We start from the raw sequence: 72089 nt of genomic DNA, 5'->3' as shown, positions 1-72089 counted from the left end.
ACCTGATACTTTCCTGTATATTCTTGCTGTTGTATAATTGCTTAGTTTCCAATGATTCCCTCAATGCTCTCTAGTTCAGAATATCTGTAACAGCACAGTAGGTAGCTGTGGCTTTTCTCAATTGAGCCTTTGTTACAGTCATACCAAACTTCAGAGATCTCTCAGCATATACTCCTAGGCAATGGAAATATGACAGTTTGCAAAATTTGGCAATTGCTGTTTATATGTAGTCCCTGGGAGCAGTGCCATATAGCCACCAGATGACTTTTGACAAAGACCACTGCATTACTTTTTAATAGCACAAACCAGGAGCTGCACTCCCCGTTTAACTGAAGACAAGAACAGTGTTGGCAAGTGAAAAGCTCTCTTGTATATTGAGGCCAGTTCTTTACTTTTCCTCCTCAGGTAAATGTGGCACTAGTGCCTACCTAAAGGCAAATACATCGTGCAAGCTTTTTTGAAGGTAAGTATCCAACTGTTTTGCATTCTTTCCAAGCTTGAAAGGAGCAAAACTCGAAAACTTCATATAGATCACAACATTGTCTACGGGGTTCCTGAGCTGCCTGAGTTCCTTTGACACCTGCAGAACTGCATTACTGTATGATAATGCTGTCACTCAACAGTGAAAGGATTGAAGCCACTGGCCTTGCTGAATAATCTACTAGACAGACCATTCTCTGTGACTGTCCAACAGCTGCTCATTTTTACTAATCACCTGTCAAACTGCCAATAGATTAAAAGCAACACACATAAAGTGGAGGAACTCAGCAGATCAGGTAGTATCTCTGAAGAGAAACAGACAGTGACTGTCTTGGGTCGAGACCCTTCATCTAGACTGTTTTGCCAACAGCAATTAGACAATATGCAATGAACGTGCATGTCACTGTTCTCAGCCTTGCTCTCCTAACCTTACTTCCCGATATGTCACAATGCCTATTCTTGGTAATGGGATATCATTTTATTAAGCAACCCTGCCTTCCACTTCACTTCAGGAGTTACAATAATGCTCACCGTGGAGAGGCCAAATACTCGGATTTTCTTCTCTTTGGGGTTGTGTTGAATCTTTCCTCCTCCTAGACATTTGCACTCCAGTTCCAGCTTCTCCATTTCAGAACTTAACTTTTCAAAGATGTGATCTGCATTAAATTGAGAACATAGTTAACAGCCCACCTAATGCCACCATTTTCATCAAGTAAACCAGCTGTTTTGTAGAAATATTTTTTGAACTAAAATTGCATGCAGGTGTCACACAGCCATACAGGGTGGGAAAAAAGCCCTTTTGGCTCAACTCAACCATGCTGACTGCGTTACCCAGACAGCTAGACCCACCTGCTAGAGTTTGGCTGAATGTTCTCTGAACCTTTTCTATCCATGTGTTTACCTACATGGTTTTTAGATGTCATTGATGTGCTTGTCTCAACCATTATTTCTGGCAGCTCATTCCAAACATGCACCACCCTTTGTGTGCAGAAGCTGCTCCTGATGTCCCTTTTAAGTCATTCAGCTTTGATCTTAAACCTATATATGCTCTCTTATAATTAACATCCTTTCTCTGGGGGGGAAGGGAGAAAGAATATGTGCCTTCATCTTGTCTGTGCCACTCATTATTTTACATAACTCCATCAGATCACTCCTCAACCTCCTACAGAGCTGATTATAACAGGACCTGCAGCTCTTTTCCTAATATCTTGGTGAGATTCATATTCATTGAGGATTGAAATGTCACTGCTAACACACCTCCAAAAACTTACAAGATATTGTACAGCCAGTTCATAGCTTTTTTTAAAATCCAGTTGTGCAATTCACATTATGCTTCCTGGCCTTTCACTGGGAGTTTAGGTACAGTTATTCTTAAATCATATAATCTGTGTAATGATTGATTTGTTTAAATCTCTTACTTTTTTAGTCACTTAAAGAAATCTGGATGTTACAGGAATCAAAGACAATGGGTGTAGAGCAGGAAAATGAAGTTTGAGGAAGCAGGCTCAAGGGGTTGAATATTGTATCCTGCTAAATGGTAACACCTAGACATCAAATCCACACACAAGGGCAGTGCTATTGTAGTCTGGCAGACTGACCTCTACCTTGATCCTACCATGAACACCAGCTATCATCTCCTGCCCGCTCAGATAAGAACACATCAAATCTCCCTGCCATAGCTGCCAATCTGATAGTGCCCTAAGCCTGTGCTTCCTACTTCTATCTCTTACCTGAGATCCAAAACCAGATCTGTCTTAGTAGACCCATTGTTTCTGCCCTCATAGCTTGATTCTATCCTGCATCCCCTCATCCAGTCCTTTTCCATTCACATACGGGACATCTTAAAAGCCTCCACCATTTTGACAACTTCCAATTCTCTGCCCCCACCATCTCATTTTCACTATAGATGACCAGTCTTTATGCACGCCCACTCACTAAATGGAAAATTTTAAAGCCAACTGCTTCTTTCTACAACAAAGTCCACCAGTTCCCCTCCACCAATGCTCTCGTTCACTTGGCAGAACTTTTTCTTACCTTGAACAACTTCTCCTTTGACTCCTCTCACGTCCTAGAAATCAAGGGTATTGCCATGGGCACATGCACAGGCCAGTGCTATGCCTGCCTTTTCAATACCTACATGGAACAGTCCTTGTTCCAAACTTTCTCCGACATCACTCTTCAACTCTTTTCCATTACAACTTCTGATTCTTCTCTCCCTTTTCTAGATCTCACTGTCTCAGGAGAGAAATTACCCACTGATATTTACTATAAATCCCCTTAGGTACTTACACTGCGCCTCTTCCCAACCTGTCTCTTGTAGACATGCTATCCTTTTCTCCTATTTTCTTCACCTCCATCGCCTCCCCAGGATATCTGTGATGTCCTCCTTTATCAGGATGTGTGGCTTTCCTTCTGTTATGGTTGGTACAGCCCTCTATCTTCTTCTATTTTACATCTCCTCTATTTCTCATACTTCAACTCTCATCCAAACAGAGTAAACAAAGAATTCCTGCGTCATCATTTTTCATCCTAATGTGCCTCCACATCAGTCTCTCATGCTTTGTCATTTCCACCAACTGCAATGAGATCCCACACTAGCCACATCTTCTCCTCACCACTCCTTTCTGCTTTCTCCAGGGATCACTCCTTCTATTAGTCCCTGGTACGCTCATCCTCCCCACCTACATCTTCCTGCCTCCTGGCACTTTCTCATGCAATCACAGCAGGTGTAACACTTGTCCTTACATCTCCTCCCTCACCACCATTCAGGGACCTAAACCACCTTTCCAGATCAGGGAAAAAAATCACGTTAAGAGTTCAAAGTAAATTTATTATCAAAGTACATATATGTCATCACACATAACCTAGAGATTCATTTACCTTGCAGGCATACTCAATAAATCCAATGACTATAATAAAATCAATGAAATAATGCACCAACAGGGTGGACAACCAGTGTGCAAAAGACAACACACTCTGCAAATACATACAAAGAGAAAGAATGAATGAATGAATGAATAAGCAAGCAATAAATATCAAGAACATGAGATGAAGAGTCCTTGAAAGTGAGCCCATAGGTTGTGGGAACAGTTCAGTGATAGGGCAAGTGAAGATGAGTGAAGTTATTGCCCTCTGGTTCAAGATCCTGATAGTTGAGGGATAATAACTGATCCTCAACCTGGTGGAATGAGTCCCGAGGTTCCTGATGGGAGTTGCAAGAAGAGAGTATGACCTGGGTGGGAAGGTTCCCTGATGATGGATGCTGCTTTCCTGTAATATCACTCCATATACATGTTCTCAATGGTGGGGAGGGCTTTACCCTTGATGGACTGGGCTGTATCCATTACTTTTTGCAGGATTTTCCATTCAAGAGCATTGGTGCTTCCATACCAGGCTGTGACACAGCCAGTCAATATACTCTCCACCACACATCTACAGAGGTTTGTCAGTGTTTTTTAGATGTCATGCTGAATCTTCACTAACTTCTAAGGAAGTAGAAGAGCTCACATCCTCATCTCGTCTAACTGCATCCCTTTGTCCTAATGTGCCCGCCATTACATCAGTGAGACCAGAGGGAGAGTGGGCATCTGTTTAGCAGAGCACACTGTCCTCAGCAGCGATTTTAATTCCCGTCCTTGGCCTTCTCCACTGGCAAAGTGAAGCTCAACGTGAACTAGAGGAACAACACTTCATATTCTCCCTGGGTAATCTACAACCCAATGGTATGAACACTGAGCTTTCCAATTTCTCCTTTGTATTTTCTCCCCTTTTACCCCCATCTCTTCCAATCTTGCTCTTGCCCTCCTATTTTTATTCCATTTTACATGCCCCTACATTATCTTTGTTCCTCCCCCCCACAACTTCTCCCTCCTGGCTCCATCCACCACTACAGATATAGCTCATCAACAGGTTTTACACCCAAGGTGTCACTAATGTGTATAATACAGCAACAGTGGGAGGGGTAACATTGATAAACAACTGAAGACATTGCTGTAGGCATTTGGCTGGTCACTTGCATGCAAAATGAGACAGATTTAATGTTTCAGGCCCAGAGCTCCTCATCAGTTCCAATGAAGGGTTTTCATCGAGAAATGTTGTGATTTTTCCTTTTACAGGTGATGCTTAATCTGCTGAATCATTCCACGTTTTCAGACAGTGGAAGTAATTTCCTGATGAAGTCAATCCCAAGAAGGAGGCATCCATGATATGGACAGTGCAGCCAAAGTCAGCAAAGACATCAGCAAATCTCCTTTCCCAGCAACTGCACAATTAGCCTCACGCATTGTTCTACCTAAAGTAGTTCCATCATCAAAGTGGGACATATTAGTGCTGAGTAGCCATCCTATTCATCAAACCTTCCACTTACCACCAATGGTAAGTAGACGCAATGTGACAAGACAAATATTCACACTCGATTATTATGCATTCTTTCAGCTAAACTAAGTGAAGAGTCTGAGCAGAACTAAGAGTCATGTTGAGTACAGGTAAGATCTTTCAACTTTAATCTTCAGAACTGGTGTATCAGCATGCAGACTAGGGCAGCAGTATGCTCATCCTGTAGGTTGTGGGAGATTATTTTTATTTTACTTTATTGTCGCTGTGACGAAAGAGGGTTACAAAAGTACACATAGACTAAGATGTTAACTGTCCTGTGCTAGCACCAGTGGGATCAACAGTTGATCTGCCACCTGTCTTCAGGAGAGAGAGATAAGTAAGACAATGGAGCAGCATTTGGAAATGTTAATGAAGAGACGAGAGAGTTTAACGGAAGGAGACACCGGTCTGCGTATTGTCAAGACCGGCTCCTTTTGAACCCTGAACTGTTTGAAGTGTGATGGACAGGCGATACCCCGGCAGGGGGATAAAAAGGGGCAGGTTCACTAAGACAACACACATGACACCACGAGGTAACGAGACCCTGGAAGCGGTGCGCCCTAACAAGTCGGTGGGAGTTTTAGAGGACTGGTCGCTGGACCAGCCATAGACGCACAGGGTGGAAAGATACGGTCAGCGGGAACCTGGTGTGTGTCCGCCCTTGCCTGGGTGCCGGGTTCACTACTGAAGGACGATCATGTCTGGAACAGAGGGGTCACAGTCGGTGACGTCAGAAGACATTACAAAGGGCTCGCCTGAAAGCTAACTGCGAGGAATATCGAAGGTCTGTTTGGAATCCGATTTGCATATTCATTCGTTCTCTCTCTCTCTCTCCAACGGCACGCGCGGTTACTGCAAACTGAACTAAACTGAACCCTGTCACTTGTGATTGAACATTTTACCCCTAGACTGCGATAGAGCTGATTGACCCTATTATCCTAGTTCTGTGTACATGTGTGTTTATTCATTGCTAACCTGTTGCATTTATATCCTTACTATTAGAGTACTGTGTTGCTTATTTCTTTAATAAAACTTTCTTAGTTCCAGTAATCCAGACTCCAACTGAGTAGTCCATTTCTGCTGGTTTGGTAACCCAGTTACGGGGTACGTAATATCGCCAAACAATTGATACTAGAGTGTACAGTCACAGCGATATTTGATACAGTGCTTCGCACTCCATGGAGTACAAGTTGATAGTAAATAGTAAAAATTTAAATTATAAGCCATAAATAGAAAATAGAAAAGGGAAAGTAAGCTAGTGCAAAAAAAACCAAGAGGCAGGTCCAGATATTCGGAGGGTACGGCCCAGATCCGGGTCAGGATCCATTAGGCAGACTTCCAGTGTTAGGGACTGCATTAAGGAGGTGGAGCTGGAGCACTTAAGATCATCCAGGATACTGGGAACATCAGATGAGTTTCAGTGAAATGGTCACACCTAAGTTGCAGGTGACAGGCAGGTGATGACCATCAGGAAAGGCAAAGGGTAGGCAAACAATGCAGGATTCTCCTGTGGCCACTTTGCTGGAAAACAAGTACGAATGTACAATTTCCATATAAAGTGCTTATATCTTTGTATCCTATATCACTTCTTGTGATATACTTCTGTGGCATTATATTAAACAGTTTCTGTTTTGTTGTTTGATTGAATCCTCTGCTCATCACAGAATCATGAAGCACAGAAACAGGCCCTCTGGGTCCACCTTGTCCGTGCTAACTGTGTTGCTTGGCTGCACTAATCCTGCTTGCTAGCATTAGTTCTGCAATCCCTTTATACCTTCCCTATCCAATTAACGGTTCAAATGTATCTTAAACATTCCGATTGCATCTGCCTCTACTATTTTTCTGGCAGTTCATTCCAGATAATCTATCCCTTGTAAAAAATTTACTTCTCAGATCACCTTTAGATTTCTCCTCTCTCAGCTTAAATTTGTTTCCTTTAGTTCGACTCCCCATCTTGGGAAAAAGAATCCATCTACCACATTATTTTTAGTGGACTTCACCAAGAAGCCCACTAATAAAGTTGGAAAAATATGGTCTGATACAGCCACAGAGATGCTAGGAGACTGCTTTGATTCCACTGATTGGAACATCTTTAAAACTAGTATTGACAGCTTTGATAAATACTGTATACTAACACGGTTACTTCCTATATCCCCACTAAAACAATCAGCAGCTTCAGTAATAATGAACCCTGGTTTTATGCAGAGCTAAGACTGTTGTATCTGGAGAAGCAGCAGGCCTTCAGGTGTGGAGATAAAAGCGAGTTCAAAGAGGCCAAGCTGGATGTAGTAGTTCCACATTGAAACAAGTATGTTCGATCCTTTATTACGAAAGCAGCAATAGATGATCAAATTTATCGATATTGGTGAAGCTAGCATAGTGATAGTGAAATTAACGATTTTACCGATATAAGTGAAATAAATGGTCAACAAAAAACATCCAAATCATGCCAAGCCTCTATCTAACTTAAACTAATGGCACAAAAGGTTAATACGGGACTATACCTGTTTACTTCTACCACATCCAACCCCAAGTGACAAATTAACGTAACCCATAAAATACACAACACAAAATATAATACAGGCAGACAATAGATACATGGCTCCTACATCCCAGCTGCTAATTACTACACTATAATAATTACAACTACGTACTACAAAAATTAGGAAACATGGAAACCATCATGGATAATCATCTTATCATTTACGCAAATATCCTCTTTCTTTCCTCTTCAAGCCTAACCATGTAACAGTCATCTAGAATCAGAATCAGATTCAGGTGTATTGTCACTGGCATGTGTCATGAAATTTTTTAACTTTGCAGTATTGCATGTACAATGCAATGTACAATGCAATGTACAATGCAATGTACAATGCAATACATGATAATATAGAAAAAAAATAAATCACTTACAGTAAATATGTATATTAAATAGCAAGAATAAAAATAGTGCAAAAAAGAAATACATAAAAAAAGAAAAAAATGTGAGGTAGTATTCATGGGTTAAATGCCCATTTAGGAATCGGATGGCAGAGGGAAAGAAGCTGTTCCTGAATTGCTGAGTGCATGCCTTCAGCTTTCTGTATATCCTGCCTGCCAGTAACAGTAAGAAAAAGCCATGTCGTGGGTGACAGGGCTCCTTAACGATGGGCGCTGCCTTCCTGTAAGCACTGCTCCTTGAAGGTGACTTGGATACTATGGTCGCTAGTACCCAAGATGGAGTTGACTAATTTTACAACCTTCTGTAGCTTCTTTTGGTCCTGTGCAGAAGCCCTCCAACACCCCCACCCACCCCCATACCAGACAGTAATGCAGCCTGTCAGGATGCTCTCCATGGTACATCTATAGAACAACTCAAATGTTTTAGGTGACAAACCAAATCTTTTCAAACTCCTAATAAAATATAACTGCTGTCTTGTCCTATTTACAGCTGCATTGATATGTTGGGACAAGGTTAGATCCTCAGAGAACTTGACACCCAGGAACTTGAAATTGCTCACTCTCTCCACTTCTGATTCCTCTGTGAGGATTAGTTTGTGTTCCTTTGTCTTACCCTTCCTAAAATCCACAATCAGCTCTTTCATCTAACTGACGTTGAGTGCAAGGTTGTTGCTGCTATACCATTCCACTAGCTGGTAATATCTTGCTCCTGTACACCCTCCCATCGCCATCTGAGATTTTACCAACAATGGTTTTATCAGCAGCAAATTTATAGATGGCATTTGAGTTATACTTAGCCACACAGTCATGGGTATAGCAGTGGTAGAACAGTGGGCAAGGCACACAACCCTGAGGAGCTCCAGTGTTGATTGTCAGCGAGGAGATATTATCATCAGGTCATCCAGTTAGGAACTCAAGGATCCAGTTGAGGAGGGAGGTACAGAGGCCCAGGTTCTGCAGCTTATCAATCAGGACTGTGGAAATGATGGTGTTAATTGCTGAGCTATAGTCAACAAACAGCATCCTGACACAGGGTTTGTACTGACCAGGTGATCCAAGGCCATGTGAAGAACCATTGAGATTGTGTCTGCCTTGGATCTATTGTGACAGTAGGCAAATTGCTGTGGGCCCAGTTTCTTGCTGAGGCAGGAGTTGATTCTAACCTCTCAAAGCATTTCATCACTGTAGACATGAGTGCTTCTGTATGATAGTCATTAAGGCAGCACACACCACCCTTCTGAGGCACTGGTATAATTGTTGCCTTTCTCAAGGTGTGAACTTCCGACCGTAGCAGTGAGAGGTTTAAAATATCTTGAACACTCCCGCCAGCTGGTTGGCATAAGTTTTCAGAGCCTTATCAGGTACTCCTTGCAAGGGTTCACCATCCTGAAAGACAGCCTGACATCAGCCTCTGAGACAGAGATCACAGGGTCACCAGGTGCATCAGGGATCTTCACTGTTGTAATTATATTCTCCCTTTCAAAGCGGGCATAGAAGGCATTGAGCTCATCAGGCAGTGAAGTGTTGCTGCCATTCATCCTATTGGTTTTTGCTTTGCAGGAAGTAACGTCCTGCAAACCCTGCCAGAGTTGATGTGTATCCGATATTGCCTTCAACCTTATTCAGAATTGTTTCTTCGCTCTTGAAATAGCCTTCCACAAGTCACACCTGGTTTTCTTGTACAGACCTGGGTCACCAAATTTAAATGCCATAGATGTAACCCTCAGCAGATGACAAACCCCCTGGTTCATCCATGGCTTTTGGTTTGGGAATGTATAGCAAGTTTTCATAGCCATACACTCATCCACAGAACTTTGAATGAAGTCAGTAATAACTGTGGCATACTCATGCAGCTTGGAAAATTAATCCCTAATATAGTCCAGTCCACCGATTCAAAGCAGTCCTGTAAGTGCTCCTGAGATTCTCTTGTCCATACCTTCTTGGTCATCACTACTGGTGATGTAGTCTTCAGTCTCTGCCTAAGGTAGAAGTACAGCCAGGTGATCATGTGTGGGCATGGAATAGCATCTAGGCCAGAGATCACGAGCACTTAGCCCAGTATAGTGTGATCTTTATCACCATTCTCTGTCAAGTCAGTAAGTCAAGTCAAAGTCATGAAGTCAAACAACCAAAGTAAGTGAAGCTTCTAGAACTGCAGCTCCTCGAACCTCTGCCTCCTGTACAGAACAGATCTCAGTTATAGGCCTGCCCAAATACCTGGTCTTGGTCTTAATATGCACCTGCTACACAAATCCTCTTCTGTCTGGAAAGACCTGAATGACTTTTCCCATGATCCATAAATTGTGAGGTGCTGTATCGTCAACTACAAGCACAAGGTCTCCTAGGAAGAAAAATCCACTTAATTCCTTTCTGAAGGATATCACTGATCTGCGAATGGTTCCAGTTCTCAATGGCATCTCAACTCATGCTCAGCTCCAACTACGTTTGTCGCATTATCAGAGCATGGTTCATGAACCTGTCCTCGTCTTTCTATAAAGTGTCGAAGTGCATTAACAAAGGAATCTGTCCAAAGAAGGTGCCACTTCAATGTGAACATCTTGCACAGCTAGACAAGTAAATATGACCACATATTTCTTTATCATAGTCCCTCTGCTCTTCACCTCAAAAGGTCTAAAGTAGTCCACTCCTACACATGTAAATGGAGGATCATCTGGAAAGAGGTCGATCTGCCCTGTGCTGGCACTCTGGAGCTGCATTGACTTAGAAACGGTTCTTTTTATAGCTGCATTAGCACAGGGAATCCAGTATTTTTGGCACCAGCTGGATAACATGTGGTTACGACCACCACGTACCACCTCTTGATGTACATACCTCATTAGGATGTCTACCTGACTAAGCCATGCACCAACTCTCAAGAAACAATCTTCAAGTACTAGATTGAGCTTGAAAATCTGGCTGTTCCTTTTCATACTTTCTCCCCTTTGCAAACTTGAGAATTCATCTGGAAGTCATTTTGTCAAAACTCAATTATCTCCATTTCAGCCTTTCTAGGCTCGTCATTGAGAGACAAACTCAGCTGATCTGACCTTTGGCCCTTTCAATCTCTCTCTCCAAAGAATGCCTTTGCTGTTCTTCATCCAAGTCAGACTGAGCAAGAGCAATGTTCAATTGCTTCCTCTTCTGACTAAGAAACAAGAGCAGGTTCTTAAATCTAAGAATCCAGACCACTGTTTCCTCAAATGGGTCCAAGATGAGAGGTGATTATATACGTTCCTGCATCCTTCTCATCTTCAATCTGCACAGCATTTATAGTAGCACTTGTCTTGACTTCTGGAGTATCCAGTAGTTCTCCAGAACGATCAGGCCCCTGCACTTTCAAGCTGAAGAAGATATTGAGGTCCTGACTCCCATGTTTCATTATTCAGGAATGCTTTCACCTTCAAACTTCTAGAAGCCACATCTGCCGGGTTGATTAAAGTGTTTACATACCTGCAGTGAGATGTCTGTGAGACCTTAAGAACTTCTGAAACTTTGTTTGTAACAAAGGTTTGGAACCTGGAAGTTTCATTCTTAAACAAGAGAACATCTAGCAGATGCTAGAAATCTGAGCAATACGCACAAAATGCTGGAGGAACTCAGCAGTCCAGGCAACATCTGTGGAAGAAAGTACAGTGGGCATTTATACTTCAGTACAGAAGTACTATGAGTCATGAAGTTGCATGTGCAACTCCACAATGTATCCATACAGCTTGCCATCGAAGCAGCAGTGAGCTCCATACAAGGGATGGAAACTGACCTCATTGGGAGTGACCCTAGATTTTCCCATGATAAAAGCACCGTGTACCTGACAGCGTGTGCTGTGCAACTATAGGTAGGTCACTGCTCCGTAGCCATCTTTGCTTGCTTCTGTAAGGTAGTATAACTGTACAGCAATAACGTCTCCAAAATTCAGGGGCTTCAAATATCTCACAATCTTGAAGTCTTCCAAATGTCAGAGTTCTTCTAGGCAGCTTTTCCACTCTTAAGAAACTGATGTAGGGATAGTGTCATCCCAGCCAAGCTTTCTTAGATAGACCTTGTAGGATCTCTTAGCAGATAGCACCACTGGACTCAAGATTCCTATAGGATCATAGATGGTTTTAACTGTAGAGAGGATCCCCCTTCTGGTGAGTGGTTTATCTGGATCATGATCTTAAGCTTGGAAGTATCAGACTGAATGCACCAGTGCACACTGGAGAAGGCCATCAAAGCTGTCAAATAAATATATTTGGTCTCAGTGGAAAAAGGGCAGAGGTGCTATTGAGAGGGAGAGGGATTACAGTGGAATTATAGAGGCATGAGAGGAGCTGGCCAAAGCTGACTGAAAGGAGGCACTAGCAGAGTTATCAGCAAAACAGCAGTGGCTGTAGGTTCTGGGAGATATTTCGGAAGGCACAGGTTGGATACATCCCAAAGAAAGAGTACTCTAAAGGAAGGATGATGCAACTGTAGCTGACAAAAGAAGTCAAGAAATAACATAAAAGCAAAAGAAAGGGAATATAATAGAGCAAAAATTAGTGGTAAGTTAGAAGATTAGGAAGGTTTTAAAAAAATCAACAGAAGGCAATTAAAAATGCCATGGGGGAAAAGACGAAGTATGAAGGTAAGCTGGCCTATAGTAAAGAGAATACCTAAGGATTTTTCAGATATATAATGCGCAAAGGGAGGTAAAGAATAGGTATCTGACCACTAGAAAATGATGCTGGGGTGGTAATAATAGGGCACAACGAAATGGCAGATGAACTAAGTAAGTATTTTGCATTCATCTTCTCAGTGGAAGACACTAGTAGTATGCCAGAAGCTTGAGAGTGTCAGGGGGCAGAAGTGAATGCAATTGCTTAGGGAGCTGAAAAGTCTGAAAGCAGATAAGTCACCTGGACTAGATGAACTATACCCCAGGGTTCTGAAAAGGTAGCTGACGATATTGTGGACGGTTTAAGGCAATGATCTTTTAAGAATCACTAGATTCTGACATGGTTCCAGAGGACTGGAAAATTACAACTATCACTCCACTCTTCAAGAAGGGAGGGAGGCAGCAGAAAGGAAATTATAGACCAGTTAGCCTGACCTCAGTGGTTGGGAAGATGTTGGAGTCCACTAAGCACGAGATTTTGGGATACTTAGAAGCACATGACAAAATAGGCAAAAGTCAGCATGTTTCCTTAAGGGAAAATCTTGTCTAACAAATCCATTGGAATTATTTGAGGAAATAACAAGCAGGATAGACAAAGGAGAATCTGAGGATGTTGCATATTTGGATTTTCAGAAGACCTTTAATAAGGTACCGCACATGAGGCTGCTTAATAAGATAAGAGCCCATGGTATTACAGGAAAGATACTAGCAGGGATAGAATATTGGCTGACTGGCAGGAGGCAAAGAGTGGAAATAAAGGGAGCCTTTTCTCGTTGGCTGCCGGTGGCTAGTAGTGTTCCTTAAACACTGCACTAATAGCTGTCTAAAATTTTCACATACATGTTCAATCAGTTTCTTAGACTATGCACGGTTCCAGAATATTTCAAGAAATCTGTTATTAGTCTAGTCTCCACAACAAAAATCAAAGATCACTGGACCTAATGACTATGGGCCAGTTGCACTCACTTATTTCTAAATAAAATAAATTTAAAAAAACATCAGTCGTAATGAAGACTTTTGAAAGGCTGGTCATGTCACTTCTCAAATCCATAATTCAAAAATTTTCTAGATCTGCTGCAGTTTCCTGCAGAGCCAACAGATCTGTTGATGATGCAGTTCACATCGGTCTGGACTTCATACTGCAGCACCTCTACTCCCCTGGAACGCATGTCAGGATCCTCTTTGTTGATCTTAGTTCAGCCTTCAGAACCATCATCACTGAGATTCTGCAAGAGAAACTCTGTAAACTTAACGTATCAGATCCCATATGCAGATGGATCACAAACATCTTCTCTGACAGGAGGCAGGAAGTGAGATGAACAAGCATATCTCTACATCCCACTCACTCAATGATGGTGTTCTCTTCCTTCCACTTTTGTGTGTATACACCAATGACAGCTTCTCCAGTGATCCATCAGTTAAACTGACAAAACCTGTGGCCAATATCACTGTCATTGGACTAATCACCAGAGGTGTCAAATCCAAGTACCACTTGAGGTAAACAAGTGTCCTGGTGCAATCACCACAACTTAGAGATGAATGCCCTCAAAACAGTGGAGGCACAATTGCCTTCAGGAGAAATGTGTCCCCTCTCCACCCACTCATCATACTCAACTCTATAGTTAGCACCATTTCAATATTCAAGTTCCTGGGCACATTGACTTCCCAGGACATCAAGTGGGAGAACCGTATCTCCTTCATTAACCAAAAAAAAAGCTTAGCATTGAATGTATTTCTTCCCTGGAACATAATGGAGCAAAATCCACACTACTCTCATTGAGAGTATCCTAGGGTATCCTCACATCAGCCATTATCGTCTGGTTTGGTGCGGCAGTCTCTCACAATGCATAAAAACTACAGTGATCAGTCAGGTCAGTAGAAAACGTCATTGGCTGCAGTATATCATCACTGCAGGGTTGTATGTGTCCAAGACAAAGAAGCGGGCAGGGAAAGTGATCCTCGATACTACCCATTCTGCAAACTGCCTTTTCCAAAAACTCCCTTCTAGAAAGTGCTATAGTGCTATTAGAATGAAAACTTTCTGTCATCTTAAAAGTTTGTTTCCCCAGATCAATCATTCTAGTTAGCTCACCCTCTCACTGCAATGCACTGTAAACACTTAAAACACTTTTTTATAAATCTGATACATTGTAAATGCATGCTGATATTTATGTATACATGCATACTTTGTTCCATATATGTACTTTAACCTAGCTTATAAAGAATAAAGAATATAAAAGTAATTGTTAAATATTGTTTTTTGTGGCATGTCGTACCAACATACCACAGCAAATACCCAATACATATAACTATATATGTTGAATAAAGCTGATCCTTGATTCGTAACTTATGGGGTAGATAGTAATTTTATTAACTCCTATAAAATCAGAATCGGGTTTATCATGACTGACATATGCTGTGAAATTCGTTGTTTTGTGGCAGCACCACAGTGGAATACATAAAAAAAAATTACTATACATTACAATAAAAAATAAAATAAATAAATAATGCAGAAGCGGAATAGTGACATCGTGTTCATGAACTATTCAAAAATCTGACTGCCATCCATTCCGGGCAACATCCTGGCAAATCTCCTCTGCACTGTCTATTGATAGCACATCCTTCCAGTAGTGTGGTGACCAGAATTGTGCACAATATTCCAAATGGAGTCTAACCAATGTTTCGTACAGCTGTAACTCTTATACTTGTACCTCAACTTGTGAGTGCAAGCATATCAAAAAATCTATCCTTTAACCGACTCCAAGATCAATCCAATCCTTCCTCCACATAGCCCTCCAAAGTCCTCCTTCTTTCATCCAAATGCTTTATCCAAGAGTCTCTTAAATGTCCCTAATATATCTGCTTCTACCACCATCTGTGGCAGTGCGTTCCACACACCCAGCACTCTCTCTGTAAAAAACCTGCCTCTGACATTCCTCCCAACAAGTTAAAATCATGCCCCCTCAAATTCCCCTGGGAAGAAAATCTCTAGCTGTCCATTTGATCTATACCTATCATCTTGCACACCTCTATCAAATCTCTTTCTCTTCCTCCTGTTTTCCAAAGAAAATAGCCCTAGCTTGCTCAATCTATCTTCATATCTCATGCTCTCTAATCCAGGCATTATCCTGGTGAATCTCCTCTTCACCTTCTCTAAAACTTCCACATCCTTCCTATGAGACAAACAGAACTGAACACAATTTTCAAAGTGTGATCTAAGCAGAGTTCTATAGAGCTACAACATAACCTTAGCTGTCAAACTCAATCCCCTGACTAATGAAGGCTAATACACCAAACAACTTCCTAACCACACTATTTATTTTCAATTATCAATCTATCTGTCCTTTTGCAAAGAAATCTAAGTTTTAGAACACAACTACTTTACACAATATAGATTTAGTCTGACACCGCCCCCCCCCGCCCCGCCCCATGTTTAAAGTTCCTATACTTAAGCCGGTGCTCTTGGCTTGTAAAACCAGTGAGGTTATAGGCTCCTGCATAAGCAATGCATATCAAGTGGACTAGATCTCCTGCCAGGTTGAAATCCTAACCTTGACGCAGAGGGACTCTAGTCCTCAGGCAATGCTGTATTTGGTCACTTCATACCCAAGGGGGCGGATTCACTTTGCACTCTACAATTAATTGAACCTTCAAAGGCAATGACACAAAACAAACAGGGTCCCGTTGATGTGTGTAAAATTCAAACAGAACCATTACAGCCACTCTCAGCAGAGGAGGCGTATACACTGCCTGTTGCAGGCCTCAGTTCCCGGGCCCACTTACTGTGAAACTCGGCGCTCTTGGTGCCCCGCACGATGTCCTTGTGCTCCGAGCCGTCTCTGCGGCTCAGCCGCACCAAGATGTATTTGAACACCCCGTCAGGGTCGATTTCCACGTCCGCGACGCCGGCTAAGGCAGTCATGTCCCTGCGGTATTGCAGCGTACCGGGTGAAGGGACGGCTAAGCGACGGGCCACCGGGCGCACAATGCGCCAGGCGGAAGACAGCGCCAGCATTGCGCGGGGAGCAGGCGGGACTTCGCTGGGAGAGGGCGCTTGGACACCAATGCTGTCCTGCCAACTGGAGGTGTGGTCACTGTAGGCAAATAAAAACACCTTGGATCTTGAGAAATTAACATCAATCGGGGACCCCACCCCTGGGAAGACAGTTGTTGAATTAAAATTAGAAAATTGTGACTGCAGTATTGAACAGTAGAGCACAGTCCGAACCCTTTGCCCCACAATGTTGTTCCAATCTATGTAAACATAATCCATGATCAATCTAACCCCATTTACAGAGCCCATAACTCGCCATTTTTCTTAGATCCTGTGCCAGGAGTCTTCTTAAATGTCCTCCATTCCCCGTGTAAATAACCTATCACTGACATATCCCCTAAACTTTCCTCCTCTCAGTTTACAATGATGTCCCCTGGTATTAGCCATTACTACCTTGAGATAAAGGTGCTGGCTGCCAACCCTGTGTCTCTTAATCATCTTGCACACCTCTATCAAGTCACCTGTCATCTTCCTTTGCTTCAAAAAGACCCAGCTCAAGCTACCTTACATGCTCTCTAATCTAGACAGATCCTGATATATCTTCTCTGCACTTTCTCTTCCACATCTTTCACAAAATGAGGTGAACAGAACTGAACACAATACTCAGTGTGATCTATGCAAAGTTTTATAGCGCTACATCATTACCTCATGGCTCTTGAACTCAATCTCCAACTAAAGAAGGCCAGGACACTGCACACCTTTTTAACCTTCCTAACAACACCCAACCACCGTACCAAATCCCACTTTGAGGGATCTGTGGGCTTGGACCTCAGGATCCTTTTGTTCCTCCACACTGCTAAGAATTCTGCCTTTAAACTTGTATCCATCTTCATATCTGGATGTGTTGCCCAGCTCTATAAAACGTTTTATTTCAGCACTTCAATGTTTTATGTCTAATTTTCAACTGCCCCTGGAAAGTAGCCAGCATAATCAAGGATCCCACCCCCCCCCCCAGGTTATCCCCTCTTCTTCTACCCTGCTGGGCAGAAATACAAAAGCTAAAATGCACAGACCACCAGAATCAAGGGCAGCTTCTACCCCAGTGTTTTCAGACTTTTGAATGGACCTCTCACATGCAAAAGGTGAATTCTTGATCTCCCAGTTTACCTTATCCTGGGTCTTAGATTTTATTTGTTTACCTATAATGCACTTTCTCTGTAGCTGCTACATTATATTCTGCATACTGTTTTATTATTACGACCTCAATGTACTTAAGGCATAATCTGCATAGTTAGCTCATAAATGAAAGTTTTCCAATGTATCTCGGTGCAAATGATAAGAATAAACAATTCTGAATGCAGTTGCATGTACCAGAAGTAAGTTTACCGTGATAGATTGGGGAGCCTCACATGAAAGGAACATTTAAGAAACAAATTCAGATACTGAAACAGCTTATACATTCCTTCTGGAGCAGAAATACGGAAGGAAAATGCTGCCATACAAAAGAAGGTGAGTATTGTGTGAGAACTGAAGAAGAAACAGACACTTATCAGGCATAGGAGCCAGCCTGAGAATTTGAAGCTGTTATGAATTCAGGAAACAAAGACCAAGACTTTGATTAAAAGAGGAAGTGCAGAGTATGAGAGTAAATTTGTGAGGAACTTAAAATAGAACCAGAAAAGGTGCAAGCATGTGAAAAGAAAAAGGCTAGAGAAGACTAATGTAATCCCTTACAGTCAGAAATGGGAAAATTTACAATGAGGAAGACGGACTTGGAAAGCAATTAAACAAATACTTTCATCAAAGTTGCTGGTGAACGCAGCAGGCCAGGCAGCATCTCTAGGAAGAGGTACAGTCGACGTTTCGGAGAGGGACAGAGGGAGAAAAAGATGGCATGAACATTGACTTCTCAAACTTCCGCTAATGCCCCACCTCCCCCTCGTACCCCATCCATTATTTATTTATATACACACATTCTTTTTCTCTCTCTCCTTTTTCTCCCTCTGTCCCTCTCACTATATCCCTTGCCCATCCTCTGGGTTTTTCCCCCCTCCCCCTTTTCTTTCTCCCTGGGCCTCCTGTCCCATGATCCTCTCGTATCCTTTTTGCCAATCACCTGTCCAGCTCTTGGCTCCATCCCTCCCCCTCCTGTCTTCTCCTATCATTTCGGATCTCCCCCTCCCCCTCCCGCTTTCAAATCTCTTACTATCTCTTCTTTCAGTTAGTCCTGAGGAAGGGTCTCGGCCCAAAACGTCGACTATACCCCTTCCTAGAGATGCTGCCTGGCCTGCTGCGTTCACCAGCAACTTTGATGTCTGTTGCTTGAATTTCCCGCATCTGCAGAATTCCTCGTGTTTGTGTAAACAAATACTTCGTTTCAGTCCTCAAGTAAGAAAAGGCAAATAATTTCCTGAATTGTGAGGAAAACAAGAAGGTCATGAAAAGGAGAAATTAAAGAAAATTATTAGTAGAATGATAATGCAGGAGAAATAAAATGGACAGTCAGTAAAACTTCTCTGATCATCTGCATCTCACAATTCTAAAATAGTGGAAACTTTGATTGTCATCTAGTGGAGGGTAGCAAATATAATCCCACAATTTAAAAAGCAACAGAGATAAACACACACACACACACACACCCTGATCAGTAGTTGGGAAAATATCTATGTTAAGCTTACTGAAGATGTAACATAAAATTAGCAGGAAAACCTGGAAAATGTTACCTCAACAGTGAGGGATTGAGTAATCTGGGAAACCTAATTCATGATTCAATTAAGGTTACAATAGTTACAGCAAATAATTGGGAATACTTACACATTATTGTTTATTGGAAATCAAATACAGAAGGAAGAAGGTCATGCTTTAGTTTTATAGGATTTTTGTAAGGTCACATCAGGTCACTACTGAAAATGGTTTTGCTCTTTTCACTTAAAGAAGGAGTCAGATAGAGTATTAAAGTGGCCTTATTTCTTCACTTTGATTCACTTTGGCCGACCTGTCTGTGGGCATCTGCATCATTACAAAAAAAGTCCAGTGTAAGCGTTAGGAAAAAAATCAACTTCTGGTATCAGTTAAGTTGCAGGTGTTTGGACTTAATATTAACTCCTCCATTTTAGATATGTTCTTTTTATCAAACATTCGTTCAAGGGATGTAGGCTCATAGGCTGAGCCAGCATTTAATTGCCTATTGTTTTGTTACTATCTACAGAGTGTGCTAAAATGAATAGAAGGTGTTAACTCCAAACCCTTAGCTGTTGATATATTTGTTCAGTGGTTTCTCAGTAATGGCACCTTTGACAAGGCAACACTCTGTGGTGATGCTTACTGGATGAAGAATAGTAGAATCTGCAGGCATGCCAGCAGCTGCTCCATCAGTGCCACATCTCTACATAACAAAGGGTAAGAAAACATTTGAACTTTGCCAGTATGTTCAGAATAACTTACAACAATAGTTTTTTAAAAATACATATAATAATAATAAGTACTAACCATAACAATTGTTTTCAACCTGAATTGTAGTACATTTCCCATTTCATGATGCTGTATGTGGGTGTTGATATCCTAGTGCAAAGTCAATGGTCTGAGTCAGTGTCCCCCGTGACTTATCTCTGGCTACTACCTTTGCTTGTGATTATGAAGAGAATCTTCTTGCCCTAGGTGGGCCAACTTCACACAGCTACCCAGGGCCAATGGAAGGATAACTGGCTGTGGGGCATGCTGTTTGGAGGTACTGGTGGGCAGTGACTTGAATCTCACATGAAGATGGATACTGATGTCCAGAGCCTACAGGTGAGGGAACCTCTCAGCAGAGGGCAACCGTCTGCTGGCACTCAGACCAGAACAGGCATGAATTGGCAGGTTCCTCATCTTAACTCATTGCCATGGAGTCCGCTCTCAGTCCCGCCTGAACAGGACTTCCTCAAGCTGTGTAATGGTGTCAGGGGATGGCCTATCCAGTCGTCGCCCCTTGGAGGGTGTGTGGAGTGAGGACACCATGCTGATTTATTTGCTGGGATGATGACAATTCCATCACACAGGCCCCACAGGTTCAAGTGCTGTTCTGATGTGCATACACTGATAGAATCCACACAGTCTTTCTACTTACATATGTGCAGTTTCATCTGGTTGCAGATGGATCTTAGGGAAGAGGAAAATGAGCTGGCTACATGGGCCCAGAGTTACCCCACCACTGAGCACAATTATGACTAATTTGATTTTGGCCTCAAGTCTACTTTTCTACTTGTTCCCCATAGCCCCGATCCTTTATAACTACCTCAGCCCTGACTGAGTCTTCAAACCTCCTTAGTGTAGTGAATTCCAAAAAATAAATTGCTCCTCATCACCAACTTAAAATGGGTGTCTCCTTATTCTGAAAATGGCTCCCTGACTGAATATTCCTCGAGAAGGAAAACATCCCCTTGGCATTTATTTGTGTCAATCACTTACAAACTTACATTTTAATGCTCATTTACATTTTTCTGAACTCTAATCAGTCCAAAGCTAATCTGCTCAGTCTCTCATTTTAAGACAGCCTCCCATCTCAAAGTGTGCTGATCAGGTCCCGATTGAGCACGTTTCAGAGCGTAAGTCACCTGGACATTGTTTTAAATGTCTTTTTGGCTGCTCATTATGAATTTTATGTGGATTTGCAAGGATGTATCTGATTTTAAACACTGTGTCTCAAAGCTGGCTGAAAGCTTTGGAGATTAGTTCAATATTTTCAAATAGTGACAGAGATAAGCAGGTTGGATATGAAGAAGTACACCTTCAAATGTTCACTGCTCGGGACAGTTGTCACTAAACAAATTTACCAACTAAACAAGTTCAACAACGTTTGTTGTTGGCTCAGTGAAAGGTGGTGACGAATCAGCATACAGAAGGGAGACTGAAATTCTGGCTGAAGGGTGCCACAACAGCAATATCTCATTCAACTCCAGCAAAATAAAAGGGCTGATTGTCAACTGCATGAGGAACAAGCCAGAGATCCATGAGCCAGTCCCCATTAGGGGAATGGAGGTGGAAAGGGTCAGTAACTTCAAATTCTTTGGTGTTATGTCAGCTGATCTGTCCTGGGGCCAGCACAGAGGTGTCCTCACAAAGAAGGCACAACAGTACCTCTACTTTCTTACAAGTTTGCAGATTCAGCATGTCACCTAAAACCTTGACAGACTTCTATAGATGCACAGTGGAGAGTATCCTGACTGATTGCACCCTAGCCTGGTATGGAAACACCAATGTCCGGGAATGGAAAAGTCTGGAGAAAGTGGTGGATACAGCCTTGTCCATCACAGGAGAAGCCCTCTCCACCACATGGATGGTGCACTACCACAAGAAAACAGCATACATCATCAAGGACTTACATTATCCAGGCCATGCTTTCTTCTTGCTACTGCCATCAGGAGCCTTTGGTCTAACACCACCAGGTTTAGGAACAGTTATTCAGGCTCCTGAACCAGTGTAGGTAACCTCAGTCATCTCAACTTTGAACTGATTCCATAACCTACAGATTCACTTTCAAGCACTCCATAGCTCATGTTTTCAGTATTATTTATTTGGAAACTTCCTCTTCTTTTGCACATTGGTTGTTTGTCAGTCTTTGTTTATGTCTAATTTTTTTCATAAATTCTATTGTATTTCTTTATTTACCTGTAAATGCCTCCAAGAATGAATTTTAATGTACTTGGATAATAAATCTACTTTGACTTTATTGCTAAACTGGCATAGTTAGATATTTAATTGTACTCATATTTTTAATAAGATTATTCCAAGTTCACTGGGTGAAATAATTCAAACATAATTTCTGGTAAATGCTTTCCCGTGTCCATCAAGGCTTCAAAAGACTTTTGCCTGAGCCTGGCAAAGAATGCTTTTTTTTTATACAGCTGTTTTCTTGCTTTAGGTCATTCAAAACTGTGACTTTTTCCTTCCTATTCTGAATTTATAATTGTTTGATGCTGTTCCACATTTGAGTTCAATTATGCCAATAATCAGAATTTGGAGGAAGAAAATGTTTATCTTTCGTAGAATTAGAAACTTGAATCGGAGCTGATTCTGAGTACTCTTGATACTTATTCCCCACTGATCCCTGTTCTTGGTCAGTGATTGGAAGTGTAATCTGATGGGAATATTCTTCAGTTTTTACTTTTTTGATTTCGTATTTTGGTTTGACTTACTGGAAGTAGGTTCACAGATTTTTATTTTTCCAGAATATTCCACAATTATATTTTGTTTATCATGTGAAACTCAGATCTTAGTAGTAAAAAAGTGGAAGCAATAAATCAAACACAAATTGATCAAACAGGAAGTTTTTCCTCAGGTAATATTTTCATATAGGGATTTATTATAACAATTGGATAAACTTTCAACAAGTATTTACTCACCTTTCTTGTGCCCATTTTGTATGAGAGCTTTATTTTTCTAGGTTATTGTGGTTGCCATTAAATTAATTATGATAGGGACTGCATGCAATATGTCAAATGCAGATACAAGTCCTTTTAGGAAAGGAAAGTCAAGCAAGAACACATCAGAAGCGTCTGTAGTGGAAAAGATCAGCGGTTCAAGTTCCTGGATAGCAACATCTCAGAGAACCTATTCTGAGCACAGCATATAGATACAACTGTAAAGAAGACCTTCCAATATCTCTACTTTCTTGGAGTTTAAGGATATTCAGCATGTCTTCGAAAACTCTGATGCATTTTGATGATGTAGAGTAGAGAGCATTCTGACTGGCTCCATCATGGCCAGGTATGCAGACTCCAATTCACGGAAATGCAAGAGGCTACAGAAAGTAAAGGACTCAGCCAGTGGGTTAAAACTCTTCTTATCATTGAAGGCATCTACAAGAGGCAACATCTCAGGAAGCTGGCATCCACCTTCGTGGACCGCATCATCTGGACCATGCCCTCCCTCATCTTTATGGTGCCAAAAGGCCAGAGGTACAAGAGCCTGAAGGTGCATACCTGAAAGCTCAACAACTACTTCTTCCCGACTTCCATCAGGCTCTTGAACTGACCTGAAAAACTCTGAACCCTACCTAGAATATTTATTTTTCTTCTTCTCAATTTGAATGAGTGTCATTATGTTTATTTCTGTCGTATATGTACAGTATAATGTATTTTAATTCAAGCTTATGCTAACTTATGTTTGTCACATTTGTAATCTACTAGGCTGCTACTACAGAAAGCTAATTTTTATGGCATTTATAGATTGTGTATGTGTGCCTGTGACAATAAACAAAGTTAAAAGATGCATCTATTTTAATCTGCTGTGTCAGACAAGGAAAATCTGATATTAATGCATAATTTGTGGCTGAAACCTTGAGCTGAGTTAGGTCTGTTGTGTGTAATGTCTTCAAGCAGCAGGGGTACAGAGAAATAAACAATGATACCAATGTTTGTACTGGACAGAAGATATTGATCATACACTACAGATGTAAGAGGGAAAACTGAAAGTCTTTGTAAGCCTCTAGACACAATGTTAATTTTGAATTTCAACATGAGAAGCAATATGTGAACAAGGATGAACATCTACAAACATCTTAGATGGTCAAGCCATTTACCAAAAGAATGCAATTATTATCCTTTTCTTATGATCTCATCTAATTATATCAAGATTATCTTGGCTAAGTTGCTCACAGAAGTAGGTTGACAGGCGTGAATCCTTGACCCTGCTCAGTCAGATGAACCTAAAGAGTACACATAACTAAACTGTGCCCTAGCAAATTGAACTCTAAAGCAAGGTGAGAGTTATCAGTTTATCAGTTTAAGGTAGTTAAGAAAGCTTATGGGGTGTTACCTTTCATAGGTCGAGGGATAGAGTTTAAGAGTTGCGATGTAATGATGCAGCTCTATAAAACTCTGGTTAGACCACACTTGGAGTACTGTGTCCAGTTCTGGTCACCTCACTATAGGAAGGATGTGGAAGCATTGGAAAGGGTACAGAGGAGATTTACCAGGATGCTGCCTGGTTTAGAAAGTATTGCATTATGATCAGAGATCAAGGGAGCTAGGGCTTTACTCTTTGGAGAGAAGGAGGATGAGAGGAGACATGATAGAGGTGTACAAGATAATAAGAGGAATAGATAGAGTGGATAGCCAGCGCCTCTTCCCCAGGGCACCACTGCTCAATACAAGAGGACATGGCTTTAAGGTAAGGGGTGGGAAGTTCAAGGGGGATATTAGAGGAAGGTTTTTTTAGTCAGAGAGTGGTTGGTGCGTGGAATGCACTGCCTGAGTCAGTGGTGGAGGCAGATACACTAGTGAAGTTTAAGAGACTACTAGACAGGTATATGGAGGAATCTAAGGTGGGGGCTTATATAGGAGACAGGGTTTGAGTGTCGGCACAACTTTGTGGGCCAAAGGGCCTGTACTGTGCTGTACTATTCTATGTTCTATGTTCTATGTTCTAAACAATTTGATTTTTCCCAGATACAGTACAAATTCAGGGGGCATTTATAAGTTAAAAAAAAGATGACCAGAACCTTAATTATATGAGATTGACCTAAAGACTCTCACTTGTTAATGAGAATGAGCACCATTAAGAAGCTGAATAATAATGTTACAGACTATTATAGCTCAGTGTTTGCTGGGAAGCTACATCAGCTCCTGTAGAGCAATGAATAACTGAATTGCTGAATCAATAAGAAGGCAACATCCAATATACCTAAGGAAAGTACATGTCCAATCTTAATCTGTTTCTTTCTTCCAGACTCTCTTCAAACTGATGAAACGGAAAACAAATACGTAGGTCTGTGATATATAGAGTTAATTGGTTTACTGCGCCAATGTGCAGAAGTGTATGAAGTGAAACACTAAGGGAAGATCCCATAAATTGTTATCACAGGAAAAGCCTGACTACCTGAAACATTAAATTCAGTTTGGCATCTATATAATGCCTTAGGGTATCTTTAAGACCAATGAGGCACATCTGTCTTGGAGTTCTGTATTCCTCATGTGTTTGAAGCTTTCATGGTGGCAAACAACCTAATTCTCTTCAGAACATCATTCAAATCACAATGTTTCTTTTCCTTGCACTTCTCTCATTACAAGGAGAAATAGGTTTTCCTACACTGTCTATGGCTTTGTTGCAGTTTTCTTTCTTTCAGTTGTTTGTCTTCAGGTTTTATCTTCTAACTAATTTTCTAGTGTGTGCTACTTTATTCTCATGTCGCATTTCAGGGGTGGTGACTACCCTTTGGTGCCTCTGTAAATGTGGAGCCTAATCAGTAATTGTCAGCTTTTTCCCCGATCCTGTCACAAACACCTCACTAGAGATCACTAGATATTACATGGGCATGGCATCTGCTCATTCCTTTCTCTCCTACATGCTAGTGATCAGGCACATTTTAGCACAATTCTATTATAGAATAGGAATAGGGATTGAATTTGGGTCTTTTTGCTCAGCTATATGTGTATTTAAGATGTCAGCTTTGACTATTCTGTCACGCTAATAAGGATTCTTAATTTTAACATCAATCACAGAGAAAAAAGAGATAGATATTAAGAAATACATACAGTGGTATGCAAAAGTTTGGGCACCCCTGGTCAAAATTTCTGTTACTGTGAGTAGCTAAGCGAGTAAAAGATGACCTGATTTCCAAAAGGCATAAAGTTAAAGATGACACATTTCTTTAATATTTTAAGCAAGATTACTTTTTTTTATTTCCATCTTTTACAGTTTCAAAATAACAAAAAAGGAAAAGGGCCTGAAGCAAAAGTTTGGGCACCCCTGGTCAAAATTTATGTTAGTGTGAATAGCTAAGTGAGTAAAAGATGACCTGATTTCCAAAAGGCATAAAGTTAAAGATGACACATTTCTTTAATATTTTAAGCAAGATTACTTTTTTGTTTCCATCTTTTACAGTTTCAAAATAACCAGAAAGGAAAAGGGCCCGAAGCAAAAGTTTGGGTACTCTGCATGGTCAGTACTTAGTAACACCTCCTTTGGCAAGTATCACAGCTTGTAAATGCTTTCTGTAGCCAGCTAAGAGTCTTACAATTCTTGTTTGGAGGATTTTCACCCAGTCTTCCTTGCAAAAGGCTTCTAGTTCTGTGAGATTCTTGGGCCATCTTGCATGCACTGCTCTCTTGAGGTCTATCCACAGATCTTCAATGATGTTTAGGTTGTGAGACTGTAAGGGTCATGGCAAAACCTTCAGCTTGCACCTCTTGAGGTAGTCCATTGTGGATTTTGCAATGTGTTTAGGATCATTATCCTGTAATAGCAGCCATCCTCTTTTCATCTTCATCCTTTTTTATAGACGGTGGGATGTTTGCTTCCAGAATTTGCTGGTATTTAATTGAATTCATTCTTCCCTCTACCAGTGAAATGTTCCCTGTGCCACTGGCTGCAACACAAGCCCAAAGCATGATCAATCAACCCCCGTGCTTAACAGTTGGAGAGGTGTTCTTTTCATGAAATTCTGCACCCTTTTTTCTCCAAACATACCTTTGCTCATTGCGGCCAAAAAGTTCTATTTTAACTTCATCAGTCCACAGGACTTGTTTCCAAAATGCATCAAGCTTGTTTAGATGTCCCTTTGAAAAGTTCTGATGCTGAATTTTGTGGTGAGGATGTAGGAAAGGTTTTCTTCTGATGACTCTTCCATGAAGGTCATATTTGTGCAGCTGTTGCTGCACAGTAGAACAGTGCACCACCACTGCTAAATCTTCCTGAAGACCTTTTGCAGTCAAACGGGGGTTTTGATTTGCCTTTCTAGCAATCCTACGAGCAGTTCTCTCAGAAAGTTTTCTTGGTCTTCCAGACCTCAACTTGACCTCCACCGTTCCTGTTAACTGCCATTTCTTAATTACATTACAAACTCAGGAAACGGCTACCTGAAAATACTTTGCTATTTTCTTATAGCCTTCTCCTGCTTTGTGGGCATCATTTATTTTAATTTTCAGAGTGCTAGGCAGCTGCTTAGAGGAGCCCATGGCTGCTGATTGTTGGGACAAGGTTTGAGGAGTCAGGATATTTATAAAGCTTTGAAATTTGCATCACTTGGCCTTTCCTAACGATGATTGTGAACAAGTCATAGCCCTAACAAGCTAATTAAGGTCTGAGACCTTGGTAAAAGTTACCTGAGAGCACAAATCTCTTGGGGTGCCCAAACTTTTGCATGGTTCTCCTTTCCTTTTTTTCACTCTAAAATTGTACAAAACAAAAATAATACACTAATCTTGCTTAAAATACTGAAAAGAATGTTTCATCTTTCACTTTATGACTTTTGGAGATCAGTTCATTTTCTACTCACTTAACTATTCACAGTAACAGAAATTTTGACCAGGGTTGCCAAAACTTTTGCATGCCACTGTATTGGAGAAGAATACTTTTTATTTTAATGTTATCTTTTTCCACGCTAGAGACAATGATTTACTATATTAGAGGCACTTTATACATGGAAGTTCTACATGTTCGAATACAGTTTCGTTTTTACATGTCAGCCAAGCAGGCAAATGACTAAAACAAGGAAGTTAATTCTATCAATATTTTATGCATTTAAAATAGCATCTATAAAACAGATCTTTAATAATTAAGTGCAGGGGATATAAACATTGCTATTTTCTTCCAGCTACCATTGGAAACTCTGAACATTGCAACATCATATTTAAACACAATCTTTGTTCATAGCTTTAAATGTAACATTATTTGGTACTTCAATATTTTAATCCATTTATTCTGTTCAGGTGATCAATATAACAAAAAACCTCATATCATTTGTGAAGAAGAGACATCTCAAGCTTTCCAATTTTGTCTGGTTGAGCCTTGTATTTGATACTTTCTCTGTGATCTGTAATTAAGCAAACAAATTTGTTACTATTTTTAGCATAGCACTTTAAACATGATGCTCACATTTCTTGAGAAGACCTCAGTAACTGTCATCTAACAGTGCTGTCTGTTAATTGTTTATATATATATAAAATTATTTGTGGTTTTCCATTGTTAAAATTTAAAGAAAAAAATTACATTGCAAAGAAAGTCAAATTGTACTTTTTCCAGAGTATATTTCTCAAGTGATCACAGAGTTCTTTCCATTTATAGCGTTTGATGTTGAAATGACTAATTCCTTAACAAAGTTAATTATGAAACAAAGTACTTTGTTTTCATAGGAGAGCATGTCTTTCTGGGGCAGTTTCCCAGGATTAATCACTTTGGCCTTAAAAACAGGTAACTGATTTGAAGTTCTCAGATACTGATCTAAAGAAGTGCTGAACACTATTGGCTCAAACGATCATTTCTTTTAACAGATTTAAGAATCAAGACAATAATAAGGTGTAAATAGGGGAATGGCAATATAAATAAAATACTACCATTTTTTCACCAGGCATTTTAAGTGGAGATATACAGACAAATCATCATTACCTTACAGTGACAAACGTTCATTCTTTGCTGGAAAGCAAAAGCAGAAATAGATACCAATTATTATTTAAAAACAGCTCAAAAACCAGGATCCCCTCATTGACTCTTCTACAAGCAGCCAACATTATCAATAAACCCTCCCACCCCAATCGCTTCTCTCCTCTTTCATTCCATACAAAAGCTTGAAAGCTCAAGAACAGCTACTGTCTCACTGTTGAAAGACTCCTCAAGGCCTTTAGTATGATAAAGATGAACTTTGCATTAGTAGCATATTCAAGAACGATGACCCACAAAGTAACTCTTTAACTGAATACTCTACATTACCACAAGAAGTTCATAAAGCATCAGTGTTTAATAAAATGTCCAAGCACTCTGTCGGTGAATCGTGTAACAATCTCAAAGCAGTATGGCAGAAGGATCTTGAAAGCGATATTGAAGATAATGAGTGGTCAAATACTTTATCAAATGTGGGTAGACATATTAGGGAAGCGAGAGGGAAATTTATTCAGTATAAGATAGCACACAGATATTATTGGACACCAACTAGACTGTACAAAATGGGGATTGTTGATAATAATTTATGCTGGAAATGTGAAAATGAGGTGGGCACATATTTTCACATGATTTGGGAGTGTTCCATGGTTCGTCCATTTTGGTGTAAAGTTCTTGATCTGTTGGGGAATTGGTCGGGTTCCACACTGCCCTTGTGCCCACGGCTTTATCTCTTGGGTGATAGGACAATGATACCTAATGTAAACAATGACAAATTTACTATTTTAAAGGTGGGTCTCATCACAGTTACAAGAATTATATTGCAAAACTGGAAAAAAACCAGATGTCCCACTGTGAAGGAATGGACTGAGGAAATGATTAAGATTTCATCATATGAACGCATGTTGGGAAGAATTAACAGTGAGGGAAAAGTGCAAGACAGGTAGGATCAATTTTGGTTGTATGTGTCATAAGGGGGGCATTGATGGTGGACCCAAATGCAAGACACAGATACTGAAGTACTAGGAACAGGACTAGGTGTGCCAAGAAAGCAAGTGAAGTGGGGAAGAAATGACACTGGACAAGACTAGGATATAGGGTCTGGGCTAGGACTAGACTAGGAAAGCGGGACCTGGACGAGGAACAAGGAACTTGGAACCTGGACAAGGACTCCGAGCCAGAGACTGGACAGGGACCCGGAACCTGGGTCTTGACTCGGGCTCAGACTCCGGATCTAGGCGAGGACAAGACGTGGCAAGGCAACAGGACTGGACATGGCGGTAGGACGCGGGACTCCTGGGCAGGATGCAGGACCAGAACAGGATGAGGACACAAAGCTAAGACTTGGACTTGGGAGACAGGGACGCAGAACACCGAGCCTTGGTAATCTTGGGAGACAGGAACGCAGAACACAGAGCCTTGGTAATCTTGAGAGACAGGAAAGCAGGGACATGGAACACAGAGCCGGGACCCCTCCTTGGGAACAGGACTTAGGGCCGGGACTTGTACACGGAACACAGAGACAGGACCCCTCCTTGGGAACAGGACTTGGGGCCGGGGCTCTACACAGAGTCAGGACCCCTCCTAGGGAGCAGGACGTAGGGCCGGGACTTGTACACAGAACACAGAGAGACAGAGTTCTCAACACAAGGTAGTGGCAAATGGCTGGACCTACCTAGCAAAGGCGTGGACACAGAGACGGTTCCCAACACAAGGTAGCGGCAAATGGCCGGACCTACCTAGTGAAGGTATGGGCACAGAGACAGTTCCAAACAACGATAGGCAGTTCCTTATCTAGACACTAGACACAGCTAGGCTCCGGTCTTGCTTCAGCGGTAGAATTTGACAGCGATACAGGTGAGGACACAGGCAAGAGTTCAGGCAAAGGTTGCAGGCAAGGCTTCAGGAGAAAGGTGAGGGGAAGAGAAGGGAAGAGTCCAGTAACCAGAGGCTGAATCTTGAAGCTATTTATGAAGCCAGCCCAAATGAGAATCAGGTGGCTCAACGGAAACTGGGGAAAACTGGAAAACCTGGAATAAGATATAATGGACCGGACTGTGAACCGGAATGTGGACTTCATGGACCGGACCATGACAGTACGTTAATTTAAACTTAAATTAGAACTTCTTTCTGTCTCTAAGTTTTATTTGTTTTCCTGCCATGGGATGGCTGTGTAAATTTGCTGCACTGTATCTGCTCTGTGATATGTTGTGCTGCTTGTAAAATAAGAGTAAATAACAATAAAAATTTGAATTAAAAAAAAGATGTACTTTGCAATTTACCTCATTGTAGCCCTTTGCACCTCATTGTCTTTCTGCACTGCCCTTTCTCAGTAGCTGTCACACTATATTCTGCATTGTACCTTGATGTACTTACATTTTGAAACAGTCTGTTTCAATAGCATGTGGAACAGTTTTTCATTGTATCTCAGTATATGTGACAATAATAAACCAATTACATCTCATTTGAATGACAACTGAATTGCTGAGTTTGCTTGTGTTACATACCCCGTCTTATGACCATGATGTAATGGTTTTGTGATGGTGGGGTGATATAATTTTCCCACCAGTGTGCAGTCACATGATGTAATGTTCCCGCCGATGTGAGGTCATGTGATGACATGTTCACAACAGGTATAAAAGAGAGACCCCTGGTGTGATGCAGTTAGTTTCAGTTGAGTTGTTGCTTGCTTCGTTAGTTACTCCGTTATGCTGCATATTCGTCTCATGACGCAGTTTCGTTTTAAAGTGGAGTTCTACTTTCTATTGTAAGGTAAAATCGTTGTGCCGGCAGTTTCACGAATCATTGCCAGCTTTGTTGGTGTATCTTTGAATTACCTTTACAGTAGTATTGAAGAGTGAAAACCTTATTAAAGGACGGGAACCTGAAGGATCGGAATAAAGTTGGAGTCGTTCGGTGGTTTAATGGAGGATCGACCTTATTGAGGATTAATTCAGAATATGGTGACCTGTATCTGAGATAACTCCTGCAAGAGCAGGGAAGGTTGTGCAGTGTTCACTCTCCAGGAAAAGGTCAGTTCCTTTAAGCCGTTTTATTTCCTTCGTCGTGAATCCTTTGGAGAATCAGCAGTAACTCCATGTCTTTGAAGAAATCCGTTTCCAAAGAAGTCCCTCCTTATTGACTGTGTAAGTCACTTGGACTTCTGAATTTACCATTTTAAGACTGTTTGAATTAACCACTTTAAGAACTGCTTTCGAATTTATCCTTTTAAGAACTGTTCCAGAGTGGCCGTATAGCAGTTAACTTCCGGTTAAGTTAGTCGTCTGAATACTTTTCACTATTGTTGAGGAGAGTTTAATAAATGTTTGTTTGTTTTTTTATAAAACCTGACTCCATTGATAATTCATTGTTGTCGGTCACGTGACACTTGCCATGATAGAAAATGCCGGTTGTACTCAGCAGGTTGACCAGTGGAGAGCAAAATAAGAGCTAACATTTAAGATTATCTGAACGAAAGTTTAGAGACTTTCTATCAACTTCTAAGTTTTAATGGCCGTCGGTTGGGAACTGATTTATTACGGTAGATAATCCTGGTTATGCTATGAACAAATGAGAAATTGCAAAGCAGACTAAGCAAGTGAAGCTTGGACCTTATTCTGTATATTTCACAGAATAAAAGATCCTAAATGAAGGTTATGCCACGTTTCTCTTTCAGTTTTTACAAAACAAAGAAAGATCAGGGAATCTGTCCATTAACTTATTTCCATTTTACTTGTGTCCTAGAACATGAAAACATTTGGTATTAAGAGTCAGGACTGAACTTGCTTTATTCATTAATTGATCATAATAATTTCAGCTATCAAACTCCATTCTAGACTGGAGGTCCAATCAATTGTTTTTAAATTACAAATGCTGATGCTTATAGGTTGCTAATCATCAACAACTGTTCACAAGTGTGAAGTTTAGGCTTTGATAGGACCGCTCAGTTCCAGACCTCCTTTCAATCTCGGCCCAAATATAACAAAAGAATTGAATTTCAGAGGTGAATTACTGTTCTTGATTTCATGCCACATCTGGTTCAGTGTGACTCAATGAACCCTGGCAAAATGTACGTCAATGGAACTTGAGGAAAAAACTCTTCAGTTGGTGTATTCATATCCTTGCACTAAGTTCAGAAGTAACTATGTTCACTTATCATTGTGCAATATTCGATCTGATTTTCAGCTTCCCAGTAAATACAAAAGCCTTTGCCTGCATGCAACAAAACCTGAACAACATTCATAGATGGGCTGAAAATTGGTTAGGAATATTTGCCTTGCACAAGTGCCAAATAATAATCTTCTTCAATATGAGAAACTCTACCCTCAACATTCATTAGCATTAATATCTACTGGGGCCCACTATTCTGAGGTTCACTGCTGACCAGAAACCTAAATAGATTCATTACCTCAATATTGTGGCTACAAAAATACAAAGGCTGGGTATCCTGGCACCCCAGGATCTTTCTGCTAACCATAAAGGTCACAGCAGAATTGTGATGAAACACTCTCCCTTTGTCCAACTCCAACCACACTTAAGTAGCTTGATGCCATCCTGCACAAAACTATCCATTTGATTGGCATGCAATACATCATTCTAAACATTTACTCCATCTATCAGAGCTCCGTAATTATTTATCAGGTCTACTGCAATAATACCACTCAGTTGTATGACCTCAGGCACCAAAAAGGGCAAGATCAACAGGACTTGTCACTGGGTCTAAACCCTGACAACTTCCTATCCAATGCCACTGTTAGAATACCTTCATCAGAGGGATTGCAGAAGTTCAAGAAAGTGGCTTAACCATCACTTTCTCAAGGGCCATTAGAAATCAGCAACAAATGCTGGCCTTGACACTGGAATCTTCAGTGAATAATTGAATAAATAAAGAAAATACCTCTCAGATTCCACTCAAAAGAATAGACTGAGATAATTTCGTATAACATTGATCTTGCACAGAAACTAGACACTGTTGCTACAGAAAAGGAACAAACTGATGCTAAGATAATAAATGCTTTAGGGTGCTAATTCTTGGCATAACTAACTTGGATGAACATCTAGGTGTTGTACTGGAGAGTGCCATGCATAAAATCCTCATGATCACCGGGCGCTCTGTCTGCAGGGCTGATCTGGAACTTCCTATTGCATCCCACTTTAATTCTCCATCTCACTCCTACTCTGGCATGTCTGTCTGTGACCCCTTCCACAGCCATTATGAGGGTCCACATAAACTAGAGGAGCAATATCTTATGTTCTGTCCAGACAGTTTGCAACCTTCTGGAATGAACACTGAATTTTCCAGCTTCAGGTAAACTGTTCTCTCATTCTTTCCCATTGTTCTGCTTAAGTCCTTTCTTCATTTCTTTTCTATAAAATGGTTCCCTAATGGCCAGTGCTCGTGCCTGTCTCCATATGGTTTTCCTTCTTACACTTCATTCCTCCTCACAGTTCAGCTTTGAAAACTGACAACTCTCTTTTCCTCCCCCAGTTCTGAGGAAGGATTCCTGACTAGAAGCACTAACTGGTATCTCTTCCACAGATGCTGCTTGACTAGCTGAGTTCTTTCAGGATTTTCTGTTTTCGTTTAAGGTTCCTGCATCTGTTTAATTTGTTTTCTCCCTGGAATGCTCATCAACAGGTCCAAAAACAAAGGGTCATTGTTATCTAAGTTCAATTTGGACAACGTTGTCTAGTGAGTGGAATGAGGCAGTTTGAGGCAAAACTCTAGAACTTGCTGCTCAATAAGCTTTTTGTAATGGTGCCTGATTTCTCCTTTAGATTTAGTAGACCACCTGAAGTTACTGTCCTATTGGAATGCATATGTTCTAAGTTTATTTCTGAGATTGGTTGGCCGTTCCAAACTAGGGAGGTATTTTAATATGTTAAGTTTTAAATATTACACACAACCTGCCTAAACCCAAAATGAACTTTGACAAAATGGATCTCAATGTTTCAGCAAAATATAGTTGGAGATTGGAGGTAAATGTGATAATTCAGTATTCAGTCTTCAAACTGTTTTTCTTTCTTTTGCACCTCCCTTTCTCTCACTCAATACTTTCTTTCCCCTATTAATTTTGTTTCTTATACTTGATTGGACAGTATTGTGTCTTCTAGATCTGACTCCGTGTGCCGCAGTACAAATTCTTCATTTCAATAGCTACGCCGTTGCTTGCCATATTCTCATAGGGTCCAGGTGCTATGCACAGGGTAGTGGTATTTTTGGGCGTACTAGCAACAATTTGCTCTAGGAACCTCCTCCAAGCCACATGGGAGGCTAATAAACCAGAGATTCTAATAGCAAAACCCCAGCTATGTAAATAGAGTTACACCAGCTATGAAGCACTGAAACGTGGCCCGGTTAGCTCTGAATATAGTTATTTGTGCTCTCCTACTTACATTAACAGCCCCAGTGCAAACTCAAGATGGTGTGTATTGCTAGCTCAATAAAGAACAGAAAAGAGGAAATTTAGGAGGCTTACCTTTTCTTCGATGCAGTTTAATTAAATATCCGATAAAAGGCAGGGAAAGTAAAGCCGAGGCCCCTCCAGTGCCAATGGCCACCTTGGTTACAAATTGGTTTTGCTGTATATCTAGAATAAAATAAAGAGATATGATGTGGGACTGTGCAGACCGAACAGAAAAGTCAGGACTCAGCTGTTGATTAAAAAAATCAAGTCAAAATAAATGGTTGCTCCTGCCGCATAAATTATTAGAAATAAGGGTCTGATTACTTCCAGAAAACAAAGGTAATAGATAATTCTGGTGGACAATCAGAATCGTATTGCAGAGTAGAAATAGCAAGTACATAGGACTTAGAACAGTGCAGCACAGGGACAGGCCCTATGGTCATGATGCTGTGCCAAGCAATATAAACCTACTCCACAACCTTCTAACCCTTCCCATTTTTCTTGCATCCCTCTGGTACAGGACATACATTTAAATTGAGAGGGGGAATGTTTAAAGAAGACGTAAGGAATTTATTTTTGCACAAAGAGCGAAGGCTTCCTGTGTTGCACTGTGAGATGTGGTGGATGGATGCAGATATGACAGAGGCGGTTAGACAGACACGGAATAGGTAAGGAATGCAGGGATGTGGATATGTACAAGTTGTTTAATTTTGCATTGTGCTTGGCACAGGCATTGTGTGGGGCAAAGTCATTGTTCCTGTGCTATACTGTTCTATGTGCCTGTGCCACGTGACAGTGAGCACTGTATAGGAATAGAATGAGGTGGAGGATAAATGTGTGGCTGAGGGGTTGGAGCAGGGGGCAGGGATTCAGATTTCTGGATCACTGGGACCTCTTTTCGGGCAGGAGTGACCTGTACAAAAAGAACAGGTTGCACGTGAATCCCAGGAGGACCAATGTCCTGGCCGGGAGGTTTGCTAAGGCTTTTGGGGGGAGTTTAAACTAGGATTGCTTGGGGGTGGGACCCAAACTGAAGAGACAAAGGAAGAGGCGGTTGGTTCACAAATAGAGAAAGGTTGGAGACAGTGCGAGAGGGAGGATAGGCAGGGGATAGAGAAGGGATGCGCTCAGACCGATGGTTTGAGATGTCTCTATTTTAATGCAAGGAATATTATGAACAGAGTGGATGAGCTTAGAGCGTGGATCAGTACTTGGAGCTATGATGCTGTGGCCATTACAGAGACTTGGATGGTTCAGGGGCAGGAATGGTTACTTCGATTGCCAGGCTTTAGATATTTCAGAAAGGACAGGGAGGGAGGCAAAAGAGGTGCGGGCGTGGCACTGTTGACCAGCGATAGTGTCATGGCTGCAGAAAAGGAGGAATACATGGAGGGATTGTCCATGGAGTCTCTGTGGGAGAAAGTTAGGAATATGTGGGGGCCAATAACTCTGCTGGGTGTTTTGTATAGACCACCCAATAGTAACAGGGACATCGCAGAGCAGATAGGGAGACAGATTCTGGAAAGGTGTAATAATAACAAGGTTGTTGTGGTGGGAGATCTTAATTTCTCAAATGTCGATTGGCATGTCCCTAGAGCAAGGGGTTTAGGTGGGGTGGAGTTTGTTAGGTGTGTTCAGGAAGGTTTCTTGACACAATATGTAGATAAACCTACAAGAGGAGAGGCTGTACTTGATCTAGTATTGGGAAATGAACCTGGTCAGGTGTCAGGTCTTTCAGTGGGAGGCATTTTGGAGATAGTCATCACAATGCTATCTCCTTTACCATAGCATTGGAGAGAGATAGGAACAGACAAGTTAGGAAATCGCTTAATTGGAGTAAGGGGAAATATAAAGCTATTGGGTAGGAACTTGGAAGCATAAATTGGGAACAGATATTCTCAGGGAAATGTACAGAAGAAATGTGGCAAATGTTCAGGGGATATTGTGTAAAGTTTTGCATAGGTACGGTATGTTTCAATGAGACAGGGAAAGGATGGTAGGGTATGGGAACCGTGATGTACAAAGGCTGTGTAAATCTAGTCAAGAAGAAGAGTTTATGAAAGGTTCAAAAAACTAGGTAATGATAGAGATCTATAAGATTATAAGGCTAGCAGGAAGGAGCTTAAGAAAGAACTTAGGAGAGCCAGAAGGGGCCATGAGAAAGCCTTGGTGGACAGGATTAAGAAAAACACCAAGGCATTCTACAAATATCTGAAGAGCAAGAGGATAAGGTGTGAGAGAGTAGGACCAATCAAGTGCGACAGTGGAAAAGTGTGTATGGAACTGAAGGAGATAGCAGAGGTACTTAATGAATACCTTGCTTCAGTATTCACTATGGAAAAGGATCTTAGCGATTGTAGTGATGACTTACAGTGGACTGAAACGCTTGAGCATGTAGATATTAAGAAAGAGGATGTGCTGGAGTTTTTGGAAAGCATCAAGTTGGATAAGTCACCAGGACCGGACGGGATGTACCCCAGGCTACTGTGGGAGGCGAGGGAGGAGATTGCTGAGCCTCTGGTGATGATCTTTGCATCATCAATGGGGACGGGAGAGGTTCTGGAGGATTGAAGGGTTGCAGATGTTGTTCCGTTATTCAAGAAAGGGAGTAGGGATAGCCCAGGAAATTATAGACCAGTAAGTCTTACTTCAGTGGATGGTAAGTTGATGGAGAAGATCCTGAGAGGCAGGATTTATGAACATTTGGAGAGGCATAATATGATTATGAATAGTCAGCATGGCTTTGTTAAAGTTAAGTCGTGCCTTAGAAGCCTGATTTAATTTTTTGAGGATGTGACTAAACACATTGATGAAAGTAGAGCAGTAGATATAGTGTATATGGATTTCAGCAAGGCATTTGATAAGGTACCCCATGCAAGGCTTATTGAGAAAGTAAGGAGGCATGGGATCCAAGGGGACATTGCTTTGTGGATCCAGAACTGGCTTGCCCACAGAAGGCAAAGAGTGGTTCTAGACAGGTCATATCCTGCCTGGAGGTCGGTGACCAGTGGTGTGCATCAGGGATCTGTTCTGGGACCCATACTCTTTGTGAGTTTTATAAATGATCTGGATGAGGAAGTGGAGGGATGTGTTAGTAAATTTGCTGATGACACAAAGGTTGGGGGTGTTGTGGATAGTGTGGAGGGCTGTCAGAGGTTACAGCAGGACATTGATAGGATGCAAAACTGGACTGAGAAGTGGCAGATGAACTTCAACCCAGATAAGTGTGAGCTGGTTCACTTTGGTGGGTCAAATATGATGGCAGAATATAGTATTAATGGTAAGACTCTTGGCAGTGTGGAGGATCACCAGGATCTTGGGGTCCAAGTCCATAGGACACTCAAAGCTGCTGCGCAGGTTGACTCTGTGGTTAAGAAAGCATAAGGTGCATTGGCCTTCATCAATCATGAGATTGAGTTTAGGAGCCAAGAGGTAACGTTGCAGCTATATAGGACCCTGGTCAGACCCTACCTGGAGTACCGTGCTCAGTTCTGGTTGCCTCACTACAGGAAGGATGTGGAAACCATAGAAAGTGTGCAGAGGAGATTCACAAGAATGTTGCCTGGATTGGGGAGCATGCCTTATGAGAATAGGTTGAGTGAACTCGGCCTTTTCTCCTTGGAGCGACCGTGGATGAGAGGTGACCTGATAGAGGTGTATAAGATGATGAGAGGCATTGATTGTGTGGATAGTCAAAGGCTTTTTCCCAGGGCTGAAATGGCTAGCATGAGAGGGCACAGTTTTAAGGTGCTTGGAAGTAGGTACAGAGGAGATGTCCGGGGCAAGTTTTTATGCAGAGAGTGGTGAGTGCATGGAATGGGCTGCATGGCGATGGTGGTGGAGGCAGATACAATAGGGTCTTTTAAGAGACTCCTGGACAGGTACATGGAGCTCAGAAAAATAAAGGGCTATGGGTAACCCTAGGTAATTTCTAAGGTAAGGAAATGTTCGGCACAGCTTTGTGGGTTGACGGGCATGTATTGTGCTGTAGGTTTTCTATGTTTCTATGTTCTACAGTGCAGTTCGAAAGCTAAAAGAGGACATATTTTCCACCAATTACAAAAAAAAGTCCATAATGATAACATTTAAACAGCTGTCATTACAGCCACTTGCTCATCAATGTTTTAATATGCAGGTATTTGAAACATTAACTTGTTACCATCAAAAAATGTGAAGACGAATTGAGATCACAATCAATCTACTTGAGGAACTCATTGGGTCAAGCAACATCTTTGGAGGGAAAGAATTTGCCAAAGTTTTGGAGTGTGACCCTGTATCGGAACAAATAATTCCTGAGACAGGATCTCATGCTGAAATATCGATAATACCTTTCTCCTAACAGATGCAGCTCAACCTGCTGAGTTCCTCTAATAGATTGTATTTTGCAGTCTCTTTGTTTTTTACACTATTTCTGAAAACATATACTGATGAAAACATCAATACTTTTTGGCATTCCAGTATGACCCAACACTCATTAAACAAAACTACCTTCACAGGTTGGTATGGGTGACGACCACCTTCCAGAGCTGTCACACTGCAGACTCTCAGACCCGTTCAATGAGAACCCTGCTGCACAGCTATAAACGCAGACCGAGCGGAAAGTGAGGTCTCCACCTACATGCGAACAGTTCTGATATCCATTCTTGGGAAGCTTTGGAACCTCACACCTTACAGCTGAAGCAAAAAGATAAAAATTGAGTAATAACTGCACATGCAAAACATGGCGCAGTGACATACATTATGTGGACAAACCTGCAGCACATTATATTTGCAAATCTCACAAACAAGAGGGTAACTGGAGGATAACCTGCACTTCATTGCATTGGGTATTTTACCATTAGCTCCCACATGGGCAGATGCAAGGCACAATGTAACTAAGAGCTCATTCATAGAACATTCTCATTGCACCCAACCCTCATGACTGCACTGGAGAATCACTCTGGTCCATTCATGCTATGATTATTCCCAAGCTCTCAAATGAAATTGGCATCACTTATCATATCTTAAACACTGGCTTGCACAAAATTAGGTTTCCCATAAACTAGCACAATATCTTACAGAAGGAAAGGTTTTCTTAAACTGTGTTAATAAGTGGAACACTTCAATTTGAAATCTCCAGTGCTGTCATAGACTGTTTTAATGCTATTTGTTTTCTGATACTTACGGACATTTAAGAATAGTCAACCACATAAGTAATTAAAAAAACTAGAAATTTATAAATGTACTTCAATGCAAGTTTAATGAATAAGGAAAGTAAGACTGCTATTTCTCCTGATCCCCACATAGTCAAAAGATAAACTTTCAAGACAAACATAAAGCTAGAACATTCCTAGTCAGGAACCTCGATTTGTTATTCTTTGAATTACTGTATAACAACACATATTCTCATCTCCCACATCTGTGAAAGTGACAACTTGCCAGGGGACGTTTGAGGCAGTGTAATCGTTATCAATTTGAAGGAATGAGAGAAATCCAGTTGTGGTTATTACATGAAGGTTTCCCTGCAGTCTTCCACAGGGAATGTCATTGCCAGAGTCCTTCTCAACCACTCCTCTCAGTGGTTACAGAATGCACAATGTAGTTTGCTCCCATCCAGCTGTAAAATGGAGTCAAGATAACTACAAAGATTATATCAGTTATGCAAAGATTATAAAATACAAAGATTAAATCAGTTATCTTGCATGTCTTTCTTTTTCTTGGTCTATTAATTGAGAGTGACTATGGCGTAGCAGTTGAAAGTTTGGCTTCTGGCAGAAATAGTTTCTATCGAATGTCTGTCATACAGGGTGAGATGCGGTGTCAGTGCAGGTTGATGTCATGCTTGGCTGTGTCATCAGCCCAATACTTTAGAGTCATAGACAGGAATAGCTCAGAAACAGACACTTTAGCCCACCATGTCCTTCATGATGTTCCCTAATTTTTCTCGCTGCAATACTGTGATTCACCTCTAATGTACTTCCAAGAGGAGTTGAACTAATCTACAGGGCAATGGAAAAATGTGTAATGTATGTCACCTCCACTCCAGAACCAAGGTTACCCCAAGCCCAGGCATTGCATTACACTATGAAGTCAACACCTGGGTACGCACATGTTCCAAGGCTGAGCTCCAAGTCACTGCTGCTTTGTTGACTGAGCCGTATTGGCTTTATAGTTAGCATGTACAAAGCAAACATCCTCTGTCACTCACCCCTGTAGACAACACTATCCACAGGATTTAACTGTTCATGATGAGACTTTGGAAGAGATAGATTACTTCCGGTATCTCAGGAGCCACCTCTCAGCAAAGTCAGCTTTCTGAACAAAAGAACATTTTGCGATCAAGGCATCATATCTGACACAAAGTCAGTAATGGTCTTGTCCTCTTGTATATTGTACATCTGAGAACAAGGCACCACAAAGTATTGTAGAGATATCACCAACATTCACTCTGCAAAGTCCACTAAAGGCACTAGCAGGAGAAAGGAACAAATGGTCCTGTTCTCTCCCAGGACAACAAGCAGACTCTCAAGGCTCAGATTGCACTGTTTCCTTTGACAGGTAGGCCACATAATTTGATTGCATTAACAGCAAAGTCACAAAAAGAACACCCTGCAACATTAAGATTTGAAACCATGTTTGAAATGTTTCCCCTGCACATCCAGTAACAGTAAGATTATAGGGTGAAACATTTCAAAGATGTTCCTGGGGTTCAGTGAAAAAATGTAACATTCCCATTGGCCCATGTGGATCCCTAGCCCATGAGCAAAATTAAAAAGGGGCTGCCAAGGAGGTGGAAAAAATCTCAGGTCTATTTATTGACAGAACAAAAGGCCTAATATGAAAGGATAAAGGAGTCCTGCACCTCACAAACTACCCACCCCATTTGTTCCTGCAAGTATCTCCTATCCCACTTGTGGCTGATTCTGAGATCCTCTACTGGCCTCTAACAGAGCGGAAACCAATTATCCTTGACCTCAAGAGAGCACCTAGGATGGAAAATACACCGCTGAAGTAAGCACTCCTAACCACTGGAAGACAACTTACAATTCACAAGATAGTACTGCATTGATAAACCCTGTGATAGCTGCAAACACGAGGAAATCTGCAGATGTTGGAATTTCAAGCAACACACATAAAAGTTGCTGGTGAACGCAGCAGGCCAGGCTGCATCTCTAGGAAGAGGTACAGTCGACGTTTCAGGCCGAGACCCTTCGACAGGACTAACTGAAAGAAGAGCTAGTAAGAGATTTGAAAGTGGGAGGGGGAGGGGGAGATCCGAAATGATAGGAGAAGACAGGAGGGGAGGGGTGGATCTAAGAGCTGGAGAAAGGAGAAGATCATGGGACGGGAAGCCTGGGGAAAAAGAGAAGGGGGAGGGGAGCCCAGAGGGTGGAGAGCAGGCAAGGAGTTATAGTGAGAGGGACAGAGGGAGAAAAAAGAGAGAGGAAAAAAAGGGGGGGGAATAAAAAATATATTTAAAAAAAACTAAATAAATAAATAAGGGATGGGGTGTGAAGGGGAGGAGGGGCATTAACAGAAGTTAGAGAAGTCAATATTCATGCCATCAGGTTGGAGGCTACCCAGACCGAATATAAGTTATAGAGTGTCATTCACACATTATGATCTCCCGATGGGCACTGCAGTCCACAAAGAACGTTTGAAGTATAGATATTGTAATAATTAGGAACCACAATGTAGGAACAAATAAATTGCACACACCGAGTCCTGCAACAGGACTAGAAAGGAAGGGTGAGGCAAAGCTTTATCAGCCTTCCCAGATAGATGTAAAAGTTCGAATTGCACAGTGAGGATACCATGCTATCCTTCCCAACGTTATGTGAAATACCATCCCTAAAAACACCTAAAGTATTTTATATCTGGTTGCAGTTCTGAGACTCGGTGTGTGCAATTTATTTGTTTCTGCATTGTGGTTCCTAATTATTACAATATCTATACTTCAAACGTTCCTTGTGGACTGCAGTGCCCATCGGGAGATCATAACGTGTGAATGACACTCTATAACTTATATTCGGTCTGGGTAGCCTCCAACCTGATGGCATGAATATTGACTCCTCTAACTTCTGTTAATGCCCCTCCTCCCCTTCACACCCCATCCCTTATTTATTTATTTAATATATTTTTATTCCCCCCCCCCTTTTTTCCCTCTCTCTTTTTTCTCCCTCTGTCCCTCTCACTATAACCCCTTGCCTGCTCTCCACCCTCCAGGCTTCCCTCCCCCCTTCTCTTTCTCCGCAGGCTTCCCATCCCATGATCCTCTCCCTTCTCCAGCTCTTAGCTCCATCCCTCCCCCTCCTGTCTTCTCCTATCATTTCAGATCTCCCCCTCTCCCTCCCACTTTCAAATCTCTTACTAGCTCTTCTTTCAGTTAGTCCTGACAAAGGGTCCCGGCCCGAAACGTTGACTGTACCTCTTCCTAGAGATGCTGCCTGGCCTGCTGCGTTCACCAGCAACTTTTATGTGTGTTGCTTGTGATAGCTGTTAAGTTTTGTAACTTCAGAACATTAAATTAATTCAAAAGATGACACAGGAGTCCAGGAATGCAGGTCTAGCTTGGTGTTTACTTTAAGTGAAACACACGTTATCATGCAGTGGCATTATGATGCATGCAATTTGAGTATTTCATGTACCCCATAATGAATTATTGAAACGAGCAATGCTTGAACAAACAAGATAGTTTCAAGACTACTGAACTATTATTTAAATATTAAATGCACTGCTGCTGCTTAGCTATAAACAACTCAAAAGAGAATGTATCTCAGCTATATGCAGAATATAATATGCAACCCAACTACAACATACAGACATCCACAGCATAGTAAATTTTTAATTGTCCCATTCAGGCCTAAAGATTTAATTGCTGTGAAGGCTTTCTTACTCTTCTGGGATAATGTCTTTTCTGATGGGGGGGAGGGGGAAGGGATCAATCTGCTTGAGAGGAGAGACCTGTGGCTGTGAAACAATTTCAGGTTGTGGTGGTTATAGTTGTTGACTCTGAGACTGCAGGAAGTGGTTCTGACAGCGGTACCACCTTTCTTCTCTAACATTTGATTCTACTCTCCTCTAACGGATTGATGTGCTGCCTCCAGGTGATATCGGACGCAAACTCCACTTTGTAGGACAGTGGTCCAGTTCCGTCCTTAATCTTTCTGCGTACCCACTTTCGATCGTCTCTGTAGTCCTTCACCAGGACTCCTTGTCCAGGAGTGAAACATTGAACCTCCTTTTTTGAGGGGCGTTCAGTTTGCCCCCGCTGTTTGTCCCGAATACTCCTTCTGAGATTGGATTTGAAGAGATCCAAGCGTGAGCACAATGGATGACCCAGGAACAGCGTAACTGATGAGTTGTTGGTTGTGCACTGTGTTGCATTGTGATATACAAGGAGGAATCTGGTGAGCTTCTAATTCCGTGTCAGTGCAGTGTATTTTGCTCATTGCTCGCAGTGCATTCTTTAGACTCTGGACAAAGCTTTCCATCAAGCCACTTGTAGTTGGGTAATATGCTGCAGATGTAATATGTCTTATTCCATTCATTTTTAGGAATGTTCCGCCACAAACTGTGATCCATTGTCACTGATTACGTGTTCTGGAACACCAGTCCTTGACAAGATGCTTTTCAGCATATCAACAGTGGATGGCTGTAGTGGAGACTGACGGGAAAACTTCTGGCCACTTTGTAGCTGCATCCATTTCGACCAAGAAATGTGTGCCCATGAATGGTCTGGCAAAATTCAGATCAATCCTCTGCCAGAGCAATGCATGCCATTCCCAAGGATGGGCAAGTGCTACTCTTGGCATCCCAAACTGTGCATAGTAAGCTGCTCGATCTGCTGATCTATACCAGGCCGGAAAGCAAAGCTTTGGGCCAACACCTTCATTATTACCATGCCTAGATGATGCCTAGGAGCGTGTAGCTCCTCCAGTGCTTTAGCTTTCAACTTGGATAGTACAACAACTCTTAAGCCCCATATAAGGCAACCTCCATGAAGGGCAGGTTCATCTTGGCACTGGTAAAGATGGGGGAACTGGAGTTTCTGCTGCACATTCCAGCCATTATGGTAGACCTGAAACAGTATGGGTTTTTTTCTGGTGTGCCTTTGTATCATCTCTGCCTTAATAGGGTGACTATTGCTTTGAGGTAGGGAGAATATGTCAAGAGTAGAGTCTACTTTTGTAATTTTTTTTCTGGTATTTCCTTCCAAGGACAATCCATTAGCATTTCCAGGATTCGGCATCCTCTTGAATTCATTCTGTAACAGAGCCCAGCTCTGCATTTGTGAGCTGCTGTTAGTGGAAAACCTTTCTGTGAATTGAAAATGAACAGTAGTTTTTAATCACCAGTAATGAGGATAAACTCTCTCCCATACATATACTGGTTAAAATGTTTTACACTCCAAACGAGACTCATGGCTTTTCTGTGCGTAATTTTTCCCTGCAGCGGTAAGGGAACGTGATGCAAAGGCTACAAGGCGTTAATTTCCATCACGCATAAAATGTGACATGACTGCATCTATTCCATAAGGTAAGGCATCACAGGCAAGCTTCACTGGACAATACGGGTCATAATATGTCAATACATTCTCCGAGGTCATCATTTCCTTTTCCATTTTGAAAGCCAGTTCACACTTTGCTTTCTCCATTGCCATTTCTTCCTGATCTGCAGTAATGAGCTCAAGTGGGGGAGCATAGTAGCTGGATTTGGCAGGAACATGTTATAGTAGTTGGCAGATTCTAAAAAGGACCAGAATTGTGATATGTCCTTTAGCCTTGGGGCATCCACCGCTGCTTGAATTTTCTCAACACACTTGTGTAATTCTTGTGTGTCAATAGTGTGACCACAGTAAGTAATGCTTGATTTAAAGAATTCATACTTGTTGCGTCATGCTCTGAGCTCATAATCTTCTAATCTTTTAACACTGTCTTGAGGTTTTGGAGATGTTTCTTTCATCCTTACGGTTAACAATGATGTCATTCAGGTAACACTGAGTTCCTGGGCAGCCTTGTGACTCCAACTCCATTGGTTTCTGCCAGAGTGCAGGTGCAGATACTACTCCTATTGCAGTGATAAAACCCTTTGTGAGGGTTTATAATGAGAAACACCTTGGAGTCTTCATCTATCTCCATCTGTAGGTGTGCCTCAGATAGGTCCATTTTGCTGAAGTGCATCCCTCCAGAAAGGTTTGCAAAGATATCCTCTATCCTGGGTAGAGGGTATTGATCTACTTCCAGTACTGGGTTGATGGTGACCATAAAATCACTACCGATCCCAACAGACGCATTCTTCTAGGCTACTGGAACCAATGGTGTTGCCCATGGGCTCCAGTCAACCTTGGAAAGAATTCCTTCAGCCTCCATGTGATTTAGCTTGCTGGCTACCTTATCACAAATGGTATTAGGAACTGGACAGGCTTTGCAAAACTTTCTGTGCGGCATTTTCATTTAACACTATTTTACCCTTGATATGTTTTTGAGTTTTCCAAAGCTATCCTTGAACATTGCCATGGCATCATCCAGTACCCTTCTCAATTCGCTTTCACTTGACTCTATTACACTGGATGTGGCTTGCAAATGGTGGATGGATCTCCAAATAAATTGTAGTTGGCTCAGCCAATCACATCCCCACAATACTGACTTTCCTGTTTTCACCACATACAAACTCAATGTGATTTGTTGGTTGTTGTATTTCACAGTTATGAATGTCATTCCCACTGGAGTTAATATATATTTTCTCCAATATAAGTTCTTAGTTGAATATCTGCAGGCTTCAGTTTGATATCTTTGAAATGCTGTTCAAACTCATTTTGTGGAATGACTGAAACAACTGAACCAGTGTCCTAACGTTCATGCAGATTAATGCTATTTTGGAACTGCAACTTGACTTTTTATCTTTTTCTCTTTCCTGCGCACACTATTTATTTTGATCAGCCTGAAATGCACTTCGTATGTGTCCTACTTTGTTAGATTTTCTGCAAATTTCACCTTTAAATCTGCATTGGTCTAGTGTATGTGAGCTGATGCCATAATGGTAACATAATTTGTTTGGCCAGGCTGGTTTCTGTTTAGGTGTTGCAATTTTGATCATGCTTACTTTCATTCCCCACTGTAACTCAATTGCCTCTCATTGAAACAGCAATTTCAACTGCTTTTTAAAACGTAAGTTGTGCTTCAGTTAGGAGCCATTCATGTATGCTTCCTTTTAACATTCCACATTAAATCATCTCTCAGTGTATCATTAAGGCCTTTCCAAACTGACAACGCTCAAATAATCTCTTCAATTCAGCCACATATGCTGAAATGGACTTTCCTTTTTGATTCCGTTTATGAAAACTAAAGTGTTCTGCTATCAACAGTGGCTTTGGTTGTATGTGTTCCTGCATTACTTTGACAGTATCAGCAAAGCTCATATCTGTTGCTTTGGTTGGAGCAGTCAAGCTGTTTGCCTTTAAACCAAATGCACTTAGCAGCATTGGCTCTCGCTTCTCATAGGCGATTTAATTTGCTTCAAAATACTGTTCAATTTTCTCAGTATATAAAATCTAGTTATCTGTTGTGCAATCAAATTCACAAATCTTTCTGATGTAGCCAGCCATTTCTGGCATTATTTATGATTATTATCATTTGGTACTCACCCGTTATGAACCCATGAATTCATCTGTTTTCTGACTTTTTTTGATACTCGATCATGTCTTCCCTTCTGAAGAACTCGTGCTGCGCTGCTTTTAACTTGACTGCCTCTGCACGTGCTGGGCTGTATTCTTTACTTGCTATTCCTCACTGCTTTTTTTTAGTTTGAACATCTTGCTGCGCTTCAACAGGTCGATAGCCATCTCAGGTTTTTTTTTTAAAATACCTCACTGCCACTGTTATGTTTTGTAACTTCAAAACATTAAAGTAATTCAGGAATGCCGGTGTAACTTCGTGTTCACTTTAAGCAAGGCACACACATATCACATGATAGTGTGACAATGTATGCAATTCATATATTTATGCATATACCTGTAAACAATTATTGAAACAACTAGGAAGGCTCAGTCAAACAATATATTTACAAGATTACTCAAATATTACTTAAATTATTAAATACACAACAATAGCTGACTAATATTGCTATTCACAGCCTATCACTTGTGACATTTCATGAATTGCACAATAGGAAAATCGCACGATGTACAATCTACATACAAATGCTCTCAATTTCTTAATAACTAATCATAACCTCAAATCCCGGGTGGAATTTGCTGAACTGCATAATATTTACAGAATGGCTGCACTTACATTATTTGCAAAAAAGTCTGTGCAAAGTACCTGAAACCCAATTAATTGCTGGTAACCAACAGGAATTCAAGAAATGCAGCTGCAATCTGTGTAAAGTCATCAAAGCAGTGAAATGACAATACAGGGACAAGATCCAGTCACAACTTTCCACCAACAACACACGCAGCTTATGGCAAGGTCTGCACACCATCACAGACTTCAAAGCTAAGTGCAGGGGTGCTGCTAACATCGCTGCCTCTCTCCCGGGTAAGCTAAATCTTTTTTACTCTCAGTTTGACGTCACCAATACTGAGCCTGAGGAGAGCCGCTGAAGCGACCTGCACCTTGGTCATCTCTGAGGCTGAAGTATGCAGGTGTTTCCAATGAGTCACAAGGCTGAGGGACCCGGCGGCATTTCAGGGCGGGTACTCTGGATGTGTGCGGTACAACTGGCAGGTGTGTTTACAGACATTTTTAATCTCTCCCCCTCCCAGTGCAGAGTGCCCTCCTGTTTCAAAACATCCACCATTGTCCCTGAACCTAAAAAGACCCAGGTAACATGTCTGAACGACTGGCGTCCTGTCACCTCAATAATAAGCAAATGATTTGAGAGGCTAGATCTGCAGCATGCTACCACCCACACTGGACCCTGTACAATTCGCCTGCCGACACAACTAATTGACAGATGATGCAATAGCCACAGCTCTACACACTGTCCTTACACACCTGGAGAAGAGGGATGCCTATGTGAGAATGCTGTTCTTGGACGACAATTCAGCATTCAGCACCATAATTCCCTCCAGGTTTGACACGAGATCTCAGCCTTCACCCTACCTTGTGCATCTTGATCCTGGACTTCCTGTCAGATGCCCGGCAGATGGCAAGGTGGGCTTTCTCACCCCTGACCCTCAACACAGGACAGCGCAGAGAGTTTAAAAAGGAGACCACCCCATACAATAGGCAGCTGTCGGAGCAGGCAGCGGAGTGAGTGGTAGCAGAGTGTAGGGCTTTGGCTTCAACGGGCTTCGGCGGTAAACGGGAAGAGGCGAGAGCAAAGCACAACTCTTCCCCCCCCCCTTGGCGAATCGGCCTGAACAGACAGGAACAGCAGGGCTCACACAGCTAATGGTACGAGCTAACGGTTTAAAAAGTTTGTGTATTTGGCAAGGTAAGTGGGTGAGTAGACTTATTTTTCCTGTTTCATTCCTGTAGAATTAGATAGCATGCCTGCAGGGTTAGTGCTTTGTTCAGGGTGTCAGATGTGGGAATCCTGGGAGACCTCCAGCCTCCCTGATGGCCACATCTGCGCCAGGTGCACGAGATGCAGCTCCTCAGAGATTGAGCTAGGGATCTGGAGCTGCAGCTTGATGACCTACTGCTTATCAGGGTAAGTGAAGAGATGATAGACAGGAGCTACAGGGAGGTAGTCATCCCTAGGCTACAGGGGTCAGAAAACTGGGTGACTGTCAGGAGAGGGAAGGAAAATGCCCGGATAGTGGAGAGCACACCTGTAGCTGTCCCCCTCAGCAACAAATATCTTGTTCTGGATGCTGTTGAGGGGGTGACCTGACAGGGGACGCCCACAGTGACCGGGTCTCTGGCACTGAGCCTGGCACTGTTGTGCAAGAGGGAAGGAGGGAGAAGAGGAATGCGGTAGTCATAGGGGATTCCATAGTCAGGGGAACACACAGGAGATTCTGTGAGCCTGATAGAGATACCCGCATGGTGTGTTGCCTCCCAAGTGCCAGGGTACGGGATGTCTCGGATCGGGTCCAGAATATTCTGAAGGGAGAGGGCGAGCAGCCAGTTGTCTTGGTACATGTTGGTACCAATGACATAGATAGGACAAGAAAGGAGGTCCTGAAGAGAGATTTCCGGGAGTTAGGAAGGAAGCTGAGAAGCAGGACCTCCAGGGTGGTAATCTTGGGATTGCTACCTGTGCCACGTGCTAGCGAGGGCAAGAATAGTAGGATCAGGCAGATGAATGCGTGGCTGAGAGACTGGTGCAGGGGGCAGGGCTTCAGATTCTTGGATAATTGGGATCTCTTCTGGGGGAAGTATGACCTGTTCAAAATGGACAGGTTACACCTGAACCCGAGGGGTCCAATATCCTGGCGGGAAAGTTTAATAGAGCTGTTAGGGAAGGTTTAAACTAATTTGGCAGAGGGATAGGAACCGGAATGATAGAGCGGAGGAAGGAGAAAACAGAAATAAGTCTAAGATAGTGAGCAGTAAAGATGTCAGGAAAGACAGGCAGGTGATGGGGGAAATTTGTAGACATTGGGATGAGTTGCAGTGCAATAAAGTTGCAGTGAAATCAAAGCGAAAAGTACCAAATACTGGTCCTAAGGTGTTATAGTTAAATGCATGCAGCATTAGGAATAAGGTGGACGATCTTGTCGTACAGCTACTGATTGGCAGGTATGATATTGTGGCCATCACTGAGACGTGGCTAAAGAATGCATGTCTCTGGGAGCTGAACATCCAAGGATACACGGTGTATCGGAAGGATAGGAAGGTAGGCAGAGGGGGAGGCATGGCTTTATTGGTAAGAAATGATATTAAATCATTAGAAAGAGGTGATATAGGATCGGAAGGTGCAGAATCTTTATGGGTTGAGCTAAGAAATCACAGGGGTAAAAGAACCCTGATGGCAGTTAATTATAGGCCTCCAAACAGCTGCAGTGATGTGGACTACAAATTACAACAGGAAATAGAAAAGGCTTGTCAGAAGGGCAGTTTTATGATAATTGTGGGGGATTTTAACATGCGAGTGGATTGGGAAAATCAGGTTCGCACTGGATCTCAAGAGAGAAAATTTGTAGAATGTCTGCAAGGTGGCTTTTTAGAACAGCTTGTTGTTGAGCCCACTAGGGGATCGGCTGTACTGGATTGGGTATTGTGTAATGAACCGGAGGTGATTAGAGAGATTGAGGTGAAGGAACCCTTAGGAGGCAGTGATCATAACATGATTGAGTTCACTGTGAAATTTGAAAAAGAGAAGCCGAAACCTGATGTGCTGGTATTTCAGTGGAGTAAAGGAAATTACAGTGGCATGAGAGAGGAACTGGCCAAAGTTGACTGGAAAGAGACACTGGCGGGAAAGACGGCAGAGCAGCAGTGGCTGGAGTTTATGTGAGAAATGAGGAAGGTGCAAGACAGGTATATTCCAAAAAAGAAGAAATTTTCGAATGGAAAAAGGATGCAACCGTGGCTGGCAAGAGAAGTCAAAGCCAAAGTTAAAGCAAAGGAGAGGGCATACAAGGAAGCAAAAATTAGTGGGAAGACAGAGGATTGAGAATTTTTTAAAAGCTTAAAAAAGGAAACTAAGAAGGTCATTAAGAAGGAAAAGGTCAACTATGAAAGGAAGTTAGCAAATAATATCAAAGAGGATACTAAAAGCTTTTTCACTTATATAAAGAATAAAAGACAGGTGAGAGTACATATAGGACCGATAGAAAATGATGCTGGAGAAATTGTAATGGGAGATAAGGAGATGACAGAAGAACTGAACGAGTATTTTGCATCAGTCTTCACTGAGGAAGACATCAGCAGTATACCGGACACTCAAGAGTGGCAGGGAAGAGAAGTGTGCGCAGTCACAGTTATGACAGAGAAAGTACTCAGGAAGCTGAATAGTCTAAAGGTAAATAAATCTCCCGGACCAGATGGAATGCACCCTTGTGTTCTGAAGGAAGTAGCTGTGGAGATTGAGGAGGCATTAGTGGTGATCTTCAAAAGTCGATAGATTCTGGCATGGTTCCGGAGGACTGGAAGATTGCAGATGTCACTCCGCTATATAAGAAGGGGGCAAGAAAGCAAAAAGGAAATTATAGGCCTGTTAGCTTGACATCAGTGGTTGGGAAGTTGTTTGAGTCGATTGTCAAGGATGAGGTTACAGAGTACCTGGAGGCATATGACAAAATAGGCAGAACTCAGCATGGATTCCTTAAAGGAAAATCCTGCCTGACAAACCTATTACAATTTTTTGAGGAAATTACAAGTAGGCTAGACAAGGGAGATGCAGTGGATGTTGTATATTTGGATTTTCAGAAGGCCTTTGACAAGGTGCCGCACATGAGGCTACTTATCAAGATAAGAGCCCATGGAATTACGAGAAAGTTACATACGTGGATAGAGCGTTGGCTGATTGGCAGGAAACAGAGAGTGGGAATAAAGGGATCCTATTCTGGTTGGCTGCCGGTTACCAGTGGTGTTCCACAGTGGTCCGTGTTGGGGCTGCTTCTTTTTACATTGTACATCAACGATTTGGATTATGGAATAGATGGTTTTGTGGCTAAGTTTGCTGATGATACGAAGATAGGTGGAGGGGCTGGTAGTGCTGAGGAAACAGAGAGTCTGCAGAGAGACTTGGATAGATTGGAAGAATGGGCAAAGAAGTGGCAAATGAATTACAATGTTGGAAAGTGTATGGTTCTGCACTTTGGCAGAAGAAATAAACGGGCAGACTATTATTTAAATGGGGAGAGAATTCAAAGTTCCGAGATGCAACAGGACTTGGGAGTCCTCGTACAGGATACCTTTAAGGTTAACCTCCAGTTTGAGTCAGTAGTGAAGAAGGCGAATGCAATGTTAGCATTCATTTCTAGAGGAATAGAGTATAGAAGCAGGGACATGATGTTGAGGCTCTACAAGGCGCTGGTGAGACCTCACTTGGAGTACTGCGGGCAGTTTTGGTCTCCTTATTTAAGAAAGGATGAGCTGACGTTGGAGAAGGTACAGAGAAGATTCACTAGAATGATTCCGGGAATGAGAGGATTAACATATGAGCAACATTTGTCCGCTCTTGGACTTCCTTGGAGTTTAGAAGAATGAGGGGAGACCTCATAGAAACATTTCCTATGTTGAAAGGCATGGACAGGGTGGATGTGGCAAAGTTGTTTCCCATGATGGGGGAGTCTAGTACGAGAGGGCATGACTTGAGGATTGAAGGGCGCCCATTCAAAACAGAGATGCGAAGAAATTTTTTTAGTCAGAGCGTGGTGAATCTATGGAATTTGTTGCCACGGGCAGCAGTGGAGGCCAAGTCATTGGGTGTATTTAAGGCAGAGATTGATAGGTATCTGAATAGCCAGGGCATCAAAGGTTATGGTGAGAAGATGGGGGAGTGGAACTAAATAGGAGAATGGATCAGCTCATGATAAAATGGTGGAGCAGACTCGATGGGCCAAGTGGCCGACTTCTGCTCCTTTGTCTTATTGTCTAATTAAACTGAATTCAATTCAATTCTTGTCACAGTTTCTAATATATGCAAATAAGTGACTTATTTTGCACATAAAATTATCTATTTTAGGCTAGAAACTTAGCTAAGCAATAACTTCAGATTTATCACACCACTTAAAAACTTACTCAGACCCCTTGCTTCAAAATATTACATTCACAAGTTCCTTTACTTTAGAAATGGCAGGTAAAAAGCCTTCATTCACATCAAACCCAAGAGATTTCTGTTCGATTGCAGTGGTGAAATTTGAAAGCAACAGAGCTTGTGAGAGGATTTTGGATTGCTGATAGTAGTTGAATTTTTATGTTTGGTTTTACATGCTCAAAATATTACTACTGCTGAGATGAGGACAAAGAGCAACACTTGTGCTTTCATTATTACCACCGACCTATTACAGATTATAAAATTAATTGTATACCATGAAAATCAAATTATATCTACCAGCATAAATTATTGGAAAAGTGATCCTGATTATTCTTAGAAAAAAAAGGTAATTATAGTGCAGTTCTAAAGCAGAGAGAAGACCTATGTATCTGCCAATTACTAAATAATTGACAATGATGATAATATTTAAATAAACTGACATCAGTTTTTCTCACTCATCAACAACAAATCATGGTGTGATTTGAAACACTTGATTATCAATATCAAGAAACAATGAATATAAATTTGAAGCAACAACCTATTAGAGGAAGTTAACAGGTCAAGCAACATCTGTGCAGGGAATGAATTTGCCAATGTTTTGGGTTGAGACCTTGTGTCAGGACAAATAAGATACACACAGATACTGCTTGATTCACCGAGCTCTTCCAGCAGATTGGTTGTTGTTCCAGACTACAGTATCAGTATCTGCAGACTGCTGTGTCTCAAATACAAATGTGTCTTCTGTGCTTTACATACTATTCTTGAAACCACATATGCAAAATTAATATTTTTCTGTACTCCAGTATGACCCAGAACTTCAACTGGAAATAGACAGAATTATGTAAATGCATACTAAACAAAGACCACCTTCGCAAGTTGGGATGGGTGACGACCACCTTCCAGAGCTGTTACACTGCAGATTGTCTGACCCGTTCAACGAGAACCCTTCTGCACAACTGTAGACACAGACTGAGCGGAAAGTGAAGTTGCCACCTACATGGGAACAGTTCTGATAACCATTTGCAGGAAGCTTTGGAACATCACACTTCACAGCTGAAACAGAAAGTGAAGAATTGAGTGGTAAGTGCACTTATGCAAAATGTGTTACATTAAAAATTCTCAAAGCACCTTATCCAGTGTAGTGACACACATTATGTGGGGAAACCTGCATTATATTGTACTTGCACATCTCATAAACAATAGAGTAATTGGTGGACTTTGCATTTTATTCCACCGGGTATTTCAGCATCTGCTCTGCGTGGGCGGTTGCAAGGCAAAGCACTTCACTCATAGTGCTCTTGACATTAGACCTGACCTTCGTGACTGCACTGGAGAATCACTCGGTTCCGTGCATACAGTCACGCTATGGTGTCAGTGTATTGTGATCATACTCAAGACATCCATTGAAAAGTGGTATCACTCATCAAAACATAAACACTGCTCTGCATAAAGCTGGGTTTCCATACAATATTTTATCAAAGACGTGATTTTCTTGAGTTTTGTTAATAAGAAGAACACTTTAATTTTGAGAGCTCACTGCTGTCAGAGGTCTTTGTAGAGCTTTGTATTCTTTTCTGATACTTAAAAGGCATTTTAAAAAAGTCCAACTAAACAATTAAAAGTAGAAATTAAGAAGAAGTGTATTAATATCAAAGTCAAGATTGAGCTTACTGTCATGGGAAAGGACAGAATTGTGCAAAAACATATTAAACAAAGAATACAGTACCTTCGCAAGTGGGGATGGGTGATGACCACTTTCCAGAGCTGTTACACTGCAGACTCTCTGACCCGATCAACAAGAACCCTTCTGCACAGCTATAAACACAGACTGAGCGGAAAGTGAAGTCTCCACCTGGATGGGAACAGTTCTGATATCCATTCGCTGGAAGCTTTGGAACATCACACCTCACCGCTGAAACGAAAAGTTAAGAATTGAATAATAAGTGCACTTATGCAGAATGTGCCAAATTCGAAATTCTCAAGGCATCTTATCCAGTGTAATGACACACAGTATGTGGGGAAACCTGCATTATATTGTACTTGTACATCTCACAAACAGGAAGGTAACTGGAGAATGCTCCATACTTCACATCATTGAATATTTTAACATCTCCTCCAATATGAACAATCAGCCGTTCTTTGTTAACTCCAGCTACCACCTCCCAGCCTCTGATGCTATTTTCATTCTTCCCTTCTCCATCTGCCTGTCATCCCTCTTGTCTGCACCCTCCTATTGCTTATCAGCTCTTGCTTCGCCTGTCCCCCCCTCTTCATTTTGGCTATCTCCCCTCTTTCTCTCGATCCAGAGTAAGGGTCTCGACCCTAAATATTACCAATCCACTTCCCTCCGGAGGAGCTGTCTGACCAGCTGAGTTCACACAGAGGCTTTGCTTTTTGCTGCATGACCTCACATCTACAATCTCTGGTGTCACTGGTGGAGAAAGATGTTACCAGGGAAATCAAACTTTTATAGCATTGGAAAGACTTCCTACATTCAATAAGATAAAATCTAACCTGAAAAACATCCTTTCATTTATATGAGTGTGTCAATTCAAATATGAATGCACTGTCTATACTGGTATGGGCATGTGATGAATCAAACCTGGGAAAATGTTGAGTGGTTGCACACAAAATGCATTTGGTCTCACCCACCGTGAACTCAGTGCTGAATGCAGAGGAAGAGAGGGAGGTGAGATGAGTTGGCACCTAACCCTACAGAGGTTTAAGTGCAGGCATCAGCAATGTGCTAGCTTTTGCACTATAGCTAGCTGGCAACTCTCCATCGAACCACTTGAATTTTGAGAGCTCGCTCCTGTCAAAGGTCTTTAGAAGGCTTTGTTTTTGTTTCCTGATACTTAAAAAAGTCCAACTAGGCTTAATTAAAAGTAGAAATGAAGTAGAACTGTACTAATATCACAGTCAAAGTTGAGTTTTACTGTCATGGAAGGGGAGAAAATTGTGGAAATGCAGATTAATCAAAGATCACCTTCACACGTTGGTACAGGGGATGACCACTTTCCAGAGCTTTCACATTGCTGTCTCTCCGACCCGACCAAGGAAAACCCTCCTGCACAGCTATAAACACAGACTGAGCGGAAAGTGAAGTCTCCACCTGGGTGGGAACAGTTCTGATATCCATTCGCTGGAAGCTTTGGAACATCACACCTCACCGCTGAAACGGAACATGAATGTTTGAGTAATAAGTGCGCTTAAGATATTCTCAAAGCACTTCACCAGTGCAGTGACACCTATTACATGGGGCCAGGCCTGCAGCACATTGCACTTGCAGATGTCACAAACAAGAGGGTAAACTGGAGCTCACTCCACACTTCACTGTATTGACTGTTTTAGCATCTGTTTTATGTGAACGGTCAAGCTGTCATCAGCCATTCTTTGTTAACTCGGGCTACCACCTCCCAGCCTCTGATGCTATTTTCATTCTTCCCTTCTCCATCTGCCTGTCACCCTCCTTGTCTGCATCCTCCTGTCACTTATTAGCTCTTGCTCCACCTGTCCCTTACCTCTTTGATCTGGCTATCTCCCCACTTTCTCTCGATCCAGAGTACAGGACTTGACCCTAGATGTTACCCATCTCCTTTGAGGTACCTTCTGACCAGCTGAGTTCACACAGAGGCCAGCTTTTTGCTGCATAAACTAGCATCTACAATCTCTGGTGTCTCTGTGAGTGTTGTAGTATAGAGAGACCAAGGAGTACGAGTACATAGTTCCCTGTCTGTCATGGTCCGGTTTGTGGCCCGCATTCCGGTTCACGGTCCGGTCCGTGGACTCAGGACTTCAGGTCTTTCAGCTGTCCCTCATTTGGTTGACTTAATCATAGGCACCTGATTCCCATCATGGAGCTTGAAGATAAGTGGCCTTGGGGTTGAGTGTGGGCTGCTGGTTTGTCTTGTCAGTTCCCCTTGGAACAACCTGCTGATGAAAGGCTGGTGAAACCATTTGTGATCTCTAGGCCTGGTTGGAGGACGACTGCTTCATGGAGCCTGTTTGCCACCCGTCGGAGCAGTCATCGTGGTATGGATTCGGCCGTTTCTGTAGCCAACCAAAATTGCTGGCTGCCCCAAGACTCAGAGCCACCCCGGATTGAGCTCCTTTCCTGTCCTTGCCTCCACTGGGTAAGCCAGGCTGTAATTGCCATTACCCTGTGGTTGGTTCTGTCCCTTCCTGTCCCTTCCCTCCGACGGGTAAGCCAGGCCGATTGCTGTTACCCTGTGGTTGGTTCTGTCCCTTCCTGTCTCTTGCCTCCGTAGGGTAAGCAGGCCATTTGCCGTTACCTTGCGGTTGGGTCCGTCCCTCCCTGTCCATTGCCTCTGTGGGGTGAAGTTCCGTGTCCTGCCCAGGAGTTGCTTCAAGAACATAAACCTCGAAGATCCCAGGCCAAGCTCCAAGAACACAAGCCTCAAGAGCAAAGACCACAGCCTGTCTCGAAGCTCAGGCCTCTACACTCCAGCCACATCCTGTCCTGAAGCCATGTCATGTCCTTGCCTGGTTCTGGTTTCTGAGCCTGAGGCAAGACCCAGGTTCCGGGTCCTTGTCCAGTTTCGGGATCAGAGTCAAAGCCTTGTCTCCTAGTCCATGGTTTCTAGTCCTGGTCCTGCTTTCCCTAGCTCAAGTCTGCATTCTTGTCCATGCTCCTTGCCTGTATCCTGTCACGACCCTACTCTAGTCAAGTCCTGTTCCTTGTACTTCTGTGTCTGTGTCTCGCATTTGGGTCTGTTCCCAGCACCCCATTGTGACACTGTCAGTGGTGATACAGTGGTGAAGAAAGCACATGGTGTGCTTGCTTTCATTGGGCAGCGTATTGAGTACAAGAGGCGGGATGTCATGTTACACCTGAATAAGATGTTGATGAGGCCACACCTGGAATGTTGTGTGCAGTTCTGGCCACCATCTGGGAAGGATGTGATTCCACTAGAGAGACTGAGCGAAGATTCACATGAATGTTGCTGGGAGTGGAGTGCTTGAGTTTTAAGCAGAAACTGAAGTAGGCTGAGGAGTGAACATAGAAATTTATAAAGTTATGAAGGGCATAAAGAGGGTGAATTATCAGAACCTTTCTACCAGGGCAGTCAAGTCTAAAACTAGAGGGTATTGGTTTGAAGTGAGAGGAGAAAGATGTTACTCGGGAAATCAAACTTTTATAGCATTGGAAAGACTTCCTACATTCAATAAGGTAAAATCTAACCTGAAAAGCATCCTTTCATTTATATGAGTGTGTCAATTCAAATACGAATGCACTGTCTATACTGGTATGGGCATGTGATGAATCAAACCTGGGAAAATGTTGAGTGGTTGCACACAATATGCATTTGGTCTCACCCACAGTGAACTCAGTGCTGAATGCAGAGGAAGAGAGGGAGGTGAGAGGAGCTGGCACCTAACCCTACAGAGGTTTAAGTGCAGGCATCAGCAATGTGCTAGCTTTTGCACTATAGCTAGCTGGCAACTCTCTATCGAACCTCTTGAATTTTGAGAGCTTGCGCCTGTCAAAGGTCTTTGGAAGGCTTTGTTTTTTTTCTGATACTTAAAAAAGTCCAACTAGGCTTAATTAAAAGTGGAAATGAAGTAGAACTGTACTAATATCACAGTCAAAGTTGAGTTTTACTGTCATGGAAAGGGATAAAATTGTGGAAATGCAGATTAATCAAAGATCACCTTCACACGTTGGTACAGGGGATGACCACTTTCCAGAGCTTTCACATTGCTGTCTCTCCGACCCGACCAAGGAAAACCCTCCTGCACAGCTATAAACACAGACTGAGCGGAAAGTGAAGTCTCCACCTGGGTGGGAACAGTTCTGATATCCATTTGCTGGAAGCTTTGGAACATCACACCTCACCGCTGAAACGGAACATGAATGTTTGAGTAATAAGTGCGCTTAAGATATTCTCAAAGCACTTCACCAGTGCAGTGACACCTATTACATGGGGCCAGGCCTGCAGCACATTGCACTTGCAGATGTCACAAACAAGAGGGTAAACTGGAGCTCACTCCACACTTCACTGTATTGACTGTTTTAGCATCTGTTTTATGTGAACGGTCAAGCTGTCATCAGCCATTCTTTGTTAACTCGGGCTACCACCTCCCAGCCTCTGATGCTATTTTCATTCTTCCCTTCTCCATCTGCCTGTCACCCTCCTTGTCTGCATCCTCCTGTCACTTATTAGCTCTTGCTCCACCTGTCCCCTACCTCTTTGATCTGGCTATCTCCCCACTTTCTCTCAATCCAGAGTACAGGACTTGACCATAGATGTTACCCTTCTGCTTTGAGGTACCTTCTGACCAGCTGAGTTCACACAGAGGCCAGCTTTTTGCTGCATAAACTAGCATCTACAATCTCTGGTGTCTCTGTGAGTGTCATAATACAGACAGACCAAGGGGTACGAGTACATAGTTACACAGTGGTGAAGAAAGCACATGGTGTGCTTGCTTCCATTGGGCAGCGTATTGAGTACAAGAGGCGGGATGTCATGTTACACCTGAATAAGATGTTGGTGAGGCCACACCTGGAATGTTGTGTGCAGTTCTGGCCACCAGCTGGGAAAGATATGATTCCACTAGAGAGACTGAGAGAAAATTCACATGAATGTTGCTGGGAGTGGAGTGCTTGAGTTTTAAGCAGAAACTGAAGTAGGCTGAGGAGTGAACATAGAAATTTATAAAGTTATGAAGGACATAAAGAGGGTGAATTATCACAACCTTTCTACCAGGGCAGTCGTCTAAAACTAGAGGGTATTGGTTTGAAGTGAGAGGAGAAAGATGTTACTCGGGAAATCAAACTTTCATAGCATTTTTTTTATACTCTTGCTAGCTAGCAACTATCCGTTGAACTATTATATGAACCTCGGCGCATTCTGGATCATGAGTGTGAAATGAACTGCTAGGAGAAGAGGAATATGGAAGCTCCTAAAAAGGAACTGTATGCCTACATATATTCATGCCTCAGTACAAAGGAACATTATTCCACTGTGGACCTGCTGTTCTTTTCTTGCCAATGCACAGATTGTAGTCACTGACAATTTAAAAACACCTTACTGCTGTGCTGTACTAATTGCTGTCTGGGTTCCAGCTCTCAATGACATTGTCTGCTGAGCCACAAGTCTATTGACAGTGTAAGTGCTGTTGATTTCTTTTGAAATGACTGAAAAAGAGGCGGTGCAGGGGAGCGAGCATTGCTCCCTGTTTACTGATGTTGATCTTAATGTCGTAGTGAGACATACAAGGGCTATAAGGTGCCAGGAAGTGGTTGAAGAGTAAGTTCCTGGAGTGCTTTGCAATGCAGAAAGAAATGTTATTAACTTACAAGATGTGCCAAGGTTAGTGCTCTGATACATAGAAGCAGAAGTCCAAAAGCTCAGTGAAAGGCTATCTTAAATGAAAATACAATCACATATATCCTTTATCGTCAATGTTCTAAGTTCTATGGTCATTTATTTAGCCTAACAAATGACATGTGCAGATATAGTGTCCTGAGATGCTTGGGAAAGAAGAGGTACTGCATTGGCCGTATCTGAAGTGGAGATCACTTGGTTAGTTACCAGAGACACCTTAGCCTTCCTTTCAGCAGTGATATGAGCTGCTCCGAAGGCAGAAGTGAACTCTCTGCCATTTATTCATACAGTGGCATGTTGTGATACTCTGAGTCAAGGCTGATTTCTCGTACTTTATTCTTTCAGAGACATCAGAATCAAAGCAACCACATTCTGTGAGGCCTTCCCTTGGAGGGATTGAGTTGTAAACTTTCATGGAGATAAAAATAAACTGGAGTGAAAGAGATGAAGGGATTCTGATGACAAAGTAAACAGGAATAACTAGCATAGTGAGTGTGGTAAACCGTATATATGTTGTAACTGGGTTAACTATCTGGACATGCCCCTCTGCCGACTGCCCCTGTGGCTCCTCCCACAGCTCCTGGAATAAAGGTGATTTCGCCTTGCCCCTCCCCCTCAGTCCAGGGGCAGACAGTCAGCATGGAAGTCGTATTGTACAGAGAATAAAAGCCTTTCAGTATTTACCCTACTTCAGTCTTTTGGAGTTATTGAAGGTGCTTCAGTGAGATAAAGCTTATGGATGGATCGGGCAGTGTCTTCTCCTGTATTACACTGAGTACACTCCTCACCATCTGGAAACACAAATGATTTCCTGAATGGAAATTGAAATGTTTCAGCTGAAAGGGCAACTGTCTTTATTGGTTCTGTCTTTAGACTTTAATACAGTAGGCAATAATGCAGATACCATCTTTTTATTCTCTTCCTTTGATGAGCTTAGAAAGTAGATTGCAGGGCGTGCACTGGTTCACAATCTTCACAGCCTCCACTCTTTGTACTGATGAAGGCTTAGTCCACCTACTTGAAAGGTAAATATTTGTGGTGTTGTGGGGAGAGAGCAGGAAGCAGCACAGGCTGAACTCCTCTTGCACAGAGATAGCACGATCTCATTGGACTAAACAGAAACTGACCAAACGGTAGCCAATCTGTGATTCTGATGGTGAAGCTGTGGAGGATTAAGTGGATAACAGTGAGGGATCTGATTCTCTCTACTGCAGGCACCCCCACAAGGGTCAGATCAGAGTCTCATTTTCTGGAGTCCTATAGCATTCTCCTCTAGGCTTCTAGATTAGGGTTAGTCCAGTGGCCATTGTTCTAATGACACTGATCTGTATTTGCTGGCATATAGACAAGAGTCAGAAGTTAAGATATGGTCCTCTCTTGAGGAATGGTAGTTAACATGATGGTTGAAGAATTGTGTGAAGACCTTGCCTACACAGCATTGTGCATGAGTAGTAGTTTGTCATGGTCAACAGAGAGCTTGCGCTGAGGGAGAGATAAACCTTATGAATCATCTGGAGGTCTTGGTTCTGAAGGAAAGACCAAAGCTCCACAGAATTGTAGCTTATTACTTGATATGCTTCTGGAGATTTGTGTATCACTCAGTCCAAAGCTCAAAAAAAGGGGGAAAAGCTGTGCATCATGGGAGCAGCCACCACAACTAGAATGACTTGGAGGGTAGTGAGTCTAGAGTGACTACCACCTTCAAACCTAGGACTTTATTCCGTAGAATGTAGGAGCTTGGGGTGGCAGGGGAGGGGTAACCTGATAGACTTACTATATAAGTTCCTGAGAGGCATAGACAAATTGAAAGCACATATTCTTTTTCCCAGGGACAGGATACTAAGAACAAGAGATTTAAATGGGACATCAGATGCAGTTTCTTCACATATGGTGCATATTTGCCAGAAATCATGGATGAGGTGGGAATCTTAATGAATCTAGATAACCACATGGATAAAAGAGGTTTAGAGAGCAATGGGCCAAATAGGACCAGACTATGGGCCACACAGTCAACGTAGATGAGTTGGGGCAAAGGGGTTGTTTCCATGCTCAATGGCTCTATGATTCAGTACAAGTGACATCTATTGGATTGCAGTGGGGAAATCTGAAAGCAACACAGTCTATGAAAGAGCTTTGGATTATTAACAACAGCTGGATTTTTGTGTTCATCTTTACGTGGTCAAAATGTTACTGTTGGAATGATGAGGGTAAATAGCAGCACTTTCACTTCCACTGTTAATGACATAAATCAGGTTTATTCCAAACTATAAAATTAATTGCAAGTTAATTATAGAATTATATTTGCAATTGGATTGTAACTGAAATATCACACATTATGAGAACCACCCTTGAATCTGCAGTCATTGACCAGGCTAATACGGTTCTCTGTTTAAATGGTCTCTGACATGTCCTGACAGAGGTTCTGTGCTTACCATGTTCACATTCTGACCCACTGAACCCTTCATTGCACCGGCAGGTATAATTTCCTATAGTTTCCACACATGCTCCATTTTCACATGAAGTAGGTTTGCATGAAGCTGTCAAAAGAAAACAAGACATGTACATGTCCGCAGAAACTACAATCCTAAAGAAGGACTCTTTACATATCCATTTTGCTAACCATAATCGGAGCACATTTTGCCAAATTCAAGTGTCTGCTGCCCAAATTTCCAAAACTACACTTTAAAAATTGTGAAGACATCAACAGTGTAGACCCAGATTTCCGATGTGTACTCCCAGAGTGAAGGGTCTCCTTTATTAATAAAGCAACGTCCTAATACTATTTTTTCCAGGTGTAATAAAATGTTTATTTTCTGTTGATTGGGGTGCTGCTCCTGATTTTCATTACTTAATCCTGAAGTCTACCATCTTATATTTCTGTTTGCACTCAATAAAAGTTGATCAATTTCATTCACTTATCCTAAAAGATTAATCCTACCATTTAACATCCTTGAAGTTAAGAAATATATTTGTAAGCATCTCCACAGGGGAATAAATAAGCACAGCTTTTTAAGCACTCACTGTGTGATTAGATTAGAATAGAATTAGACCCACTAACTATCAGTCTTTATTGTGTCATTATGTTTATTTTGTTGGTTATTTTGCATACATGCAAGTTATGTATAATTTGTTAATTTACGTTTACATTAGTTATGTTTGTCTTCATCTTGTAATGTACTGTGCTGCACAAAGCTCATTTTCATGGGTTGTGAATCTGTGGAATTCATTACCACAGATGGCTACGGACGCCAAATCATTGGGTATATTTATAGCGGAGGTTGATAAATTCTTGATTCGCAAGGGTGTCAATGGTTATGGAGAAGAAGGAGGGACATTGGGGTTGAGAGGGATAATAAGTCAGCCGTGATGGAATGGGATAGCAGACGCAATGGGTCAAGTGGCCTAATTCTGCTTCAATCACTTATGGTCTTATGGCATTTATATGCCGCGTACAACAATAAACTTGAACTTGAATCTTCATCATGAAAATGGAAGTAAAACTAGAAATGATATCGAAACCTCTTCTTGTCATTACTCTGTGAAATCTTCAGGAAAATCTATGTGTCAACATTACAGGCTGACCAGTGTAACAAAATGGTTCTATTTTTATAGGTGCCATAAGTTGATTTTGTCCATAAGTCGGAAAATCACTCGTTATTCTAACTATATGGTACCTCCGGACTATTGTAATGAATGATATCAAATGCACGCAGGTCTGACGAGAAAGAGCAATTATTGAAAGTGGAGAGAGCACAGAAGCTGGTTCTGCTGATCATAAGAACAAATGTACTTTAATAATATCATGGGAGCTCAAATGTACTGTATATGGACGTGTTCATAAATTAGGTATTTGGTAACTAGGAGGATGATCTGTACGTGAGAGTACAGGGTGATTAATAAAGATTTTTAAATTGATTATTTTTCAAGCATTAAAACTGTACTGAAAATAAAGTGAAAGAGTGAAAAAAATAATAATGCAAAGCCCATTATATTTCATTAGTTGATTTTTTTCTGTTGCCCTCTTGTCAACCCAGAAATTTTTGTTATCCTCACTTGCCTTTGAAAACATACACAGAAAATTTATACACCAAAGGCAAATTGAAAATGGGAATGTCAAGAAAATATGAATACAATTATTTAAAATATTCAGTATTTTCTTGATGAAATTCATTGAAAACAGAAACTTTGAAAAACTACTCAAGGAAGAATAAGTGAAAAATTGCAAAATCTGCAATGCCGGCTTAGGAGAAGCAGTTACAGTTGTGGCTGGATCAAGAGGCAAGCTTCCTCTAGGATGTTCTTACTGAAGTGTACATAACTAAACATCCCAAACACACCAGCTGGACAACATCCTGCGACCATAGCACAGGGCCTTGCTATGAGGTTGAATCAGATTTTATGGAATAAGTTGCCCTTGGGATATCTATACTAAGTAATCACAATCTAATTTATAAATTTGAAACAGCTACAAATTCTTGCCTGAGGCCCTTCATTAGTTATCACACCACATTAGCAGCTTAGGAAAACATCTTACATTTAATGAAAACTAATCAGCAACTACCCTTCACTAATGGCATGCTGATCTACCTGCTGTTGCTGAATATATATTTAGCTGACCAACGTTAAGAAAGCTGGAGCATTAAGATCCAATTGGCAGTCCTGGCATCAAATTGGCACTGCATGCTCAATTTTTTTGTAACTAATTTTAAACTCCAAATACATTTAAAAGGACTAGGCCAACAGAACCTTACCCAAGTAGCATAGAGCTCGTTTCTGTCTTTCTGTACAGGGATCGTTGTTCCATTTTCCTGCATCTCTGTCTCTCTTTATATAGATTTCCACACAATCCTCTCCCCCTGGAGTTGGTTCACCTTCCGCCCAGTTTTCTGCTTTCTTGTCCAGTGATTTATTTGTTCCAACCCAGGTCCAAACACCAGCAATCTTCCTTATCCCAATCCAGTAGTAAGTTGGATTTCTCGGTATCACCTGATTTAGATGATTAATTTCCTCTTGGTTCTGAATTGCAACCAGGTCGGTGTAGCGGTTTTGGCAGTATGCTCTGGCCTCTGGCCATGTCATATTTGATTGTGAATATTCATAATTCCATGTCTGGACTCCCTCCCAACCTACAAATGCTGTGAAAGCAAAAACATTTGCAATAAAATTGAGAATTCTGGGCATAGACAAGAGATTCAACAGCACCTGTAAAGTAAAAAGTTGTGTCTTGGATTTTGCACCAATAGCAGAGCTGGCCTTGGAATAGTCTCAGTGACCTACTGTACATGGTACGGTCTTCCCTTTCTCCAACGTGATCTGCTGTTGAAAATTGATTCGAAGGGATTCCTCACAACTCGAATGACAGCAAGCCATCTGAAGAGCCAATCACATTAAAGAGGAAACACTCTGGTGTCCAAGAGGAAGAAAGTCACAACTGATAACCCGGGAGGGGGAGAAGATGGCGGCGTGATGGCAGTGCACACGGCCACTTCAGTGATGAATACATGTTATCTGTCGAGTAGGGGACCGTGCACAATTCTGATTTGATGGAGACAGACGTGAGAGCACGGAGGAACATCTGGAAAACTTCTGAAATGCCCGCTTCGCTGCCGCTGCTACTGTGTGGTAACCGGAATCTCCGGAGCTGAAGGCCCCGAAATCCTCGGCTTTGCGTGTTTCAGTGGCCGGGGAGAGGTTGAAGGCGCTCGGGAGGCTGTATCGGAGGGGCTGGTCAGAGGCTCAAAGTTTTCGGACGGGCGGACTCAGTGTCGGCTGTGGTCGGCTGCTTCCAAGGCATCAGCAAGCTGACGGTACCTGGAGGTTTATGGAGTTTCTCCCTTTTGCCGCCTGCTATCAGGGACTCGGGACTTTGAGACATTTTACTGTGCCCTTGGTCTGTTCTTCATCAAATTATGGTATTGTTTTGCACTGCTGTAACTATATGTTATAATTATGTGGTTCTGTCAGTGTTAGTCTTTGGTTTGTTGTTTTCTGTGATATCACTCCGGAGAAACATTGTATCATTTCTTAATGCATGTATGCATTTCTAAATGACAATAAAAGAGGACTGACTGTTCTTATAATCTAATCTAAAAAAAAACGATGAAACACATGCAACGAGACAGGTGGTCGCAGAATCTGTTGAGGTGAGAAACTCAGTATGATGGAGCTCAACATTAAAAAGGGAATAATGAAATAATCATATTTGTAAAGCATTTTCCATGACCTCTGTACATATCAAAGCAATCTGAAACCAATGGATTGTGGTCATTGTTGCAGTGAAGACCAAAGAGCGGCCTATCATGATTGTATTGAAGTATGGAGTAGGTTCAGTGTGTCAGATTATCTACTCCTGCTCATATTTCTGTGCTCTTATGGGAGTTAAAACTTGATCAGGATACTGGGGATAATTTCCGTTCTCTTCTTTAAAGTTTTCCTTTGAAGCCTTTACATCCATTATAAATCAGAGCACAGTGTACAGGAGATGGGATGTTACACTGAAATTGTATAAGACATTGGTGAAGCCAAATTTGGAGTGTTGTGTGCAGTTCTGATCAGCTATCTGCAAGAAATATATCTATATGCTCGAAAGAGTACAGAGAAAATTTACAAGGATGTTGCTGGGTCATAATGTCCTGAGTTATAGGAAAAGGCTGAATAGCTTAAGATTTTATTCGCTGGAGCATAGGAGAATGAGGAGAGATCTTATAGAGGTATAAAAATTATGAGTGGTACAGATAGGGTGAATACATACAGGCCCTTTCTCTTCATGTTGGGTTAGACTAGAACTAGAGGACTTAGGTTTGGGGTGAAAAGTGAAATATTGAAGAGGGATCTGAGGGGAAACTATTTCACTCAGGGGGTGGTGTGAGAGTGAAATGAGCTGTCAATAGAAGTGGTAGACACTGGTTCAATTTTAGCACTTAAGAGAAGCTCTCCCTCTACAATCACTCTGAGCACCGGTGCCCCACAAGGCTGTGTACTCAGCCCCCTGCTGTACTCACTGTACACCCATGATTGTGTAGCCAAGTTTCCATCGAACTCAATATATAAGTTTGCTGATGACACAACAATTGTAGGCCGTATCTCGGGTAATGATGAGTTTGAGTACAGTGAGGAAATTAAGAACCTGGTGGCATGGTGCAAAGACAATAACCTATCCTTTGACGTCAGCAAGACGAAGGAATTGGTTGTTGACTTCAGAAGGAGTAGCGGACCGCATGACCCAATTTACATCGGTGGTGCGCAAGTGAAACAGGTCAAAAGCTTTAAGTTCCTTGGGGTAAATATAACAAATAACCTGACTTGGACCAACCAAGCAGAGTCCACTGCCCAGAAGGCCCACCAGTGCCTTTACTTCCTGAGAAAACTAAAGAAATTTGGCCTGTCCCCAAAAACCCTCACTAATTTTTATAGATGCACTGTAGAAAGCATTCTTCTAGTGTGCACCACAACCTGGTATGGAAGTTGTCCTGTCCAAGACCGGAAGAAGCTGCAGAAGATCGCGAACATGGCGCAGCACATCACACAAACCAATCTTCCATCCTTGGACTCACTTCACACCGCACGCTGTCGGAGCAGTGCTGCCAGGATAATCAAGGACACGACTCACCCAGCCAACACACTTTTCATCCCTCTTCCCTCCGAGAGAAGGCTCAGGAGCTTGAAGACTCGTACGGCCAGACTTGGGAACAGTACAGATCTGGGCCGTACCCTCCAAATATCTCGACCTGCCTCTCGGTTTTTTTGTACTACCTTACTTTCCCTTTTCTATTTTCTATTTATGATTTATAATTTAAATTTTTAATATTTACTATCGATTTGTACTCCAGGGAGCAGGAAGAGCAGAATCAAATATCACTATGATGATTATACGTTCTAGTATCAATTGTTTGGCGACAATAAAGTATAAAGTAAAGTAAAGTTTGAATAGGTATACAGATAAGAAAGATATAATAGAAAATAGGTGCAGGAGTAGGCCATTCAGCCCTTCGAGCCTGCACCGCCATTTATTATGATCATATGGAGGGGTATGGACTGGGTGCTGATAGATGGGATTAGGTAGAAACTAAGCTGGCACAGAAAAGATGGGTCAAAGAGCCCGTTTCTGGGTTGTAGTGGTCTACGATCCTATGAATTACAACAGCCTCTAACAGAAGGTTCATGCATATTCTTGATGCTATGCTGAAGATTCAGCCTGGATTTTACCCTCAGATCTCAAAACAGGATATGAAGCTATGTAGATATGAACAAGGAAAATGTGTTGATTTTAATTTCTTTTCCTGTTTCAAAAAGGAGAGAATCTATGCCAAAATCACAATATTTTCAGAGAAATGGAAAAGTAATAATGTACCATATATGACAACCAAAAGCCCAGCATGAGAAACACTCTTCTGAACCCAGATTTTGACACGGAATGCCTATTGAAAGAAAAAAAACATTAAATTTCTTCATGTAAATAATAAATGAACAAAACATATACATAACATTGCAAAATACATACAGGTATTATATATTATTTATCTTGATGTATTAATCAAATTTTACACTACATTCTACGCCTCAAACTCATTGATAATAATGTCTTCATCACATCCTTCCCCATACTCAACAAAAGTGTCACCACACTCTTCCCTGCACTCACTGAGTGTTATTACAGCCCTCCCCTCACTCACCGAGAGTGTCACCCCTCCCCACACTCACCGGGAGTTTCATCACACCCCTCCCTGGGCTCAACAAAACCCACACCCACACTCACTGGCAGAGTCACCACCCTGCGTTCCCTCCAGGAGTGACAACCCTCTCCTGCACTCACAGACAGACTGTGAAACCCCTCCAAACACTTGCTTAGAGCCACAGCAATGCACACAGTTATTGTAAGATAGTTCTCATCAACTCACTCACCCTCTGCCCCTTTGTCTCATTCTAAATTTGCCCTCTAACACTCAGGGCGGAAGTAGGATTCTCTCTGGGTCAGAGAGCGACACATCTCTGGATCGGGACTTTCCTCATGGACATCCCAGTGGTTTACCCCCTTGTGCTGGTGTCAGCAGAGCAGTTTATTATCTCTATGGTAGGTAATCATCTTATGCTCCTTCCACACGCCTTCCTCCTATATTGAAATGAGCGCTCAGTCTAAAGCGTGCGCAGGACACCCCTCGCCAGGTTACTGCACACTCCCTATGACCATACTAGATATGCTGCCCTTATCAATCAGGCAGAGAAAACCAGGCTGCCCCAGAGGAGGCTGAGGTGGTGCAGAAGGGCATCTTGTGCCATTGCATCTATCCTCTCCAAGCAGCAGCTCAGAAGCAGACTATGCAAAAGGAGGCTGAACAGTCACACTGGAGAAGGGTTTATAATGCTGGATTTAAATGAAGAAGTACAGGAAGAGGCATGAGTGAGCCTGGGCACCTGAAAGAGCTTGTCGCCTGTTCGTATGCCTTTGTAATCCCATGATAGTTGCTGCTAATGTAACTGCTACAGATGCCACTCGTACAAGATCATTCAAAGGTTTAAAGAATCTCCCAAAATGATGTAGGTAATCCATTGAATGCCTATAATTGTTGCCTTTTAAGGACATGGTCAAAGATACATCAGCTTGGCCCTCCTCTCCATAGGAAACAATGAAATTTCACTACTTTGCCAGCTATAGGAAAGTGGGCACCAGTTTGCCCTAACTCTTCCTAAATCCCATATATAGGACCTGATTTAGTCTCAACGGCAGTTAAGGAAAATGACGACGATCTATTTAACAAAATATAACCTTCTGAAACAGAAAATGCGTTACAAATTAGAAACTGGTTTAATCCCAACAGCTGCTATGCAAATAACAAAAATCCATTTTAAAAACCCTCTGAAACAGAAAATGAGAGAAAATAATATATAAAACCTACCATTTCAGGGAAATGTTCTGCCTTTGATTTCTTCTCCCTGCTTTTCCCTCTGTTGGTGTTTTGATAGTTATAAGAGCTTCATGTTATGGTGCCTGTACAGAAACTCAGAGCAGCACAGTGACTGTTGGTGAGTCTGATGTCTCTGACCACGAATGTAACCTCCCTGTCATCAGATTCTCTAATGAGAAAACTTCCTGCAGACTTGTTGAAAGAAAATGTTTCTGCAACAGAAAAGTTAAGCACCAATTGCTGCTGAACACAGTTTTAATCAATTACCAAATCATTTATATTCAGAAACCAACTTTTAATCAAGCAGTTTGTTGATGACACGCGCAATAAATTTGTAGAAATATGCCATGATACTTTAAACTGCAGCTATGTAAAGGGACGCTGGAAGCAACACTCTTAATTATTTTATTTAAGAAAGAATTTCAAAGTAGAAAATTGAACTCAGAAAGAAGATTACAAGCAATATCCTGAATTCAGGATTGCTCAATTAAGACCCTTAAAGAGAGGCACAATATTTTAGACCATTTAACTGTCCCTAAATTCTGAAGATACGGGCAGAATTATTCTGTTGATTGAAATATTGAGGTAGAGCAATTTGATTGTACTTATTTTGTATTGATGATGGCATGAAAGTTAGGTTAAGGATTTGTACGTGAAAATTTCAGGAAATGATTCTGATGATCCAATAGCACCTAACCAGACCTTTGTTTCTTTCACAAACAAGAGAAAATCTTCCGATACCGGAAATCCAAGCAGCGCACACAAAGTGCTGAAGGAATTCAGCAGGCCAGGCAGCATCGAAAGAAAAGAGTACAGTCAATGTTTCAGGCTGAGACCCTTCAGCAGGACTACTGGAGAAAAAGAGATAAGGAGTCAGAGTTAGAGGGTGGGGCGAGGGGAGGGAGAAACACGAGGTAATAGGTGAAACCAGGAGAGGGGAGGGGTGAAGTAAAGAGCCAGGAAGTTGATTGGTGAAAGAGATACAGGGCTGGAGAAGGAGTAATCTGATAGGAGAGGACAGAA

The 72089-nt window shown here is 41.9% G+C and overlaps 2 protein-coding genes across 3 annotated transcripts in view; both read right to left on the bottom strand.

Annotated features, from left to right (window-relative positions):
* LOC140206353 (14 kDa phosphohistidine phosphatase) overlaps nucleotides 1–16460 on the bottom strand; it is an 18809-nt gene extending 2349 nt beyond the window's left edge. The window contains exons 1-2 of the mRNA XM_072274715.1: nucleotides 16211–16460; nucleotides 1012–1136 (exon numbers count right to left, since the gene is read on the bottom strand). Coding sequence (XP_072130816.1) covers nucleotides 1012–1136; nucleotides 16211–16442 — 357 coding nt within the window. The 5' untranslated portion in view covers nucleotides 16443–16460. The remainder of the gene's footprint in view (nucleotides 1–1011; nucleotides 1137–16210) is intronic.
* Nucleotides 16461–27708: 11248 nt separating this feature from the next.
* Nucleotides 27709–71197, bottom strand: LOC140206015 (E-selectin-like). 2 transcript variants are annotated; one of them, XM_072274041.1, is made up of 12 exons: nucleotides 71058–71197; nucleotides 69515–69581; nucleotides 65916–66299; nucleotides 63597–63701; nucleotides 59489–59674; nucleotides 56802–56987; nucleotides 55542–55727; nucleotides 54683–54868; nucleotides 39668–39853; nucleotides 35252–35362; nucleotides 28785–28811; nucleotides 27709–28212 (listed from the first exon to the last, which is right to left on the bottom strand). In XM_072274041.1, the coding sequence occupies exons 1-11, from the start codon at nucleotides 71058–71060 to the stop codon at nucleotides 28786–28788; spliced, it is 1626 nt and encodes a 541-aa protein (XP_072130142.1). In that variant the 5' UTR covers nucleotides 71061–71197; the 3' UTR covers nucleotides 27709–28212; nucleotide 28785. The 2 variants fall into 2 exon arrangements, with proteins under 2 accessions (XP_072130142.1, XP_072130143.1); XM_072274042.1 differs by lacking the exon at nucleotides 59489–59674.
* Nucleotides 71198–72089: the final 892 nt, after the last annotated feature.

Source organism: Mobula birostris, chromosome 12, assembly GCF_030028105.1.
Source record: "Mobula birostris isolate sMobBir1 chromosome 12, sMobBir1.hap1, whole genome shotgun sequence".
In the NCBI taxonomy this organism is placed as follows: Eukaryota; Metazoa; Chordata; class Chondrichthyes; order Myliobatiformes; family Myliobatidae; genus Mobula; species Mobula birostris.
Note: the sequence above shows the minus strand (reverse complement) of the source record. Positions and strands in the feature narration are given on the sequence as shown.

What these genes read in the sequence shown, in the direction of transcription:
- LOC140206015 (XM_072274041.1), bottom strand. An exon ending in GCTTTTGGTTGTCATATATG is followed by an intron (nt 66,300 to 69,514) that starts GTACATTATTAC and finishes TTGCTTTCACAG; the next exon opens with CATTTGTAGGTTGGGAGGGA. An exon ending in ACCCATACCAACCTGTGAAG is followed by an intron (nt 35,363 to 39,667) that starts GTAGTTTTGTTT and finishes ATTTTATTCTAG; the next exon opens with ATATACAGCAAAACCAATTT.